This window comes from Bos indicus, chromosome 16 (assembly GCF_029378745.1).
Source record: "Bos indicus isolate NIAB-ARS_2022 breed Sahiwal x Tharparkar chromosome 16, NIAB-ARS_B.indTharparkar_mat_pri_1.0, whole genome shotgun sequence".
NCBI lineage: Eukaryota > Metazoa > Chordata > Mammalia > Artiodactyla > Bovidae > Bos > Bos indicus.
The window spans coordinates 7573742-7645830 of NC_091775.1; the positions used below are offsets into that span (position 1 = coordinate 7573742).

The 72089-nt window shown below is 39.0% G+C and overlaps 1 long non-coding RNA gene across 1 annotated transcript; it reads left to right on the plus strand.

Moving 5' to 3' along the window:
• The first annotated feature begins 20575 nt into the window (after positions 1-20575).
• Positions 20576-27417, plus strand: LOC139176321 (uncharacterized). Its single transcript, XR_011560724.1, has 3 exons — positions 20576-20643; positions 21663-21706; positions 27304-27417. It is a non-coding gene; the product is annotated as an uncharacterized lncRNA (long non-coding RNA).
• The last annotated feature ends 44672 nt before the right edge of the window (positions 27418-72089 follow it).

Consider the following 72089-nt stretch of genomic DNA (forward strand, 5'->3'; position numbering starts at 1 on the left):
TAACTAAAACTTCTTGGGGGTCTGGACGGTTAACATCTGCCTGAGAAGGTGTGCCGGTTTTACACCCAGATAACCGAGTGGTGGGCAGGCGATAAGTTGCAGCGTTGGCACTCGCCAAACACCTCATCACCTGAGCTGCTCGGACCTGGGAAGAGCACAAAACGCAGGCCCAACTGAGTCTGCGACTCTGAGGACTACCCGAGTGCCTGAACCTGAGCGGCTTGGACCGGGGAGGTACATGCAGCCCAGGGCCGGCCTCGGATTGATCCCGGCGGAACAACCTAGAGCCCGAGTAGTGTGGGCAGGGAGGCTACACGCGCTGTGAGCGGGGTCAGACCCAGTGTGGCTGAGGCACTGCGAGCGCACGCCAGTGTTATTTGTTTGCAGCATCCCTCCCTCCCTCCCCACAGCGCAACTGAACAAGTGAGCCAAAAAAAAAAAAGTGTCGTCCACCATCCCCTTTCTGTCAGGGTGGAAACCAGACACTGAAGAGACCAGCAAACAGAAGAAGCTATAACAGAGGGAAACACCCTGGAAGCTACAGGCAACAGATGAAAACCCTGTGGTTACTACGGACTACATAGGAAGGGGCCTATAGATCTTGAGAAATATAAGTCGGACCAAGGAACTAGCCAAAAATGAACTGAACCCACAATACTCACAACAAAACCAGAAAAAGTCCTAGATATATTTTTACTTTTTTTAAGTGCTCTATTGTGAAATTTTCACTTTTATAACCTATTACTTTGCAAAAAAAAAAAAAAGACCCTATTTTTTTCTTCTTCAGCAAACTTCATATATATATATATATTTTATAATTTTTTTACCTTTTTTATTTTTCCTTCTTTTCTTTAACATTGTATTTTTGAAATTTCAAACTCTACTCTAGCTTTTCAATTTTAGCTTTTTGGTATATGTTATCAACTTTGTACCTATAGTTTTTTTTATAATTTCTGTGACTTTTTCTTTTTTTGTTTCTTTCTCTTCTTCTTTTATATAACATTGTATATCTGAAATTCCAAACTCTACTCTAGATTTTTAATTTATGCTTTTTGGTATTTGATATCAATTCTGTACCTGTATTTTCTTTACGATTTTTGCAACATTGTTTGTTTTTGTTTGTTTTCTGTCTTTATGCTTCTTCTTCCTTTTTTTTAACATTGTATTTTTGAAATTCCAAACTCTAGATTTTTAATTTTTGCTTTTTTGGTATTAGTTATCAATTTCCTACCTATATTTTCTTTATAATTTTTGTGACCTTGATTATTTTTCTTTGTTCGTTTTTTCTCTCTTTCTTTTCATTCTTCTTTTCTTTAACATCACATTTTTGAAATTCCAAACTCTACTCTAGATTTTTAATTTTTGCTTTTATGTATTTGTTACCAATTTTGTACCTTTAAGAACCCAATCTTCAGCACCCATTTTTCACTAGGGAGCAAGATTACTGGCTTGACTGCTTTCTCTCCCTTTGGACTCTCCTTTTTCTCCACCAGGTCGCCTGTGTCTCCTCCCTAACCCCTCTCTACTCTACCCAACTCTGTGAATTTCTGTGTGATCCAGACGGTGGAGAACACTTAGGGAACTGATTACTGGCTGGATCTGTCTCCCTCCTTTTCATTCCCCCCTTTTATCCTTCTGGCTACCTCTGTCTCCTTCCTCCTTCTTCTCTTCTCTGTATGACTCGTGAACATCTCTGAGTGGTCCAGTTGTGGAGTGCACATAAGGAAGTGACTACTGGCTACCCCACTCTCTCCACTATTGATTCCACCTCATCTCATTTGGGTCACCTCTAACTCCCTCCTCCCTCTTTTCTTCTCCATGTAACGCTGTGAACCTCTCTGAGTGACCCTCACAGTAGAGAAACTTTTCATCTTTCGTGTAGATGTTTTATCAATGGTGCTGTATAGAAGGAGAAGTTTTGAAACTTCTGTAAAAATAAGACCGATAACTGGAAGCAGGAGGCTTAAGTCCAAACCCTGACTCCAGGGAACTCCTGACTCCAAGGAACATTAATTGACAGGAGCTCAACAAACGCCTCCATACCGACACTGAAACCAAGCACCACACAAGGGCCAACAAGTTCCAGGGCAAGACATACCAAGCAAATTCTCCAGCAACAAAGGAACACAGCCCTGAGCTTCAAAATACAAGCAGCCCAAAGTCACCCCAAAACCATAGACATCTCATAACTCATTACTGGACATTTCATTGCACTCCAGAGAGAAGAAATACAGCTCCACCCACCAGAACACCAACACAAGCTTCCCTAACCAGGAAACCTTGACAAGCCACCTGTACAGACCCACACACAGCGAGGAAAAGCCACAGTAAAGAGAACTTCACAAACTGCCAGAATACAGAAAGGACACCCCAAACTCAGCAATTTAAACAAGATGAAGCAACAGAGGTATACCCAGCAGATAAGGGAACAGGATAAATGCCCACCAAGCCAAACAAAAGAGGAAGAGATAGGGAATCTATCTGATAAAGAATTCCGAATAATGATAGTGAAATTGATCCAAAATCTTGAAATTAAAATGGAATCACAGATAAATAGCATGGAGACAAGGATTGAGAAGATGCAAGAAAGGTTTAACAAGGACCTAGAAGAAATAAAAAAGAGTCAATATATAATGAATAATGCAATAAATGAAATTAAAAACACTCTGGAGGCAACAAATAGTAGAATAACAGAGGCAGAAGATAGGATTAGTGAATTAGAAGATAGAATGGTAGAAATAAATGAATCAGAGAGGATAAAAGAAAAACGAATTAAAAGAAATGAGGACAATCTCAGAGACCTCCAGGACAATATTAAACACTACAACATTTGAATCATAGGGGTTCCAGAAGAAGAAGACAAAAAGAAAGACCATGAGAAAATACTTGAGGAGATAATAGTTGAAAACTTCCCTAAAATGGGGAAGGAAATAATCACCCAAGTCCAAGAAACCCAGAGAGTCCCAAACAGGATAAACCCAAGTCGAAATACCCCAAGACACATATTAATCAAATTAACAAAGATCAAACACAAAGAACAAATAGTAAAAGCAGCAAGGGAAAAACAACAAATAACACACAAGGGAATTCCCATAAGGATAACAGGTGATCTTTCAATAGAAACTCTTCAAGCCAGGAGGGAATGGCAAGACATACTTAAAACGATGAAAGAAAATAACCTACAGCCCAGATTATTATACCCAGCAAGGATCTCATTCAAGTATGAAGGAGAAATCAAAAGCTTCTCAGACAAGCAAAAGCTGAGAGAATTCTGCACCACCAAACCAGCTCTCCAACAAATACTAAAGGATATTCTCTAGACAGGAAATACAAAAAAGGTGTATAAATTCGAACCCCAAACAATAAAGTAAATGGCAACGGGATCATACTTATCAGTAATTACCTTAAACGTAAATGGGTTGAATGCCCCAACCAAAAGACAAAACTGGCTGAATGGATACAAAAACAAGACCCCTACATATGTTGTCTACAGGAGACCCACCTCAAAACAGAGGACACATACAGACTGAAAGTGAAGGGCTGGAAAAAGATTTTCCATGCAAATAGGGACCAAAAGAAAGCAGGAGTAGCAATACTCATATCAGATAAAATAGACTTTAAAACAAAGACTGTGAAAAGAGACAAAGAAGGTCACTACATAATGATCAAAGGATCAATCCAAGAAGAAGATATAACAATTATAAATATATATGCACCCAACACAGGAGCACCGCAGTATGTAAGACAAATGCTAACAAGTATGAAAGGAGAAATTAACAATAACACAATACTAGTGGGAGTCTTTAATACCCTACTCACACCTATGGATAGATCAACAAAACAGAAAATTAACAAGGAAACACAAACTTTAAACGATACAATAGACCAGTTAGACCTAATTGATATCTATAGGACATTTCATCCCAAAACAATGAATGTCACCTTTTTCTCAAGCGCACATGGAACCTTATCCAGGATACATCATATCCTGGGCCATAAAGCTAGCCTTGGTAAATTCAAAAAAATAGAAATCATTCCAAGCATCTTTTCTGACCACAATGCAGTAAGACTAGATCTCAATTACAGGGAAAAAAACTATTAAAAATTCCAACATATGGAGGATGAACAACACGCTGCTGAATAACCAACAAATCACAGAAGAAATCAAAATTTGCATAGAAATGAATGAAAATGAAAACACAACAACCCAAAACGTGTGGGACACTGTAAAAGCAGTCCTAAGGGGAAAGTTCATAGCAATACAGGCACACCTCAAGAAACAAGAAAAAAGTCAAATAAATACCCTAACTCTACACCTAAAGCAACTAGAAAAGGAAGAAATGAAGAACCCCAGGGTTAGTAGAAGGAAAGAAATCTTAAAAATTAGAGCAGAAATAAATGCAAAAGAAACAAAAGAGACCATAGTAAAAATCAACAAAACCAAAAGCTGGTTCTTTGACAGGATAAATAAAATTGACAAAACATTAGCCAGACTCATCAAGAAACAAAGGGAGAAAAATCAAATCAATAAAATTAGAAACGAAAATGGAGAGATCACAACAGACAACATAGAAATACAAAGGATCATAAGAGACTACTATCAACAATTATATGCCAATAAAATGGACAACGAGGAAGAAATGGACATTCTTAGAAAAGCACAACTTTCCAAAACTGGACCAGGAAGAAATAGAAAATCTTAACAGACCCATCACAAGCACGGAAATTGAAACTGTAATCAAAAATCTTCCAGCAAGCAAAAGCCGAGTTCCAGACGGCTTCACAGCTGAATTCTACCAAAAATTTAGAGAAGAGCTAACACCTATCCTGCTCAAACTCTTCCAGAAAATTGCAGAGGAAGGTAAACTTCCAAACTCATTCTATGAGGCCACCATCACCCCAATACCAAAACCTGACAAAGATCCCACAAAAAAAGAAAACTACAGGCCAATATCACTGATGAACATAGATGCAAAAATCCTTAACAAAATTCTAGCAATCAGAATCCAACAACACATTAAAAAGATCATACACCATGACCAAGTGGGCTTTATCCCAGGGATGCAAGGATTCTTCAATATCCGCAAATCAATCAATGTAATACACCACATTAACAAATTGAAAAATAAAAAACATATGATTATCTCAATAGATGCAGAGAAAGCCTTTGAGAAAATACAACACCCATTTATGATAAAAACTCTCCAGAAAGCAGGAATAGAAGGAACATACCTCAACATAATAAAAGCTATATATGACAAACCCACAGAAAACATTATCCTCAATGGTGAAAAATTGGAAGCATTTCCTCTAAAGTCAGGAACAAGACAAGGGTACCCACTTTCACCATTACTATTCAACATAGTTTTGGAAGTTTTGGCCACAGCAATCAGAGCAGAAAAAGAAATAAAAGGAATCCAAATCGGAAAAGAAAAAGTAAAACTCTCACTATTTGCAGATGACATGATCCTCTACATAGAAAACCCTAAAGACTCCACCAGAAAATTACTAGAGCTAATCAATGACTATAGTAAAGTTGCAGGATATAAAATCAACACACAGAAATCCCTTGCATTCCTATACACTAATAATGAGAAAACAGAAAGAGAAATTAAGGAAACAATTCCATTCACCATTGCAACGGAAAAAATAATATACTTAGGAATATATCTACCTAAAGAAACTAAAGACCTATATATAGAAAACTATAAAACACTGGTGAAAGAAATCAAAGAGGACACTAATAGATGGAGAAATATACCATGTTCATGGATTGGAACAATCAATATGGTGAAAATGAGTATACTACCCAAAGCAATTTATAGATTCAATGCAATCCCTATCAAGCTACCAACAGTATTCTTCACAGAGCTAGAACAAATAATTTCACAATTTGTATGGAAATACAAAAAACCTCAAATAGCCAAAGCTATCTTGAGAAAGAAGAATGGAACTGGAGGAATCAACTTACCTGACTTCAGGCTCTACTACAAAGCCACAGTTATCAAGACAGTATGGTACTGGCACAAAGACAGATATATAGATCAATGGAACAAAATAGAAAGCCCAGAGATAAATCCACGCACATATGGACACCTTATATTTAACAAAGGAGGCAAGAATATACAATGGATTAAAGACAATCTCTTTAACAAGTGGTACTGGGAAATCTGGTCAACCACTTGTAACAGAATGAAATGAGAACACTTTCTAACACCATACACAAAAATAAACTCAAAATGGATTAAAGATCTCAACGTAAGACCAGAAACTATAAAATTCCTAGAGGAGAACATAGGCAAAACACTCTCTGACATACATCACAGCAGGATCCTCTATGACCCACCTCCCAGAATACTGGAAATAAAAGCAAAAATAAACAAATGGGACCTAATTAACCTTAAAAGCTTCTTCACATCAAAGGAAACTATTAGCAAGATGAAAAGACAGCATTCAGAATGGGAGAAAATAATAGCAAATGAAGCAACTGACAAACAACTAATCTTAAAAATATACAAGCAACTCCTACAGGTCAACTCCAGAAAAACAAATGACCCAATCAAAAAATGGGCCAAAGAACTAAATAGACATTTCTCCAAAGAAGACATATAGATGGCTAACAAACACATGAAAACATGCTCAACATCACTCATTATCAGAGAAATGCAAATCAAAACAACTATGAGGTACCATTTCACACCAGTCAGAATGGCTGTGATCCAAAAGTCTACAAATAATAAATGCTGGAGAAGGTGTGGAGAAAAGGGTACCCTCTTACACTGTTGGTGGGAATGCAAACTAGTACATCCACTATGGAGAACAGTGTGGAAATTCCTTAAAAATCTGGAAATAGAACTGCCTTATGATCCAGCAATCCCACTGCTGGGCATACACACTGAGGAAACCAGAAGGGAAAGAGACACGTGTACCCCAATGTTCATCGCAGCACTGTTTATAATAGCCAGGACATGGAGGCAACCTAGATGTCCATCAGCAGATGAATGGATAAGAAAGCTTTGGTACATATACACAATGGAGTATTACTCAGCCATTAAAAAGAATACATTTGAATCAGTTCTAATGAGGTGGATGAAACTGGAGCCTATTATACAGAGTGAAGTAAGCCAGAAGGAAAAACACCAATACAGTATACTAACGCATATATATGGAATTTAGAAAGATGGTAACAATAACCCTGTGTATGAGACAGCAAAAGAGACACTGATGTATAGAACAGTCTTATGGACTCTGTGGGAGAGGGAGAGGGTGGGAAGATTTGGGAGAATGGCATTGAAACATGTAAAATATCATGTATGAAACGAGATGCCAGTCCAGGTTCGATGCACGATACTGGATGCTTGGGGCTAGAGCACTGGGACCACCCAGAGGGATGGTATGGGTGGGAGGAGGGAGGAGGGTTCAGGATGAGGAACACATGTATACCTGTGGTGGATTCATTTTGATATTTGGCAAAACTAATACAATTATGTAAAGTTTAAAAATAAAATAAAATTGAAAAAGAAAAAAAATAAAAGGAAAAGGGAAACCAGAAAAAGTAATGAATATACACAATGGAGTATTACTCAGCCATTAAAAAGAATACATTGAATCAGTTCTAATGAGGTGGATGTAACTGGAGCCTATTATACAGAGTGAAGTAAGCCAGAAAGAAAAACACCAATCCAGTATACTAACGCTTATATATGGAATTTAGAAAGATGGTAACAATAACCCTTTATACGTGACAGCAAAAGAGACACTGATGTATAGAATAGTCTTTTGGACTCTGTGGGAGAGGGACAGGGTGGGATGATTTGGGAGAATGGCATTGAAACATGTATAATATCATATATGAAACAAGTCGCCAGTCCCGGTTTCGATGCACGATACTGGATGCTTGGGGCGGTGCACTGGGACGACCCAGAGGGATGGTATGGGGAGGGAGGTGGGAGGAGGGTTCAGGATGGGGAAGACATGTATACCTGTGGCAGATTCATTTTGATATATGGCAAAACCAATACAATCTTGTAAAGTTAAAATAATAATAATAAAAAAATAACATTACTGAAGACAAACAGTGTTAGTCAGTGTAATGATAAGGCTGACAATTTACAGGACAAATTGTGTGGAAAAGTTAAGCCATTTATGCCTTACACACAAACACACATATGTATGTGTGTGTCTCTCTCCATATTATATATATGTATATATATAGATCATATAAAGATTGAGGGCAGGAAGAGAAGGGGATGACAGAGAATGAGATGATTGGATGGCATCACCGACTCAATGGACATGGGTTTGGGTGGACTCTGGGAGTTGGTGATGGACAGGGAGGCCTGGCGTGCTGTGGTTCATGGGGACGCAAAGAGTCGGACACAACTGAGAGACTGAATTGAACTAAATATAAGTTTCCATGTTACTCTCTTCATATATCTCCCCATCCCCCTCCCTCTCCCCAACCATAAGTCTGTTTCTAAATCTGTTTCTCTATTGCTGCCCTGTAAATAAATCCTTTGGTATCATCTGTCTAGATCCCGTATATATGTGTTAGTATACAGTATTTAGCTTTCTCTTTCTGATTTCCTTCACTCTGTATAATACGCTCTAGTATCATCCATCTCATTAGAAATGACTCAGATGCATTCCTTTTTATGGCTGAATAATATTATATTGTTTATATGTACCACAACTTCTTTATCCATTCATCTGTTGATAGTCATCTAAGTTGCTTCCATGTTCTAGCTATTGTAAATAGTGATGCAATAAACACTGGGGTACATGTGTCTGTTTCATTTTTGGATTACTCAGGGTGTATGACTAGGACTGGGATTGCTGGGTCATATGGTAGTTTTATTCCTACTTTTTTCAAGGACTCTCCATACCATCTTCCATAGTGGCTATATCAATTTGCATTCCTACCACCAGTGCAAGAATATTCCATTTTCTCCACACCCTCTCCAGCATTTATTGTTTGTAGACTTTTTGATGATGGCCATTCTGACTGGTGTGAGGTGATATTTCATTGTAATTTTGCTTTACATTTCTCTAATAATGAGCAATGTTGAGCATCTTTTCATGTGTTTGTCAGCCATCTGTATGTCTTCTTTGGAGTAATGTCTCTAGGTCTTTTCCCCAATTTTTCATTGGTTGATTGTTTTTCTAGTATTGAGTTGTATGAGTTGCTCGTATATTTTGGCAATTAATCCTTTGTCAGTTCTTTCATTTGCTGCTATTTTCTCCCATTCTAAGGGTTGTCTTTTCATGTTGCTTATAGTGTCCTTTCCTGTGCAAAAGTTTTTAAGTTTAATCAGGTCCCACTTGTTTTGCATTTGTTTCCATTACTCTAGGAGGTGGTTCATAGAGGATCTTCTTTTGATTTATGTCATCAAGTGTTCTACCTATGTTTTCCTCTAAGAGTTTTATAGTTTCTGGTCTTGCATTTAGGTATTTAATCCATTTTGAGTTTTGCTTTGTGAATGGTGTTAGGAAAGGTTCTAATTTCATTCTTTTACATGTAGTACTCCAGTTTTCCCAACACCACTTATTGAAGATGCTGTCTTTGCTCCATTGTATATTCTTACCTCCTTTGTCAAAAATAAGGTACCCATAGGTGCATTGGTTTATTTCTGGGCTTTCTGTCTTGTTTCATTGGGTTATATTTCTATTTTGTGCCAGTACCATACTGTCTTGATGACTGTAGCTCTGTAGTATAATCTGAAGTCAGAAAGGTTGATTCCTCCAGCTCCATTCTTCTTTCTCAAGACTGCTTTGGCTATTTGGGGTCTTTTGAGTTTCCATATGAATTGTGAAATATTTTGTTCTAGTCCTGTGAAAAATGCCATTGATAATTTGATAGGGATCACATTGATTCTGTAGGATAGTCATTTTCACAATACTGATTCTTCCTACCCAGGAATATAGAATATCTCTTGATCCATTTATGTCATCTTTGATTTGTTTCATCAGTGTCTTATAATTTTCTGTATACAGCTATTTTGTCTCCTTAGGTAAGTTTATCCCTAGATAATTATGTTTTGCAATGGTGAATGGGATTGATTTCTTAATTTATTTGTCTGACATTTCATTGTTAGTATATAGAAATGCAAGTGACTTGTGTATTTATTTTGTGTCCTGTGACTTTGCTATCACTGATTATCTCTAGTAATTTTCTGACAGTATTTGTAGGGTTTTCTATATATAGTATCATGTCATCTGCCAAACAGTGAGAGCTTTATTTCTTCTTTTTTTTGTAATCTGGATTGTGTTTCTTTCTTTTTCTTCTCTGATTGCTGTAGCTAGGACTTTCAAAACTATGTCGAATAGTAGTGGTGAAAGTGGACACCCTTGTCTTCTTCCTGATCTTAGGGGTAATGGTTTCAGGTTTTCACCATTGAGAATAATGTTTGCTGTTATCATGTTGGCCTTTGCTATGTTGAGGTTGGACTGTGAAGAAGGTTGAGCGCCGAAGAATCGATGCTTTTGAACTGTGGTGTTGGAGAAGACTCTTGAGAGTCCCTTGGACTGCAAGGAGATCCAACCAGTCCATTCTGAAGGAGATCGGCCCTGGGATTTATTTGGAAGGACTGATGCTAAAGCTGAAACTCCAGTATTTTGGCCACCTCATGTGAAGAGTTGTCTCATTGGAAAAGACTCTGATGCTGGGAGGGTTTGGGGGCAGGAGGAGAAGGGGACGACAGAGGATGAGATGGCTGGATGGCATCACTGACTCAATGGACGTGAGGCTGAGTGAACTCCAGGAGTTGGTGATGGACAGGGAGGCCTGGTGTGCTGAGATTCATGGGGTCGCAAAGAGTCGGACATGACTGAGCGACTGAACTGAACTGAACTGAACTGATATTGAGGTAGGTTCCTTCTATGTCTATTTTTTGAAGAATTTTAATCATATGTGAGTGCTGAGTTTTCTCAGAGGACTTTTGTGCATCTATTGAGATTGTCATATTGTTTTTTACCTTCAATTTGTTAACATAATGTATCACATTGACTGATTTGCAATATACTGAGAATCCTTGCATCCATAGAATAAACTCAACTTGATCAAGGTGTATGAGCTCTTTAATATGCTGTTGAATTCTTTTTACTAGAATTTTTTTGAGGATTTTTGCATCTATGCTCGCCACTGATATTGGCATATAGTTTTTTGTTTTGTTTTGGTGTAAGAGTGATAGTGGCGTTGTAGGATGAGTTTGCGAATGTTCCTTCCTCTGCAATTTTTTGAACGAGTTTTAGAATAATAGGCATTAGTTCATCTCTGAACGTTTGATAGAAATCACCTGTGAAGCCATCTGGTCCTGGGCTTTTAGTTTTTGGGTAGATTTTTGATCACAGCTTTGATTGCAGTGCTCATAATTGGATTGTTCATAATTTCTATTTCTTCCTGGTTCAGTATTGGAAGACTGAACTTTTCTAAAAATATGTCCCTTATTTCCAGGTTATCCATTTTGTTGCCGTATAAGTTGTTAATAATAGTCTCATAATCCTTTGTATTTCTGCATTGCCTGTTGTAAGCTCTCCTTTTTCATTTTTAATTTTGTTGATTTGACTATTCTCTCTTTTATGCTTGATGAGTCTGGCTAAAGGTTTGTCAATTTTGTTTATCTTCTCAAAGAAACAGATTTTACTTCTGTTAATCTTTATTATTGTTTCATTTCTTTTTCACTTATTTCTACTCTGATCTTTATGATTTCTTTCCTTCTACTAATTGTTTTTGTTCTTCTTTTTCAGTTTCTTTTAAGTATAAATTTAGGTTGTATATTTGATGTTTCTCTTGTTTCTTGAGGTAGGATCGTATTTCCATAAACTCTTCTTTGAACTGCTGCATCCCGTAGGTTTTGAGTTGTGCTTTCATTGTCATTTGTTTCTAGGAATGTTTGTATTTCCCTTTTGATTTCTTCAGTAACTGGTTCATTATTTACAAACATATTGTTTAATCTCCATGTGTTTGTTACAGTATTTTTCTCATAATTGATATCTAGTCTCATAGTGTTGTGGTCGGAAAAGGTGCTTGATACAATTTCAATTTTCTTAAATTTACTGAGGCTTGATGTGTGACCCTGGGTTTTCTATACTGGAGAATGTTCCACAGGCACTTGAGAAGAAGGTGAGTTCTTCTGCATTTGGATGTAATGTCCTGAAGATATCAATGAGATCCATCTCATCTAATGTATGACTTAAGACTTGTGTCTCCTTATTAATTTTCTGTTTTGATAATCTGTCTATTGGTGTAAGTGGGGTGTTAAAGTCTCCTACTATTATTGTTTCTGTCAATTTCTCTTTTTATGTCTGTTAGTGTTTGTCTTATGTATTGAGGTGCTCCTACGTTGGGTGCATAGATATTTACAATTGTATGTCTTCCTCTTTGATCTATCCCTTGATCATTATGTGGTGTCCTTCCTTATCTCTTGTAACATTCTTTAAGGTCTACTTTGTCTGATATGAGGATTGCTAATTGAGCTTTCTTTTGCTTTCCATTTGCATGAAATGTATTTTTCCATCCTCTCACTTTCAGTCTATATGTGTCTCTAGGTCTGAAGTGGGTTTCTTTTAGACAGAATATATGTCTTGTTTTTGCATCCATTGATCCATTCTGTGTATTTTCGTTGAAACATTTAATTCATTTATATTTGAAGTAATTATTGATATATATATTTTTACTGCCAATTTCTTAATTGTTTGTGGTTTGCATTTGTAAATCTTTTTCTTCACTTTTATTTCCCAACTATATAAGTTCCTTTAACATTTGTTGAAAGCTGGTTTGGTGGTACTGAATTCTCTTAACTTTGACTTGTCTGAAAAGCATTTTAATTTCCATCAATTTTGAATGATATTCTTGCTGGGTAGAGTAATTCTGGTTGTAGATTTTTTTCCCTTTCAGCATTTTAAATATATCCTGCCACTTTCTTTGGCCTGCAGAGCTTCTGCTCAAAGACCAGCTGTTAAACATATGGGGTTTCCCTTGTATGTTACTTGTTGCTTTTCCCTTACTACTTTTAATATTCTTTCTTTGTGTTTAATCTTTGTTTGATTAGTATGTGTCTTGGTGTGTTTCTCCTTGGGTTTATCCAGATGGGACTGTCTGCACTTTGTGGACTTGATTGACTATTTCCTTTTCCATGTTGGGAAAATTTTCAACTATAATCTCTTCAGAAATTGTCTCATATCCTTTCTTTTTCTCTTCTCTTCTTGGACCCCTATAATATAATGTTGGTGCATTTAATATTGTCCCAGAGTTCTCTGAGACTAACCTCAGTTCTTTTCATTCTTTCTACTTTATTCTGCTCTTCAGCAGTTTTTTCTACCATTTTATCTTCCAGTTCATTGTTCCATGCTTCTGCTTCAGATATTCTGCCATTGATTACTTCTACAGTATTTTTAATTTCAGTAATCCTTTTGTCTCTGTATGTTTATTCTTTAATTCTTCTGGCTCTTTGTTAATTAATACTTGCATTTTCTCCATTCTGTTGGCAAGGTTTTTGATCATCTTTACTATCATTTTCTGAATTCTTTTTCAGGTAGTTTGCCTATTTCCTCTTCAATTATTTGGAATTCTTTGTTTCCTGATTGGTCATCATTTGTGCAATATTCCTCTGCCTTTTAATTTTTTTTTTTAACTTATTGTGTTTGAGGTCTCCTTTTCCCAGGCTTCAAGGTTGAATTCTTTCTTCCTTTTGGTTTCTGCCCTCTGAAGTTTGGTCCAGTGGTTTGTCTAAGCTTCCTACAGGTGAGATTTGCATTGAGTTTTTTCTTTTTTTCCCTCTGATGGTTAGGGCTGAGTGAGGTGGTTATTCTGTCTGCTGATGATTAGGTTTGTATTTTTGTCTTGTTTGTTGTTTGAATGAGGCTTCCTGCAGAGGGTGCTACTGGTCATTGTGTGATACTGGGTCTTATATTCAAGTGGTTTCCTTTGTGTGAGTTCTCACAATTTGACACTCCCTAGGTTTAGTTCTCTGGTAGTGTAGGGTCTTGGAGTCAGTGCTTACACTCCAAAGACTCAGGGCTTGATATCATACCTTTGATCTTAAGCATGATGCTGCATCACATTGGGGTTGAAGGCAGTGAGGAGAAAAGCAATAAGAAAAGATATACTTGTCTTTTCTCCTTGACACTAGTTCATTTGCTAAGGTCCAGGTTGAGGAAGAGGCAGTTCCCACTGTTAGTCACAGAACCTCTCACCTTCCCACCAATCTGCACCTGTCTCTTCTGGGGCAGAGCTGGAAGAAGAGGGAAACAGTGCTTCCTGCAAGCAGCAGGCTCTCAGGAGAAGACTTCAGTTCAGTTCAATTCAGTCTCTCAGTCGTATCCAACCCTTTGTGACCCCATGAATCGCAGCAGGCCAGGCCTCCCTGTCCATCACCAAGTCCTGGAGCTCACTCACACTCACGTCCATCAAGTCGGTGATGCCATTCAGCCATCTCATCCTCTGTCGTCCCCTTTTCCTCCTGCCCCCAATCCCTCCCAGCATTAGAGTCTTTTCCAATGAGACAACTCTTCGCATGAGGTAGCCAAAGTACTGGAGTTTCCGCTTTAGCATCATCCCTTCCAAAGAACACCCAGGGCTGATCTCCTTTAGTATGGACTGGTTGGATCTCCTTGCAGTCCAAGGGACTCTCAAGAGTCTTCTCCAACACCACAGTTCAAAAGAATCAATTCTTCTATGCTCAGCTTTCTTCACAGTCCAACTCTCACATCCATCCATGACCACTGGAAAAACCATAGCCTTGACTAGACGGACCTTTGTTGGCAAAGTAATGTCTCTGCTTTTGAATACGCTATCCAGGAGAAGACTGGGGCCCAGCTAAGCTGCAGAATTTTCAGCTCTTCTCAGAAATCAGCACAGAACATCAGTGAATTCCCCAGTCACCAAGTCTGCTCACATCAGGTCTCAAAAATTTTGATGAGATAGAAAAATTCTTAATCATGATGCCCATGACAAGCACAACTTAGTTCTGGGGTTTAATAATATTTTGGAAGGGAGGTGGGATTTTCTTCTTTTCTTTTTTTCTCCATACCTTGAGGCTTGCAGGATCTTAGTTTCCTGACCAAGGACTGAACCCTGGGCCTGGGTAGTGAAAATTCAGAGTCCTAACCATTGGAACACCATGGAAGTCCTGTAATGTCTTAACAGTGCTCATATGAAACAGGCCAAATTTAGGACATATTACTACTGACAGTTCTCCCAAAATGGTCAAAGCTATTAGACCTTTAACCTAAATGGAGGTAGCAGCATTTTTCAAGGTCATGAAACTTAAATCAGTTCCTTGCATAAGTGACTTAGAGTTACTCTCCACTAGAGACTTAAAACAGAAGACATACTGTTTGTAATAATTAAGTCGCTGAAATTTGTACCCTCCTAGGGTCAGGCCACAGGCTATTCAGTTGTGGTAGGTGAATCAGAGTACCAATAACAATCTGCTTATGTATTGAAATTAAGATACTTAGCTGTGGCATCTTCTAGAGAGAACTGAAATTTTAAGAATTCAGTTTATTGAATAGGTAACAATAAATATAGGATCAAAATCTTGAACATGCAACTTCGTTTATTATACTGAACTCAGTTTCATCAAGTCAAAGTCATGACCAAACACAATTACAAAATAGTGGTGGTTAAAACATATCTTTCTCCCTTTCATTAAAAGAAAACAAAACAAAACAAAAATTAAAAATACCTTAGGTTGCCCTTCCCAATATTGAAGGTTTGTGAAAAGACCTATGGCTGTGAAGTTACTGAATTATAATTTAAATACTGTACTAATAGCTGAATATGGTATCGATGTAGCAATTGAAGATTGCTATCATTATGTAAATGAGTTCTCCTAAACAGTCATTTAAAATTAAAATAATTACCATTACTCTATCAATTTGGAATTGATTACATTCTAAATACCTTCCCTCTGATAAAAAACGAACTTATTTTATACAATTAAACAACAAAAGATTTTAGTACAGGGAAGATACTCATTGTTATTTATATGTTCCATAATAATGTAAGCTTAATTACTGTAACAACTCTGTAAGGTATATCTTATCCATAAGATTACTGATAAAAGTGAAAATCATTCATCCCTGTCCAACTCTTTGTGACCCCATGGACTAAAACCTCTGTGCACTGGATTCATGAAAGAAGAATTCTGGAGTGGGTTGCCATTCCCTCCTCCAGGGGATCATTCAGACCAAGGGATCAAACCCAGGTCTCCTGCATTGCAGGTGGATTCTTTAGCACTTGAGCTCCTTACTGCGGAAGGCCATAAGGTAACTGAAACATATTTTAAGTAGTTAACCTATGTCACCAAGCAGTAAAATGTAGAGTTGGAATTTGAATCTAAGAAACCTGGTTCTAGGATTAAAGTTTCCAGGTACTACACTATAGCTACACTACTAAATAAATAAATACAAAAGTATGGTCTAAAGTAAAGTAAGAAAGAATGAAAAATTAATTTTTTTTTTGCTTTTCTTAATATAAATTTATTGGAGGCTAATTACTTGACAATACTGTATTGGTTTGGCCATACATCAACATATCTGTTAAAAGGGGATCAGTTCGGTTCAGTTCAGTCACTCAGTCATGTCCGACTCTTTGTGACCCCATGAATCGCAGCATACCAGGCCTCCCTGTCCATCACCAACTCCCAGAGTCTAACCCAGCTCACGTCCATCGAGTCGGTGAGGCCACCCAGCCATCTCATCCTCCATCATCCTCTTCTCCTCGTGCCCCCAGTCCCTCCCATCATCAGGGTCTTTTCCAATGAGTCAATTCTTCTCATGAGGTGGCCAAAGTATTGGAGTTTCAGCCTCAGCATAAGTCCTTCCAACGAACACCCAGGACTGATCTCCTTTAGGATGGAATGGTTGGATCTCCTTGAAGTCTAAGGGACTCTCAAGAGTTTTCTCCAACACCACAGTTCAAAAGCACCAATTCTTCAGTGCTCAGCTTTCTTCACAGTCTAACTCTCACATCCATACGTCACCATGGAAAAACCATAACCTTGACTAGATGGACCATTATTGGCAAAATAATGTCTCTGCTTTTTAATATGCTATCTATGTTGGTCACAACTTTCCTTCCAAGGAGTAAGTGTCTTTTAATTTTATGGCTGCAATCACCATCTGCAGTGATTTTGGAGCCCCAAAAAATAATGTCTGACACTGTTTCCCCAACTATTTTCCAGGAAGTGATGGGACCAGATGCCATGATCTTCGTTTTCTGAATGTTGAGCTTTAAGCCAACTTTTTCACTCTCCTATTTCACTTTCATCAAGAGGCTTTTTAGTTCCTCTTCACTTTCTGCCATAAGGGTGGTATCATCTGCATATCTGAGGTTATCGATATTTCTCCCGGCAATCTTGATTCCAGCTTGTGCTTCTTCAAGCCCAGCATTTCTCATGATGTACCCTGCATAGAAGTTAAATAAGCAGGGTGACAATATACAGCCTTGACGTACTCCTTTTCCTATTGGGAACCAGTCTGTTGTTCCATGTCCAGTTCTAACTGTTGCTTCCTGACCTGCATATAGGTTTCTCAAGAGGCAGGTCAGGTGGTCTGGTATTCCCATCTCTTTCAGAATTTTCCACAGTTTATTGTGATCCACACAGTCAAAGGCTTTGGAATAGTCAATAAAGCAGAAATACTACCCAATAATCACAATGGTTAAACTCCAAAAACACAGACAACACCAAATATTGGTGAAGATACAGAGCAAGAGAAACTCAATCCATTAACTGTTGTTGGAATGTAAAATGGTAAAAGCACTTTGTGGGTTTCTTATGAAACTAAATATAGGTTGCCTACCATATAATACAGCAATCACACTCCATGTAAATTATCCAAATGCACTGAAAACATGAAACCCTTCACACAGATGTTTAGAGCAACTTTATTCATAATTGCCGAAAATGAAACTAATCAAGTTTTCCCTCAATAAGTGAATAAACTGTGATACATCCATACAAAAGATTATTATTTGGAAATAAAAAGAAATGAGTTACTGAGCCTTGATAGAAATTGAGAAATTTTAAACAGATATTACTAAGTGAAAGAAGTCAGTCTCAAAAGCCTGAATAAAAATGGGTGCTTTCACCTATATGACATTCTGGAAAAGACAAAGCTCTACAGGTGTTAAAAAGATCAGGGCTTGCCAGAAGTTTGGTGGAAGAGCTTGGTGGAAGGGGAGGGGAAGCAGCGATGAATAAATGGAGCCCAGGAGTCTTTAGCTTCTTAAAACTATTCATAAAATATTATAATGGTGGACACGTGGTATGATGCATTTGTCAAAACCCATAGAACTCTACAAAAGAAAGAGTAACTCCTTACATAAATTATGGTGCTTACTTAATAATCATGTGACAACATTGGTCCATCAGTTGTAAAAAATATAATAAATAATAAAGAAATGTAATTAATAAAACTATTTTTTGTGGTGTTTAAAATGGTGTTTAAAATACTTTTTTGTGGTGTGGTAAAATGTATTACTTTTGTGCACAGAAATTCAATAAAGAAGCAACATTTATTACAAGGGATTGGTTCACACATCTGTGCTGGCTAATTAAAGAACAGAAAGCTGGCAAGGCATACAGTCAGGAACTAAAAATCATGGCTGGAACTATATGAACTGAAGCCAGGAATCTCTGGACATAGAAAGGGTCTATCCTCTTGTAGGGGTTTCCTCAGATGGTAAAGAGTCTGCCTGCAAAGCAGGAGACCCAGATTTGGTCCCTGGGTTGGGAAAATCCCCTGGAGAAGGAATTGGCAACCCACTCCTGTACTCTTGCCTGGAAAATCCCATGGACGAAGAAGCCTGGTCGGCTACAGTCTATGGGGTTGCAAAGAGTCCAACACGACTAAGCGACTTCATTGACTCATTGATCCTCTTTTAACAGGGCTTCCCAGGTGGCTCAATAGTAAAGAACCAGCATGCCAATGAAGGAGACGTGGCTTCGATCCCTGGGTCAGGAAGATCCCCTGGAAAAGGAAATAACAATCTGCTCCAGGATTCTTGCCTGGGAAACCCTATGGACAGAGGAGCCTGGTGGCTACCATCTATGGGGCTGCAAAAGAGTCAGACATGACTTAGCAACTGAGCATGCACACACCCTCTTTTAAAGACCTTATGATTAATTAAGTTTGGGCCAGCCAGGATGATATATCTTTCAATAAAATTGACTGCTTAGGATTGATTCATTAAATCAATTTAATTACAGCTGCCAAATTCCTACAGAGCAGTGCAAAATGAGTGTGTAACTGAGTCATTAGGAAGTGTATGTGCACTATAAAATAGTTATTTCAAAGCCTCCTTGAAGTTTCACAGGAGTGTAGCTCTTGTAGCCTACCCAATGTAGAAACACACTAGAAAGCAAATTCTGCAGTATTTAGTTCAGAAGCAAAGCTGTGTGGGAAACGATGACAGTGGATATAGCAGTCATGGTAGTCTGGGGGGAAGCACTGTGGACAAGGAAAGCAAATTCATTTTCCGAGTGACTGTATTTTCCAGTAAAACCAAGATATTACCCAATTGTATAAAGAAAGTGATACACTATAGTCAGTCTGCCACCGTGTAGCTGGCTAATTACCTCAGAGAACTCAGGGTCAGTCTCCATTGTTGGGATATGGACACTCAGCAGTGTCTATAGCCAGGCCAGCTTCAGGAGTGGAATTCAGCATTGCTAAGCTCATGCTGACCCCATCCTTGTCACCAGGGCTGCTTTGTTCATGAGTCACTGGGCAAAGACAGTGAGTCTCTCTCTCTTTTTTTAACAAATTCATATGGAACAAAAATATCTTCCTATCCTGTTTCCAAAAACATCAAACAGAAGGTCAGGCTATGGAGCCCAGAAAGGTGTACTGAGGGCCCTGAAATGAGAGGAGTGGCTCATGCCTTAAAAACCCTAAACTTCCTGAAAGCTCTCATCAAAACTCTTTCCTAGGAAAGTGAAAGAGGGATATGATGAGTTATAAACATCTTGGTGTCAGAGCCCTTGTTCTGGGGGTCAGGTCAAGGTCAGGTAACTGTTCCCATAAATATCTCATGAGTGTTAGTCTCTGTTCTGACAAGAAAGGGCAGGTCCTGAGGCAGGACTTACCCTCCAGGGTCTAGTCCTGGCTGAGTCAGAGCTCAGCTGGCAGCGCCCTCAGTGTTGGGTCCTGAGACCCTGCTCAGCCGTCAGTGCTGAGGGAGCCGGGCACCCAACCCAACTGGCCCTCAGGATCCTAAGGCCGGCCATGTGGTGGGAGGTATGGGAACAGGTCCTCCAGATGGCATCCCAGGCAGACGGGGTTGTCAGAAGGTGGCAGAGAAGGGGAGAGAGTCATTGCCTCCTCAAGGCCTGGGCCCGGCCAGTAGGGGCCACAGTAAAGGCTCTGGAGGTCAGCAGGACACAGCCCCCAACATGTCCCCTGCTCCACCAGAACACCCGCTGGCCTGTGGCTGGATGAACTGGAGCACCTTTGGGGGAAGGCTGGGATTGACTCTTACCTCACTGACCACTTGACAATCCCTGCTCCAGTGAACTTGGCTGAATGTCCTCACTAACGGTCACTCACTGGTAGTTGCTTCCTTGGAGGAGGAGCCCATTGCAAATGGCTGAACAGGACCTGTTGCCTGGTGACAGGGTGCAGCTTAATAGCTCACAGGTACGGCTGTGCTGAGGTCTGCACTTGGCTGTGCTCTGTTACAAGTCTCCTTGGCAAGTCTCCATTCACCCCTGTCCTTTAGAGGTATTCCCAGACAGAAACCAGATGGCCACAGCTGTCAGCTTTGGGTGGTCTCTTTATATTATGCAGTACTGTCTTTATGGGGTTCAAGAATGTCATATATGAGTAGGAGCCATGGACATGTGAGCTACTTCCTCACACAAGCTACTTTTCCCTCAGCCCTGCTCAAGCCCTGTCTCCTTCATCCCCATTTCCTTTTGATAATGGAGCACTGTCACACAGGCCTGACTTTGTGCCTCGGTAGGTCACAATATCTTGCCTCATGATGAAAGAAATCACCACAAAATAACCTCATCATTCATTACCTCCTAATGGAGATGTATCTAGTACTGTTCATTTGGGTCAAAACCTTGATAATTAAATATTTTAAAACTCATTTCATCTCACCAATTTTGGGTTTATATGTGCTTTAAAAGGTCTATACATGTGCTTTATCTATACATGTGCTTTAAGAAGCCCTCCTTTGTCTGATTCAGTGAATCATACATGGATTTCATTTCCTCATTGAACTAACATCATTGCGAAACCACAAGGTTAGATATTAGCAGTTTCTCATGAATATATTATATATGACTAATATAAATACTCTGAGTCATTATGTGATTGATACATTCTCAGATTGATCTAATTAGCCTTTGAACAGACTTATGGCCCAGTTTAAGAGTTAATAAATTATCTGGCTGTTCTCCACACATCTTTTTTATTTGGTTCAATTAATATCCAAGCTTTTGGTAAAGGAACTGGGCAAAAGGCTAAAACTTATCCAATCAACATTCAACAATTACATGTTTTAATGGTATATATCACTCCTGAGTACTTGATTCCTTTGTTTTAATATATATGTGTGTGTGTGTGTGTGTGTGTGTGTGTGTGTGTATAAATACACACATAGTGTTGCTTATGACAGTGATCATTATTTTCTTTTTATTTGCATACAGGCTAGGTATTAGAAGGCTTCTGTGAGACTGTCTCAATGATATAAGTGAGTAATTTTAGGAAATCCAAAAATGCTGTATAAAAATGCATGCAATTAAACTATAATTTTAGTTCTCTGGCATCTGGTAATTTTCTAGACAATTACAAACTTCCTTTGCTCTTGACAAATACTGTTGACTTCCTCCAAATCTTCATTTTTACCTAATTCTATGTATGCTCTGCTGCCTTTTCAGTTGCTCAGTTGTCCAATTCTTTGTGACCCCATGGACTGTAGTCCACCAGGCTCCTCTGTCTATGGGATTTCCCAATGGAGTGGGTTGCCATTTCCCCCTCCAGGGAAATATTCCCAACCCAAGGATTGAACCTGAGTCTCCTACAGCTCCTGTGTTCCTGTGTTGGCAGCAGTTTCTTTGTGAGTGAGCCATCTGGGAAGCCCAATTCAATGTATAGGACCCATGATAATTAAAGGTTGCTTTTAAAGTTATTTGCATGTCTTTGAATGAAATAAAAAATAATATAATAATATTAATATATGTGTAACTTCAGGTGTTGTTTCTATTCCACAGAGTAAATCTACCGAAGTTGTATTTGCATTTAATTATTTTTTTAAATGTAGCTATACCCTGTGGACTGTAGCCCATGAGGCTCCTCTGTTCATGAGATTCTCCAGGCAAGAATACTGGAGTGGGTTGCCATTTCCTTCTCCAGGGGATCTTCCCAACCCAGGGTTCGAACCCAGGTCTCCCTCATTGCAGGCAGATGCTTTAACCTCTGAGCCATGAGGGAAGCCCATATTATAGTCTCCTTGATATTGTGTTAGTCGCTCAGTCATGTCTGACTCTTTGCAACCCCAGAGTCCAAATCCACTGATGCATACACAGACAGTAGTTAAAACTATTAAAGTGTGGGCTAATTATAATGTGAGAGCTAGTGCATGATCAGAGCTGATTCACCAGGTGGTGAGTAATACAGATTTTTATTAATTCCTATGTTACTTTAAACCTAACTAAACCTGTACCTAGTCTAAAATACATTCCCATAACAACTTATGTAAATAATGTAAATTATGCATTTAGCCGCAGAAAACATGGATCATAATCATACACTATTTTTTTATCTGAAAAATATTTTAATTTGATATTGTAATAGTATCTCCTCAATATAGAAATAATTGTTAGTAGTCCACTGGCATGTTTGGTATAATTCTCATTAGTAATTTAGTATCATTTCCTTCTCATGGACATTATAATCCCAAGCCTTATTAAGTTTTGTGCATCACACACTATCTTACTTTTAGACACTTAGTGCCCACTAGCAGTCTCTTCCCACTATTCCTTCACTTACCGACTAGAAACCACTGGTCTATTTTTCATGTCTGCACTCTGGTCTATGCTCAGTCGTGTCTGACTCTTTGCAACCCTTTGTACTGTAGCCCACCAGGCTCCTCTATCCATGGAATTTCCCAGAAAGAATACTGGAGTGGTTGGACATTTCCTATTCCAAGGGAATTTTCCAACACAGGAATCAAACTTGCATCTCCTGTGTCTCTTGCACTGCAAGCGAATTCTTTACCACAGAGCTATTACATTGGGGAAGTCCTGTCTCTGCACTCAAGTTTGGATAATCCCTATTGATATTTTCCAAGTGTGTTCATTGTTGCTGCAGTATCTAATCTGCTTTTAGTATCATCAAATAGCCTCTCTTTGGCAGTGACTTCTTTACAGCTACATTTTCATCTTTCTATTTTTCCTTTAATTTCTTGAATCCTATATCATAGAAATACACAAAGTACTGTTTTGGTACTCTCATCTTTTCTACTATTATTCTTCTGCCAGCGAGTCACATTTTCCTGTTTCTTGGCATGTGTAGAAATTTTTTAATTGGATGCTGTGGTGGTTTAGTGAGTAAGACATGTCCAATTACTATGACCAATTACCATGTCCTCCTCCAGGGGATCACCCTGACCCGGGATCAAACCTGCCTCTCCTGTATTGCAGGCAGGTTCTTTACTTCTGAACCACCAGGGAAATGCTTAATTGGGTGTTGAACATTATACCTACTACATTGCTGAAAGTCTAGAATTTATTTTTTTTTCTTGAAAATAAGCCTGACTTTTGTTCTAGAATTCAATTCAATTATTCTCAGGTTGATTTTTCTCTAGACTTATTTTTAAGGATTGCTATAGTGAGTGTAAAACACATGATTTTCTGGAGAAAATTTAGGCTTCTTATTATTAATAATATTACTATCTTGCTTCTAGCCTGGACAAATTAGGCTTACTACTGTCATTGTTTTTCTACCAAAATATTAACGTCCAGGGAACCTTACTGAATACCATAGGTTATTGACAGTTGAGTTTCCTGTACTGTTGTTATCTTTAATATCTCTGCACTTCATGTAATCTGAGAACTATTTAGCTTATATCATCACCTTATTGTTCTTTTTCCTTCTCTCATAAACTTTCATTTTACACATATGTAGTCTAATATTCTGTGAAGACTCAGAGCAATTGCTATGCAGAGTTTTGGTGCTCTTTTTCTTTATAGATTCCTCTTATGTTGAACTCTGCCTTGCAACTTACAACTACCTCAGTGCACCTAAACTTTAATCTCTGTATGTTCCATACCTGTGGTCAGTCACTTGAGTCATGTCTGACTCTTTGTGACCCTATGGGCCGTAGCCTGCCAGGCTCTTCTGTCCATGGGATTTTCCAGTTAAGAATACTGGAGTGGATTGTGATGACCTCTTCCAGGAGATCATATTGACCCAGGGACTGAACCCGTGCCTCCTGCATCTCCTGCATCACAGGTGGATTTTTCACCTGTATGCTTAGGTCAGGGATATCACTGCCCTCTGCCTGCGATTTCTGTCTATGTACTATGGTCTGTAATGTGTCTCTGAAGTGAAGCGAAGTGAAGTGAAAGTTGCTCAGTGGTGTCTTTGTGACCCATGGACTGTATAGTCCACGGAATTCTCCAGGCCAGAATACTAGTGCAGGTAGCCTTTCCTTTCTCCAGGGGATCTTCTCAACCTAGGGATCGAACCCAGGTCTCCCGCATTGCAGGCAGATTCTATACAAGGTGGGCCACAAGGGTAGCCCAAGAATACTGCAGTGGATAGCCTATCCCTTCTCCAGTGGATCTTTCCAATACAGGAATCAAACTGGGGTCTCCTACATTGCAGGTGGATTCTTTATCAATTGAGCTATTAGGGAAGCTCCACTGTGTCTCTAGGCAATTTTATTTCTCACACTACTTGTTTTTTCACTTTGGGAAATTTGGAAATCTGAAGCAGTGGCAAAAGACTGGAAAAGGTCAGTTTTCATTCCAATCCCAAAGAAAGGCATTGCCATGTTCAACTACCACACAATTGCACTCATTTCACGTGCTCACAAAGTATTTTTCAAATTCCTCCGAGTGAGCCTTCAATATTACATAAACTGATAACTTCCAGAAGTTTAATCTGGATTTTAAAAAGGCAGAGGAACTGGAGCTCAAATTGCCAACATCTGTTGGATCATAGAAAAAGCAAGAGAATTCCAGAAAAACATCTACTTTTGCTTCATTGACTATGAAAAAGCCTTGGATTGTGTGAATCACTACAAACTGTGGAAATTTCTCAAAGAGATGGGAATACCAGACCATCTTACCTACCTCCTGAGAAACCTCTATGCAGGTTAAGAAGCAACAATTAGAGCTGAACATAGAACCACAGACTCGTTCCAAATTGGGAAAGGAATGTGTCAAGACTATATTTTCACCCTTCTTGTTTAATTTCTATGTAGAGTAGATCATGTAAAATGCTGGGGTGGATGAAGTACAAGATGAAATCAAGATTGCCAGGAAAAGTATCAATAACCTCAGATATGCAAATGACAACACTCTTATGGCAGAAATAAAAGAGGAACTAAAGAATCTATTGATGAAGGTGAAAGATGAGAGTGAAAAAGCCAGCTAAAATTCAACATTCAAAAATGAAGATCATGGCATTCAGTCCCATTATTGCATGGCAAATATGTGGGGAAACAATGGGGAAATGATGAGAGACTTCATATTTTTGGACTCCAAAATCACTGCAAATGGTGACTACAATCATGAAATTAAAAGACGCTTGCTCCTTGGAAGAAAAGCTATGATAAACCTAGACAGCATTTTAAAAAGCAGAGACATTACTTTGCCAACAAAGTTTCATCTAGTCAAAGCTATAGTTTTTCCAGTAGTCATGTACAGATGTGAGAGATGGACCATAAAGAAAGCTGAGAAGCAAAGAATTCATGCTTTTGAACTGTGGATTTGGAGAAGACTCTTGAGAGTCCCTGGGACTATAAGGACATTATATAATCCTGAATATTTATTGGAAGGACTGATGTTGAAGTTTAAACTCCAATAATTTGGCCCACCTGATGCAGAGAGACCTGGCTCATTAGAAAAGACTCTGATGCTTGGAGGGACTGAAGGCATGAGGAGAAGGGGACAACAGAGAAAGAGATTTTGTGATGGCATTACAGACTCAATTGACATGAGTTTGAGCATGCTCCAGGAGATGGTGAAGGACAGGGAATTCTCCCATGCTGTAGTCCATAGGTTCACAAAGAATCAGACATGACTGAGCAACTGAACAACAAAAATTCCATATTTATTGCTCTTTACTGAACTTGCTTTATATTGTGAAAATCACTTAATTTTGATACTGTCAACAAGTAAGCACACCATCAGTTGTTTGAAAAAATTTATTTTATGTTATATGTGATTTTAATGAAGAAAGTAGTAAAGATGCTATGTGAGATATAAAATAAATTTTAAAATATGTACTCTGAAACTGAAGCCTATTATACAGAGTGAAGTAAGCCAGAAGGAAAAACATCAATACAGTATACTAACGCATATATTTGGAATTTAGAAAGATGGTAACAATAACGCGGTGTACGAGACAGCAAAAGAGACACTGATGTATAGAACAGTCTTATGGACTCTGTGGGAGAGGGAGAGGGTGGGAAGATTTGGGAGAATGGCATTGAAACATGTAAAATATCATGTAAGAAACGAGTTGCCAGTCCAGGTTCGATGCAAGATACTGGATGCTTGGGGCTAGTGCACTGGGACGACCCAGAGGGATGGTATGGGGAGGGAGGAGGGAGGAGGGTTCAGGATGGGGAACACATATATACCTGTGGCGGATTCATTTTGATATTTGGCAAAACTAATACAATTATGTAAAGTTTAAAAATAAAATTTAAAAAAATAAATTAAATTTAAAAAAATTAAAATATGAACTCTGAAATAAGGCTTTTTGAGTACGAATCCTTAGTTTACCATTTACTTGGTCTGTATCCTAGGAACGGTTAACTGTGCTTTTCCTACCTTGTCGTTCTAATCTGAGACATAATATCATCTATTTTGTAGAGTTGTTGTGAAGAATAAATTATATGTGTGTGTTTAAAATAGCTGGTACATCTAACAGCTGTAAATGTAATTATTATTATTCCCATAGACAAAATAAAATATAAAAGAGAAATAACAGAGAATTAGATTTCAATACAGAAAATATGTGTGCAAGTAACTTTGTAAGTATAATTAGTTGTATTTTTAAGGTGATAAATAAAATAACTGATAAGGCATAATAAATATCACTTCTATTGATCAGAATATGAACCAAAACATTCTGATATAAGACAGAAATGTGACCAAGAAGAACAGAAAATCACTTGTGCTTCTCTGCTGGAGTCCAGCTCCAGCAGCCAGGGATTCAACCAGAAGAGATGAACGGTGTTGGTGAGTAATGAGACAGCCTCCAAGTTTTCTTGGACTGCCTGTTTATTTCAAGCTTATGATTCTCTTTTATACTTTTACAAAAGTATTAGGTCAGAGGTTTGATATTTTCAGTTCCCCCTCTCCCAGATTTATTATCTCCATAAATCATTGTTGCTCTTCAAGCAGAGTTCCTGCTTCAGTGATTCTCTGGGAATCAGCCTTATCATCTATTATCTACCTCATCTAATGTGTCCCATAATTAACTTGTGATTACATTGTAACTCATGCTACATTCCTCAGTTTACTACTTATCTTCCTAAATCCTGTTTGCCCCTAACATCCTGAGCTCACTATCTCTTAAAAACGCTTCTAGCTATAGTGTCCCTAAAAATTCCTAACTTCTATAAGCTATAGTAAAATATGCTAACTTCACAACATTCCTTAAATCTTTAACTTCTAACTGTTGTAATGATTTCTAAGCCCTAAATTCAGTAAACTCCTTTGCCATAAACATTCTCCTCACAAATAGGCTTCAGATAGCAATCCCTCCTATGGCCTCAAGCTACAGCCTATCTGCTTATCCTGGAACACTCTTTTGTAAAAGTCCTTAAACCAATGTCAATTATGAATTATTCTCTGAGCACAGCTGCAGAAGGCTTTGTGCCTTCTCATGCTCCTCTCAAGAACAAGAAGCACCTTAATATTCCTGTTCAGTCAACTCAGCCGAGGAGAGGAAAAGATATGTCAGAATTACAAGGCCTAACTCCTTCATCCCAGGACGGTGCCTGCAGAATGAGGAGAGGGGTCTGGGGCCATGCCTCCATTTTGCCAGTAATGCCTAATGCGGCTCACAACAATTCTCTGCTGGGATAGGTAGGGTATATTTTTTCTGTAAGATTGCTGTGCCTATACAGACCTTATAAAATGTCAGGACTCACACCAGTCCAGATGTATGAAAGAGACACCAAGAGTCCTGACTGAGAAATGATGCAAACTACATTAATTCCCTGAAAAAGATTAAGGCACATATCAAAGAGCAGAAGATTTTGAGACAGAGGAGCCTGGTGAATTGCCCTTTGCTTTAAAGTCAGAGCAACTATAAATATGAAGAAAACTAAAATAGACATCTGGGTTCATATATGAAATAAATCTCTGAGAACAGGGAATTTTTCTATCAATCACATGAGTATTGCTCCTTCTTGGTTGGTATGCTAATTTACTTGTTAGGATTATGGGGACCTCAGGTTAACTCAATGCTTGAGGTCAGTATTTTACTTCTATCAGTGAGTAAAATAAGGAAAAAAAAATACTACTAAACATATCTCCCTGGATTTTGAAGATCCCCTGGAGGAGGCAATGTCAGCCCACTCTAGTACTCTTGCCTAGAAAATTCCATGGACAGAGCAGCCTGGTTGGCACAGTCCATGGAGACACAAAGTGTTGGACACAATTGAGTGACTCAGCACTCACTTGCTCAAACATGTCTTAAGGCTGTAATTTTTCATGAGGTACATAATTTCAAAATGCTAAACAGAAGAAAAGAGAAAGGAGAGGAAAAAAAAAAAACGAGCCCTCTTGCTGAAAATGAATTCTCAATAAAAGTTAAAAACAAAACATTAAGAAATGCAATGCTGAAAAAGCCAATATGGTTGACAGCTAAAAATTTATTTTTGATAAAATTAATCTTTAAAGAGCAGCATTTCAAAGTCTTGAAATGAGTCTGAAAAAGAGGTTCAAACTTAAATCTGAAAGCATAACTTACATTAAAAGAGCAAAAAAGTATGAAACAAAATAAGGTGAAATTAAATTATACTAGAACAGACATCTAGATTCAATATTAATGATACTTTTGTAGTTCTTGAAATTACTGGTAAATGTTCATTTTCTGACTATGCTTAAATATTTATATAAATATATTACATCAGAGTTAACAAAATACTGTATAAAGAAACAAACTCTGAATATGTTTTATCAATTATTTTATAGTTATTATTTACCACAAATAAAACATATTAGAAACATGCCAGGTTAGAGATATTGAAAAAGACACATGGACCCACTGCTCATTACAGCATTATTTACAATAGCTAAAACCTGGAAGCACCCTAGATGTCCATTGACAGATGAATGGATAAAGAAGCTGTGGTACATATATACAATGGAAGATTACTCAGTCATAAAAGGAACACTTGAGTTCTTCCTAATGAGGTGGCTGAACATAGAGATATTACACAGAGTGAAGTAAGTCAGAAAGAGCAAGATAAATATCGTATACTAATGCATATATATGGAATTTAGAAAGATGGTACTGATGACATTATTTGCAGAGCAGCCATAGAGACACAGACATAGACAACAGACTTATGGACGCAGAGGGTGGAGCCAGGAGGACAGAGTGAGACGAATGGAGAGAGTAACATGGAAACTTACATTATCATGTGTAAAACAGACAGCCAATGGGAATTTGCTGTATGACTCAGGGAACTCAAAAAGGAGCTCTGTAGCAACCTAGAGGGTGGGGTGGGGTGGGAAGGGAGATGGGAGAGAGGTTCAACAGTGAGGATACATATGTATACCTATGGGTGATTCATGTTGATGTTTGGCAGAAACCAACAAATACTGCAAAGCAATTATCCTTCATTAAAAAATAATTTAAAAAGAAAAAACATGCCAGGTAAGGTATTTCCCTGGAGATCCAGTGGTTAGGTCTCTGAGCTTCCACTGAAGGGGCACAGCTCGATATCTGGTTGGGTAACTAACATCCCACGTACCACTTGGAATGGCCAAAAGCTTGTGTTAAGGAATAAAAAGATTTATTAAATAAATAAATTAAACAAAAATGCCAGGTTAGTTCTCTATACATTCTGAATATAAAAACTGGAAAAAAGATGAGGACATGAAAAACTGTAATAATAATATAAAACATAAACATAAAACATTACCACATTTAAAATGCTCAGAAGTAACATTAAAGTCAGTAAAAATGTGCTCAAGTAAAAGTAATGGGGATAAGTGGTACAGTAACAATGCTAAGTTGTTTCAGTTGTGTCCAATTCTTTGTGACCCCATATTCTATAGCCCACCAGGCTTCTCTGTCCATGGGATTCTCCAGGCAAGAATACTGGAGTGGGTTGCCATTTCCTTCTCCCACAGTAACAATATCATGATAAAATTTCTTTTTCCTACATGATCACTAAGAGACAGTTCCAGTCAACAAGAGAGAAGTACAAAGGGGTAATCATTTGACCTACTATACAACTAAAATATAAAATAACACTGGCTTCCCTGGTAGCTCAGATGGTAAAGAATCTGCCTGCAATGAGGAAGACCTGGTTTCGAGGTTGGGAAGATCCCCTCGAGGAGGTCATGGCAATCCACTCTAGTATTCTTGCTTGGAGAATCCCCATAGACAGAGGACCCTGGCAGGCTATGATCCATGGGGTTTCAAAGAGTTAGACATGACTGAGCAACTAAGCATACACAGAAACGAGAAAAGAATTCATTTTTAAAAATTGATCTTAAATACTATGACAAATATGCAATGCACATAAATCACCAATGTTAGTCTCAAAGTTACACATTAAATATGTAAACACAAAAAAAGACCAATAGCATAATTGATAAGTACTTTGGGTTGGCAGCTGATCTGCAGAATAATCAAAATAGTAGGAAAACATCAATCTCATTGATGATCAGGAATATTCAATTTTTATATTTGAACATTCAAATATTCATATAATCAAAAAGATTATATGATACCATTATACACCTATAATATTGATTCAAAATAGGCTAAAATACTAGTTTTTAAGGCTGAGTGCTGAAGAATTGATGCTTTTGAATTGTGGCATTGGAGTAGACTGTTGAGAGTCCCTTGGACTGCAGGACATCAAACCATTCAACCATAAAGGAAATCAGTCCTGGATATTCATTGAAAGAACTGATGCTGAAGCTGAAGCTCTAATACTTTGGCCACCTGAAAAAGACCTGATGCTGGGAGATATTGAAGGCAGGAGGAGAAGGGTACAACAGAGGATGGAATGGCTGGATGGCATCACCCACTCAATGGACATGAATTTCAGCAAGCGCTAGGAGTTGGTGATGGACAGGGAAACCTGGCATGCTGCAGTCCATGGGGTTGCAAACAGTCGGACATGACTGAGCAACTACACTGAACTGATAGATGTCCAAGTGTCACTATAAATAATTCAGTTACAGAAAATACCAACTTTAGGTATTAGGGTGCATTATTGACTTATATCTTAAGTTATATACACCAAGTATGCAGTTTTCCCCCAAAATTAGAAATACCATATGATCCAGCAATTTCACTTATGGTTATTTTTTCAAAGTGTGTATCAAGAATGTGAATGCATAAGAGGTGGTATCCATGGATTATCGCTTAGCCATAAAGAAAAATAAAATCTTGTCATTTGTGACAACATAGAAGGACCTAGAGGGGATTATGCTAAGTACAATAAGTCAGAGTGACAAATACATCATACATCACAACTATGATGTCATTTGTATGTGGAAACCGAAAACCAAAACCAATGAACTAAAATAACAAAACAGTAATGTAGTCATAGATACAGAGAACAAATAAGTGGTTGCCAGACAGGAGAGGGAAGTAGTGATGAGAAAACTAGATGAGAGAGATTAAGATTTACAAACTTTCCTTACAAAATAAATGAGTTTGGGGGACAAAATGAAGGCCATAAGAATAAAGTCAATGAGATTCATCCTTTGGGCAGCTGAAAGAAAAAAGCAGGAGAAATATAAGGGAATAAAAATAGAATTTTAAGAGCCTTTTCAGAGAAAAATTCTCTGTGTTATAATAAAAACACATTTTAGTTACACAAGGACGGAATGATTTACCATGAACTTCTTACACTACATATAGAGTTTCAAAAAACCCTGACATGCAAGTCATGAAATATCTAGAGAAATATTGATCTCCTATCTGCTTTTTTGACTATGCCAAAGCCTTTGACTGTGTGGATCACAATAAACTGTGGAAAATTCTGAAAGAGATGGGAATACCAGACCACCTGACCTGCCTCTTCAGAAACCTATATGCAGGTCAGGAAGCCACAGTTAGAACTGGACATGGAACAATGTACTGGTTCCAAATAGGAGAAGAAGTACGTCAAGGCTGTATATTGTCACCCTGCTTATTTAACTTCTATGCAGAGTACATCATGAGAAACACTGGGCTGGAAGAAGCACAAGCTGGAATCAAAATTGCCAGGAGAAATATCGACAACCTCAGATATGCAGATGACACCACCCTTATGGCAGAAAGTGAAGAGAAACTAAAAAGCCTCTTGATGAAGGTGAAAGAGGAGAGTGAAAAAGTTAGCTTAAAGCTCAACATTCAGAAAACGAAGATCATGGCATCTGGTCCCATCACTTCATGGGAATTAGATGGGGAAACACTGGAAACAGTGTCAGACTTTCTTTTTTTGGGCTCCAAAATCACTCCAATGGTCACTGCAGCAATGAAATTAAAAGACACTTACTCCTTGGAAGAAAAGTTATGGCCAACCTAGATAGCATATTCAAAAGCAGAGACATTACTTTGCCAACAAAGGTCCGTCTAGTCAAGGCTATGGTTTTTCCTGTGGTCATGTATGGATGTGAGAGTTGGACTGTGAAGAAAGCTGAGCACTGAAGAATTGATGCTTTTGAACTGTGGTGTTGGAGAAGACTCTTGAGAGTCCCTTGGACTGCAAGGAGATCCAGCCAGTCCATTCTGAAGGAGATCGGCCCTGGGATTTCTTTGGAAGGAATGATGCTAAAGCTGAAACTCCAGTACTTTGGCCACCTCATGCGAAGAGTTGACTCATTGGAAAAGACTCTGATTCTGGGAAGGATTGGGAGCACGAGGAGAAGGGGATGCCAGAGGATGAGATGGCTGGATGGCATCACTGACTCAATGGATGTGAGGCTGAGTGAACTCTGGGATTTGCTGATGGACAGGGAGGCCTGGCATGCTGTGATTCATGGGGTTGCAGAGTCAGACACAACTGAGTGACTGAACTGAACTGAACTGAACTGAACCCTGGGGGAGGGAAGAACAAAAATTCCACATAACAGAGACTCTCCTATTGCCTTGAGTGACCTTAATTACATGGAGATACTTAATGCTCACAGCAGCTCTTACGGGAAAAATAATTTTTGAAGAGCAAAGCAAGAAAAGGTGATTGTAAACAGAACACAACGCAAGTCCAGGACACAATTTCTCTATCATATCATTTAATGTGTAAAGATTAAGTCAGAATTCTATACAGATTTCCTTCTTCCTAATTTCATGTTCACTTTCCTTAGTCTCCAGAGGGTTTAACTCTAAACTTCCAGAACCCTCTCCCGTCAGATCCCAACTGAAGGTTGTTTCCGGCCTGTGTCCCCTTCCTCATCACTGCACCAAATGCTCTCCACAACGCATTCCATAGGAACACAACCATGAGCAACAAAGTGATTAGAATGAGCGACCCACCCACTTCTCCTGCTCCAGTTGAGGCCCTTCTGGCTCTCACAGCATCACCTCGACCTTTTTCCAAAGGTTCTGAAGAGACACCCCACTGTGGATAGCAGATGGCAGTCGTCTGTGCTCTGTGCAGTTGGAGCCCTCCAGTAAGACACTGATCTCAGTTGTAAACCTAGAGATAGAGATGCTGAAAGAGTCAGTTCTCAACCTCTCACTTCTACAGACGCATTAGACCTCTCGCCTTCGTGCTAATCAACCTGAAATCACAAATGTTTTGACACATGTATAACATGTTTTTATGCAAATTATAGCAGTCACATCTCACTCGTGCCTACCAACTATAACACACAAAAACCACTATATATGTTTATATATGTGTGTGCATAACTCATGCAGTTGATTTTAGCAATTTGTGAGCCCACAGACTAGCCTGCCAGGGCCCTCTGTCATGGAATTCTCCAGGCAAGAATACTGGAGTGGTTAGTCATTTCCTTCTTCAGGGGATCTTCCTGACTCAGGGTTTTAACCCAGGTCTTCTGGATTGCAGGTGAATTCTTTATTGTCTGAGCCACCAGGGAAGACTGAATGAATTTTAAGATCAGCACCCCTTGTACTGCCATTTCTGACAGATTATGGCAGAACAGGAATTTTGGTACCAGGGAGGGTGTAGGGATTCCCAGGTGGCTCAGTGGTAAAGAATCTGCCTGCCAATGCAGGAGACATGGGTTCAATCCATGGGTTGGGAAGATACTTTGGAGGAGGAAATGACAATCCATTTCAATATTCTTGCCTGGAAAATGCCATGGACAGAGTAGCCTGGTGGGATGTAGTCCACGAGGTCACAAAAAGTGGTACACAACTAAGTGACTGAGTATGCACGGATATATATATATATATAGGATGTTAACAATCCTCGTGTTTATTCCCTTTGCATTTTCTGGCCATTTCAAGATGGCTGATAGATTAACAAAGAAAAGACCCTTGTCCCATGAGAGTATTTAGACTGAGGGGTAAGAGGGATGTGGCCCTCTACTTGTTTCTGTGGTAACCAATGAGCCAATCTGCTGTTCATTCCCACTGTAACTGGTAGACTCCTTATTCCCCCAGAGTAAAGAATGCTGCAGCTGCTGTCTTCTGCCTGTCCTCTGCTATCCACAGTGGGTGTCTCTGCAGGACTCTTTTACTTCATATGTAAGACATCCCATCTATTAAACTTTTGATATCTCTGTCAGCTCTGGGATCTTTCTTTGGCCTCAAATCAAGGCAAGTACAGGGCTTGTAGGCCTGTAAAGTGCAGCTCAATAGCTTCTGCAGAGTATTTGGCTGGCCTGATTTGATGATTCATTTGTATGTGTTTCCTGGGCTCATGCACACATCCCAGGTACTCATGAGCCTTTGGGACACTGAAACAGCAATGTCAACAGCAGGTGCTCCATTTGAGGGGACAGGTATGGACACAGGGCCCAGGGTGCCTGTGCTGAACATCATCAGAGAAGAGGTAAGGAGGGAGGGACACTGTGTCTCCTTACGAGCCCATCTCTCCAACACTGACTCTGATGAGATCAGGGAGGGAGGGACATGGGGCCTTCAGAGAGACACGACCAGCACACTGAACACTACACACAACACTGAGAAAGTGAAATAAGGCACGAGGAATTTAAAAGACAGATCATGCTCATAGACTAGAGACTTAGTACTATTGACATTTCTACTCTGCCCAAATCTAAGGAAAAATTCACTGCACCACCAATCAAAATACTAACATCATTTTCATAGAAATGGGAAAAAAAAAAAAAAAACAACAAATCAAAAAATATATATGGAACCACTAAGGATTCCAAATAGACAAAATAATCTTGAGAACAAAGATCAGGAGGAGGAGCCAAGATGGCGGAGGATTGGACGGGGAGAACACTTTCTCCCCCACAAATTCATCAAAAGAGCATTTAAACGTCGAGTAAATTCCACAAAACAACTTCTGAATGCCGGCAGAGGACATCAGGCACCCAGAAGAGCAATCCAACTCTTCGAAAGGAGGTAGGAAAAAATATAAAAGACAAAAAAAGAGACAAAAGAGGGAGGGACGGAGTTCCGTCCCGGGAAGGGAGTCTTAAAAAGAGAGAAGTTTCCAAACACCAGGAAACCTTCTCACTGCCGAATCTGTGCCGAGCTTTGGAAGCACAGAGGGCAACATAACGGGAAGAAAAAATAAATAAACAATTAAAACTCAAAGATTGCGAGTCCTACGGTAACTCCCCCAGCGGAGAAGCAGCACAGACGCCTGCATGCGCCATTAGCAAGCGGGGGCTGGGCAGGGAGGCGCAGCTGCATCGCTTAGAGTAAGAATCTGGCCTGAATACCCTGAGCACTATCTGAGCGAAATAATTTGGGCTAGCAAACCACACTGTGGGATATCTACCACACGAAAAGCCAGCCCCAACCTAAGACACCGCCAGGCCCGCGCACGGAACAAAGAATTGAACAGAGATAGCCGGCTGCAGACCTTCCCCCTCCGGTGACAGGCAGCCAGAGCTGGAAGGGGGCAATCGCAGCCCCAGAGAGACATTATCTATAAAACTGTAAGCAGGCTTCTTTGCTAACTAAAACTTTTTGGGGGTCTGGACGGTTAACATCTGCCTGAGAAGGTGCGCCGGTTTTACACCCAGATAACCGAGTGGCGGGGAGGCGATAAGTCGCAGCATTGGCGCTCGCCAAACACCTCATCACTTGAGCTGCTCAGACCTGGGAAGAGCACAAAACTCAGGCCCAACTGAGTCTGCGCCTCTGACGACTACCCGAGTGCCTGAACCTGAGCAGCTTGGACCTGGGAGGTACATGCAACCCAGGGCCAGCCTCAGATTGTTCCCGGTGGAACAACCTAGAGCCCGAGCAGTGTGGGCAGGGAGGCTACACGCGCCGTGAGTGGGGGCAGAGCCAATGTGGCTGAGGCACTGCGAGCGCACGCCAGTGTTATTTGTTTGCAGCATCCCTCCCTCCCTCCCCACAGCGCGACTGAACAAAGAGAAGAAATACAGCTCCACCCATCAGAACACCGACACAAGCTTCCCTAACCAGGAAACCTTGACAAGCGACCTGTAAAAACCCACACACAGCGAGGAAAAGCCACAATAAAGAGAACTCCACAAACTGCCAGAATACAGAAAGGACACCCCAAACTCAGCAATTTAAACAAGATGAAGCAACAGAGGAATACCCAGCAGATAAAGGAACAGGATAAATGCCCACCAAACCAAACAAAAGAGGAAGAGATAGGGAATCTACCTGATAAAGAATTCCGAATAATGATAGTGAAATTGATCCAAAATCTTGAAATTAAAATGGAATCACAGATAAATAGCTTGGAGACAAGGATTGAGAAGATGCAAGAAAGGTTTAACAAGGACCTAGAAGAAATAAAAAAGAGTCAATATATAATGAATAATGCAATAAATGAAATTAAAAACTCTCTGGAAGCAACAAATAGTAGAATAACAGAGGCAGAAGATAGGATTAGTGAATTAGAAGATAGAATGATAGAAATAAATGAATCAGAGAGAATAAAAGAAAAACGAATTAAAAGAAATGAGGACAATCTCAGAGACCTCCAGGACATTATTAAATGCTACAACATTCGAATCATAGGGGTACCAGAAGAAGAAGACAAAAAGAAAGACTATGAGAAAATACTTGAGGAGATAATAGTTGAAAACTTCCCTAAACTGGGGAAGGAAATAATCACCCAAGTCCAAGAAACCCAGAGAATCCCAAACAGGATAAACCCAAGGCGAAACACCCCAAGACACATATTAATCAAATTAACAAAGATCAAACACAAAGAACAAATATTAAAAGCAGCAAGGGAAAAACAACAAATAACACACAAGGGAATTCCCATAAGGATAACAGCTGATCTTTCAATAGAAACTCTTCAAGCTAGGAGGGAATGGCAAGACATACTTAAAATGATGAAAGAAAATAACCTACAGCCCAGATTATTGTACCCAGCAAGGATTTCATTCAAGTATGAAGGAGAAATCAAAAGCTTCTCAGACAAGCAAAAGCTGAGAGAATTCTGCACCACCAAACCAGCTCTCCAACAAATACTAAAGGATATTCTCTAGACAGGAAACACAAAAATGGTGTATAAATTTGAACCCCAAACAATAAAGTAAATGGGAACGGGATCATACTTATCAGTAATTACCTTAAACGTAAATGGGTTGAATGCCCCAACCAAAAGACAAAGACTGGCTGAATGGATACAAAAACAAGACCCCTACATATGTTGTCTACAGAAGACCGACCTCAAAACAGGGGACACATACAGACTGAAAGTGAAGGGCTGGAAAAAGATTTTCCATGCAAATAGGGACCAAAAGAAAGCAGGAGTAGCAATACTCATATCAGATAAAATAGACTTTAAAACAAAGACTGTGAAAAGAGACAAAGAAGGTCACTACATAATAATCAAAGGATCAATCCAAGAAGAAGATATAACAATTATAAATATATATGCACCCAACATGGGAGCACCGCAGTATGTAAGACAAATGCTAACAAGTATGAAAGGAGAAATTAACAATAACACAATAATAGTGGGAGACTTTAATACCCCACTCACACCTATGGATAGATCAACAAAACAGAAAATTAACAAGGAAACACAAACTTTAAACGATACAATAGACCAGTTAGACCTAATTGATATCTATAGGACATTTCATCCCAAAACAATGAATGTCACCTTTTTCTCAAGCGCACATGGAACCTTCTCCAGGATAGATCACATCCTGGGCCATAAAGCTAGCCTTGGTAAATTCAAAAAAATAGAAATCATTCCAAGCATCTTTTCTGACCACAATGCAGTAAGATTAGATCTCAATTACAGGAGAAAAACTATTAAAAATTCCAACATATGAAGGATGAACAACACGCTGCTGAATAACCAACAAATCACAGAAGAAATCAACAAAGAAATCAAAATTTGCATAGAAACGAATGAAAATGAAAACACAACAACCCAAAACCTGTGGGACATAGTAAAAGCAGTCCTAAGGGGAAAGTTCATAGCAATACAGGCACACCTCAAGAAACAAGAAAAAAGTCAAATAAATAACCTAACTCTACACCTAAAGCAACTAGAAAAGGAAGAAATGAAGAACCCCAGGGTTAGTAGAAGGAAAGAAATCTTAAAATTTAGAGCAGAAATAAATGCAAAAGAAACAAAAGAGACCATAGCAAAAATCAACAAAGCCAAAAGCTGGTTCTTTGAAAGGATAAATAAAATTGATAAACCATTAGCCAGACTCATCAAGAAACAAAGGGAGAAAAATCAAATCAATAAAATTAGAAACGAAAATGGAGCGATCACAACAGACAACACAGAAATACAAAGGATTATAAGAAACTATTATCAACAATTATATGCCAATAAAATGGACAACGAGGAAGAAGTGGACAAATTCTTAGAAAAGTACAACTTTCCAAAACTCGACCAGGAAGAAATAGAAAACCTTAAAAGACCCATCACAAGCACGGAAATTGAAACTGTAATCAAAAATCTTCCAGCAAACAAAAGCCCAGGTCCAGACGGCTTCACAGCTGAATTCTACCAAAAATTTAGAGAAGAGCTAACACCTATCCTGCTCAAACTCTTCCAGAAAATTGCAGAGGAAGGTAAACTTCCAAACTCATTCTATGAGGCCACCATCACCCTAATACCAAAACCTGACAAAGATCCCACAAAAAAAGAAAACTGCAGGCCAATATCACTGATGAACATAGATGCAAAAATCCTTAACAAAATTCTAGCAATCAGAATCCAACAACACATTAAAAAGATCATACACCATGACCAAGTGGGCTTTATCCCAGGGAAGCAAGGATTCTTCAATATCCGCAAATCAATCAATGTAATACACCACATTAACAAATTGAAGAACAAAAACCATATGATTATCTCAATAGATGCAGAGAAAGCCTTTGACAAAATTCAACACCCATTTATGATAAAAACTCTCCAGAAAACAGGAATAGAAGGAACATAACTCAACATAATAAAAGCTATATATGACAAACCCACAGCAAACATTATCCTCAATGGTGAAAAATTGAAAGCATTTCCTCTAAAGTCAGGAAAAAGACAAGGGTGCCCACTTTCACCATTACTATTCAACATAGTTTTGGAAGTTTTGGCCACAGCAATCAGAGCAGAAAAAGAAAAAAAAGGAATCCAAATTGGAAAAGAAGAAGTAAAACTCTCACTATTTGCAGATGACATGATTCTCTACATAGAAAACCCTAAAGACTCCACCAGAAAATTACTAGAACTAATCAATGATTATAGTAAAGTTGCAGGATATAAAATCAACACACAGAAATCCCTTGCATTCCTATGCACTAATAATGAGAAAACAGAAAGAGAAATTAAGGAAACAATTCCATTCACCATTGCAACGAAAAGAATAAAATACTTAGGAATATATCTACCTAAAGAAACTAAAGACCTATATATAGAAAACTATAAAACACTGGTGAAAGAAATCAAAGAGGACACTAATAGATGGAGAAATATACCATGTTCATGGATTGGAACAATCAATATAGTGAAAATGAGTACACTACCCAAAGCAATTTATAGATTCAATGCAATCCCTATCAAGCTACCAACAGTATTCTTCACAGAGCTAGAACAAATAATTTCACAATTTGTATGGAAATACAAAAAACCTCGAATAGCCAAAGCGATCTTGAGAAAGAAAAATGGAACTGCAGGAATCAACCTACCTGACTTCAGGCTCTACTACAAAGCCACAGTTATCAAGACAGTATGGTACTGGCACAAAGACAGAAATATAGATCAATGGAACAAAATAGAAAGCCCAGAGATAAATCCACGCACATATGGACACCTTATCTTTGACAAAGGAGGCAAGAATATGCAATGGTTTAAAGACAATCTCTTTAACAAGTGGTGCTGGGAAATCTGGTCAACCACTTGTAAAAGAATGAAACTAGAACACTTCCTAACACCATATACAAAAATAAACTCAAAATGGATTAAAGATCTCAACGTAAGACCAGAAACTATAAAACTCCTAGAGGAGAACATAGGCAAAACACTCTCCGACATACATCACAGCAGGATCCTCTATGACCCACCTCCCAGAATACTGGAAATAAAAGCAAAAATAAACAAATGGGACCTAATTAAACTTAAAAGCTTCTGCACATCAAAGGAAACTATTAGTAAGGTGAAAAGACAGCCTTCAGAATGGGAGAAAATAATAGCAAATGAAGCAACAGACAAACAACTAGTCTCAAAAATATACAAGCAACTCCTCCAGCTCAACTCCAGAAAAATAAATGACCCAATCAAAAAATGGGCCAAAGATCTAAATAGACATTTCTCCAAAGAAGACATACAGATGGCTAAGAAACACATGAAAAGATGCTTAACATCACTCATTATCAGAGAAATGCAAATCAAAACCACTATGAGATATCATTTCTCACCAGTCAGAATGGCTGCGACCCAAAAGTCTACAAATAATAAATGCTGGAGAGGGTGTGGAGAAAAGGGAACCCTCTTTCACTGTTGGTGGGAATGCAAACTAGTACAGCCACTATGGAGAACAGTGTGGAGATTCCTTAAAAAACTGGAAATAGAACTGCCTTATGATCCAGCAATCCCACTGCTGGGCATACACACTGAGGAAACCAGAAGGGAAAGAGACACGTGTACCCCAATGTTCATCGCAGCACTGTTTATAATAGCCAGGACATGGAAGCAACCTAGATGTCCATCAGCAGATGAATGGATAAGAAAGCTTTGGTACATATACACAATGGAGTATTACTCAGCCATTAAAAAGAATACATTGAAATCAGTTCTAATGAGGTGGATGAAACTGGAGCCTATTATACAGAGTGAAGTAAGCCAGAAGGAAAAACACCAATACAGTATACTAACGCATATATATGGAATTTAGAAAGATGGTAATGATAACCCTGTATACGAGACAGCAAAAGAGACACTGATGTATAGAACAGGCTTATGGACTCTGTGGGAGAGGGAGAGGGTGGGAAGATTTGGGAGAATGGCATTGAAACATGTGAAATGTCATGTATGAAACGCGATGCCAGAAAAAAAAAAAAAGAAGATAACATTTAGTTACCACACACACACACACACAAAAAAAAGAACAAAGATCAAAGTATCTCACTTCCTGATATCAAAGCATATTACAAAGATATAGGAACCAAAGCTGAATGATACTGATATAGAAATAGATACATACCCCTGAAGACCAGAATAAAGAGCCCCAAGAAAACTCATGGATACATGGTCAAATGAAATTCATCAAGGTTCTAAGACAATGAAATAGGAAAAGGGTAGTCTCTTCAATAATCAGTAGGATGAAAAGATAACCTACAGAAAAATTACAAGCCATACACCAGATAAGGAGCTCATATTGAAAATACATAAGAAAATACCACAGCTCATATGCAAAATGAATAAAATATTAAAAAGAGTAAATAAGTGAGTTGAGGAATGTGCAAAGATTCAAACAGATGTTTCGGGAACAAGACATACAAGTGGCCAATTTACAAAGGAGAAGGCTTCCAACCTCACTAATCATCAGGGCAAAGTAAATCAACACCTCATGACTGTTAGGTTGTATATTATAAAGGCAAAAAATTAACAGGTTAAGGCCATGATGTGGGGACCTGGAACCTTTGCACACTGCTGATGGGAATGTAAGTTGTGTGGCTATGCTGTGGAAAACAATAAAAGGTTCCTTATAAGAGTATTAACAGAATGTCATATGATTCAGCAAACACAGTTCTGGACATATACACAAAGGAAATTAATCAGTATCACAGAGAGATATCTGCAGTCCTAAATTCAACTGCATCACTTTCCACAACAGCCTAGATATACAACCAACTTGAGGTAACAAATAAGTATTCTGTGCCTGAGGTACCTTTAGATAACTGGGAGAAACTTAATTCTCAAAATAACTGCTTAAGTCTCTTAGCCCCTCAGGGAGGATGAAAACAATATTATAATTAAAGTAGCATGTCCAAATTATCTTAGTCTGAACTGGTGCCACAAAGGTTCTACAGATAGGGAGGCCTCATATACACATAGAACCAGCCAGGGTTTACCCCAACCTTGGAAGGACTACAAGGAATGAAACCTGGGAAAGCTTGAGTAAAGGTCACAGGATGGGCAGGACTGGGGTGTGCGGAGCAGAGGCAGGGCTGTCTGGATGGAGCAATAGGTTCTATGGGGAACAGTGACACTGAGTCCTGCTGCTCTGAGTCTCTGACCTAGGTCTGGTCAGTCCCAGAAGACCAGGTCAGCAGGGCTGTGAGAATGTGTGTAAAGAAAACCAGTGGCTCCTTCACATTTTCTAGAATCTGTGGCCATGCTGGTCTCTGGCAGCAGCTAAGGAAGTACCTTCAGCACAGCATCCTTGGGGAGGTTTGGAAGCTAAGAAGAGCTCCAGGAGACTCAGTCCAGGCAGGGACACCAGAGCCTGTGTGCTTTGACTTATCCCACCCGCAAAACACCCTTTACATTAGGAATAAACAATGAAGACAAATGTGAGGGGAAGCCACAAGTCCTGAAAATGCAGAGGGAGAGGGTTCATGTCTCACCCAGAACCTGACACTCATTGCAAGAACTTGGTCTGCAGTGTCAAGTAACTATTAGACTTTTGGTCCCATTAGGATATGGCCATCATAGGAGAATGAAGTCCCCTGTATATAAGCCAAAGTCCCCTGTATATAAGAATTTGAAGGTACTAACATAAACCACACATTCATATTTGTCAATGAAGGGACAAAGAAAGAGGAGTCTTGTGAGAAAGGACATTTCTAAATGTAAAAGCAAGAAGAGATGTCTATAACAAGAAATGACTATAAGCACAGCACAATAAAACACATGGACACATAGTTCTATTATTTCATTAAAATATGAGGAACATATCACAACTTTACACAATATATTCCCTTCTTCTTCTTCAGTTTATATTCACCTTCTTTTATCTCCCAAGTGGTCCAGAAACCATCTCCCTCTAATTTAAATCCTCAGTTCATATTCACCTATTTTATCTCCAAAGAAGCAGGTATAACCCAAGTGGTTCAGGAACCCTCTCCCTCTAAATCCTACTCTCCCTGAGAACTGTGCCCTACCTAGTTCTCTTCTACATCACTGCTGCTAGTGCTCTCTAGCATACATTCTGTAGATGTATGAGCAATAATACAGTCATTATACAAGTTGAACAATAATACAGTCATTATACAAGTTGACCCACCCATCTCTCCTCCTCCTCTTGGCTCACAAAATATCTCCCTGGTCTTCCCTCCAGGTTCACAGACCTTCCCTGTACTTGGTGAAGTTAGAGCCCTTCCACAAGATGTTGATCACAGTTGCAAAATTTCACATGACAGAGAGATGCTGAGAGAATTACCTTTTAACCTTACATTTCCACACGCTCAATATAGCTCTCATTTTCAAGCTTATGAAACTGAAATTCCAACACTTATGGACACACATGGAATATCACTAATGTGACCAAGTAACTGTGTGTTTTTTGCGGGTTTTTTAAGATAACACGTTAACTATTGTTTGAAGAATGTTCATTATAAATAGGCTGATCTGAGCAGTGGCTACTACACTGGAACATTCAACTCTAAAAGTTCCAAAGATAAGGAAAAGACACTGAACTGCTTTCTGGTTTTTCTTTATTGCAGAAGATTTGATGGTCTGATATGCTCATTCATATGTAGGTATACCTGGGTCTCTTGGACACAGGCCAGGCATTTGGAGAGTGCTTGTGGACATTTCAATAGTAAGGTGAACACTCAGATTCAAAGAAAATTCCCAGTAGGGGGCTCACTTGTAGGCAGAGGTGAAGGGCATGGCCCTGCACACCTGTACTACAAGTAACCATAGGGTATGAACAGAGGGGAGGGAGGACATTCCCTCTCTTCTTGAGCCCATCTTCCCCATCCCTGACTCAGATAACTCAAACAAGGTAGTGCAAAAGGCTCCTTAGGAAGTGAAAGATTTGTGCACTGAAAACCATAGGACACTGTTGAAAGAAAGAAGAGACAAGTAAATGGAATGACATACCATATTCATAGACTGGAATATTTAGTGCTGTTGACCTTCTTATACAACTAAAAGTGATATACATATATACTGAAACCACTCACAAAACCTCAATTTTATAGAAATGGAAAAAAAGAAAACCAAAATACTAACACGTATGGAACCTAAAAAACCCCAAAGTGAAAAAATCTTAAGAACAATGAGGCTTTAAAGCTTCCTGAATTCAAAACACAGGATTGCCACAAAAATCAAACAAGTGTTGTACCAACAACAAAACAGGAAGAGAGACCAATGAACCATAAGAAGGGAATTGTAAATAAACTGACACATGTGTAGCCAAATTATCTTTTCCAGGGTTCTAAAATTACCAGGTGAAGAAAGGACAGTCTCAACAATCAGCAACAAGGCAACTTATAGAATGAAAGTATCTGCAAAATATGTATCTGAATAAGGGGCCTATATCCAGAATATCAAAGAAACTACTACAACTCAACTCCAAAACAACAGCAGGCAAATAACTGAAGTTTCAGTCATTCAAATCAGTTACTCAGACTTGTCTGACTGTTTGCAACCCCATGGAATGCAGCACACCAAGCCTCCTTGTCTATCACTAACTCCTGGAGTTTACTAAAACTCATGTCCATTGAGTCAGTGATGCCATCCAACCATTTCATCCTCTGTCGTCCCCTTCTCCTCCTGCTTTCAATCTTTCCCAGTATCAGGGTCTTTTAAAATGAGTCAGTTCTTTGCATCAGGTGGCCAAAGTACTGGAGTTTCAGCTTCAACAGCAGTCCTTCCAGTGAATATTCAGGACTGGTTTGATCTCCTAGCAGTCCATGGGACTCTCAAGAGTCTTCTCCAACACCACAGTTCAAAAGCATCAATTCTTTGGCACTCAGCTTTCTTTATAGTCCAACTCTCACATCTGTAAAAAGCTTCAATAATATTTCTTCCTAGAAGTGATCAATATGCATAAGAATAGTGCTCAACATCACTAAGTATCAGTGAAGCAGAAACCAAGTCAAAGGGAGATATCACCTTTGAGGATGTGTATTATAAATAGAATATAACAGATGTTAGCAAGGATGTGGAGAAGTGCAACTTTTGTACCCTGTTGGTGGGAATGGAAAATGACATACCCATTATGGAACAGTTTGGAAGTCCCTCCAAAAATTATAAGGATCCAAAAATTATCATAAGATCCAGAAATCACTTATTTGAGTTTATGTCCAAAGGATACAAAGCTAGAATATTCCAGGATGTATCTACAATTTCTTATCCTTTGCCACCTTGTACACAACAACCAAGATGGAGATACTGTCCAGTGCCCACAGGCAGATAAATCAAGAAAATGTGATGTATACATACACTGGAATGTGATTCAGTCTTTAAAAATGAAGGAAATCCTGTCATTTTCAGCAATAAATGAAGTGGAAAGATATAGTTAAGAGTGAAATAAGCCAGTCACAGTAAGACAAACAGTGCAGGATTCCATTTACCTGTGGTATCCAGAGGAAAACTGAGGAGAAGCTGAGAGCAGAAGGGTGATTCCAAGAGCCGGAAGGAAGCTGACATTGGGAGGGTCTGTTGAATGGTTATAAAATTTTAGTTACCAGGTGGAAAAGTTCTAGAGACAGGCAAAGCAACATGTTGCACTGAGTTAATAGGACTGATTGGACACCAAACCTTAAGAGGCAAAGCTGGGCTGAACTTCGTCCATCTATGCCTGGACGTTCCTCCTTTATCAGATTCTTCTAGAACTGGGTGTGTCACGTGGGTACCACCAGGGGCTCCCAGCAGAAGGAAGAGCCTCCCCAGAACCATTATGTGCCTTGGGTGAGGGGGGAGGATTCATTCTGAGGCTCAAGTAGGAGAGAGTTTGAGTGAGGGAAGTGGCAGAGGGATGAATGATGACCAATCAAAATGCTATAAGACCTACTAATAGGTGAGATTTACTATTAAATGAATGTGTTATTGGCCCAGTAAGGGGGCTTCTGAAACACAGTTTTGCTCATTAAGAAGCCTGTAGAGCTTCCCTGGTGGCTCAGTGGTTAAAAATCTACCTGCCAATGCAGGAAATACAGGCTCAATCCCTGGTCTGGAATGATTCCACATGCCCTGGAGCAACTAAGCTAATGACCCACAACTACTGAGCCTGTGCCCTAGAGCCCAAGAGCCACAGCTACTGAGCCCACGTGCCAAAACCACTGCAGCCCAAGAGCCCTAGAACTCATGTTCTGCAACAAAAGAAGCCTCCAAAGTGATGTCTATGCACCACAGCTATACCATTGCCCTCGCTCTCCATGAGTAGAGAAAAGCCTGTAAGCAATGAAGACCCAGCAGAGGCAATTAAAATATTAATAAAAATTAAAAGAATCCTGTAAATAATTTCCTGGGTAATGATCTAATTTGTCTTCCAGGTTAAAGGATTTCTCTTGCTATAAAATCAAATCATACAGCTAATGTATACCTTGTTTAATTCTTATACACATACTCATTCATGGTACAATGGTGATGGGAATTTTTAGGGGGAAGATGACACCAGTAACAGTGACGTTTAGGGTGACATAAATTGACAAAAACACAACACAAAAAAAATCACACACACACACACAAAGAATCACACTATTCATTACACATAGAGACAAACCTATTCCCATGGACACAAACCTACATTATTAACCATAACATAACTTCTTCCTGGAACTATAGTACTGGCCACATTATTCTACTTGCAAGCTACTTTTACCACCAAGGCCCCTATACTCGTTCCCAGCAGGAATTTGGAATCAGTGTGTGTCTGCCCTAAAACCAGTGAGAAAGCCCCAAATTTCCCATCTACAGAGCTTTTTCTGCCCAAGTGAATGACTCTAGAATACCTACCGCTTTCACATTCTGGAAGGGCCACCTGCAAGTACAGAAGAGAAGACACTGTGAGGAGAAGATCACAAAGACGCACAGTGTTTGGTTCATTTGGTGACAGTAGAAAACCTGATGAGGAGCAGTGGTGGAGTCCAGGAAACCCAGCAAGATCAGAGCACTGGTGGTCAGGATGTCAGGATGACAGGCAAGACCTGTGCCTGGAGGATGGAACTTCCAAGTCCATTTGCGTTGGAAATTGCAGAATTCTTTTCCTAGGGGAAATGTTGCTGCAGGAGAGAGAACTCTGTACTCTACAGGGTGTAATGGATGCTAGCAATTTCAATATCCTGTGGACTGAGGCATCATGAGTCCGTAAAAGACTCACTCCACATTATCTCAACCAAGGGAATCATCTCTAACTGGAACAAACACCCTCAAAGACTCATAACTTAATTTTACTGAAAGAGAAATGAAACAATATTTCTGTCTCAGTCCAGAAAAAAAAAAAAAAAAAAACAGCTTGCCTTGGAGATATACGGAGTCTCTTCTGTCCTGTCAAACGTGGATTGACTGACAGGTCCTCAGTTAGATCTAGAGGGACATAGAATAGCTGTTACAACACTGGTGAGGCTGCTTTGCAAACATTCAAGGGGTTTTCTCTTCGTGTAGACATGGGGCGGTGTGCATGGTGGGAGGTTAATGAGTATGAGCTGAATTCGTGTTCATCCATTCTCTTCAGAGGAGAAGGCAATTGCAACCCACTCCATTGCTCTTGCCTGGAAAATCCCATGCACGGAGGAGCCTGGTAGGCTGCAGTCCATGGGGTCACTAAGAGTTGGACACGACTGAGTGACTTCACTTTCACTTTTCATTTTCATGCATCGGAGAAGGAAATGGCAACCCGCTCCAGTGTTCTTGCCTGGAGAATCCCAGGGACCGTGGAGCCTGATGGGCTGCCGTCTTTGGGGTCGCACAGAGTCGGACACGACTGAAGCGACTTAGCAGCAGCATTCTCTTCAGAGGAGAAAGGAAAGCAAAGGAGAGGAGGAAGGAAATGGAAACAGAGCTTTGCCCTCTAGCTAAGAGAAACGTAATAAAAAGGAAATATTCAGTCTAATAAAAGGAAAACTCTAAAATGAATGCTACTGTTCAATGAAAGAGACCTATGACTCCTCCTGCTTATTTTGAGCTCCTGCTAAATTGTCACTGTCTCTTGATTTTTCCCAGATCATTCTTCCTCCAGGATTCACAGGTGCTTCTACTACATCATGTTTTCTATGAGACTTTGTACTTGATTAAAAGTAAACTCTGTTAGAGGACTGAATTCAAACCTGAGCGAAATATGCTATTCTATTAATTCACTAATCACTTGTCTTAAAGAATATCAGATATACAAGTTTTGATAATACAGAATTCCTATACAGCTACTATCAACAATACCAATTTTTCTATAAATATTTGTTTTCTATACAGTATGTGGATGTCCACTGAGTCAGTGGCTGTCCATACTCACAGGGGCCATATGTTTAGTGGGACATCACCTTAGAAAACGCACAGAGTAAGCATTAAACACCTCTAAACCACACAGATAGGGGATTTTCAACAAGAGTCATGGTCACCAAGCTAACAATCAAGTTTCACTTTGAGTTCTTAGTTGCCATTATCCCTTGGGTGTGTGCTGCAGGGTTTCATCAATTGAAAGACTTATGGTAATGTTACCCAATACAATAACACATCTTCCTGATTCTTATCTGTTTGTGCCCTAGTTAATCTGACACCTGCACTGATGGATGGGACCTGTATTGTCTACATGAAGCTACACAACTCTCTGTGAGCTGATAGAAGGATGAGGGTCCAGAGATAACTTTCACACTAATGACTGTGCCGAAGTCGGCCATTAATCCCCCCAGTAGCTGCCCTGGGTTCTGCGACCACAGAGACCACCTTATAATGAAGGGCAAGGTCTGGAACTCTGGAGCTACTAATACTTCCAGGTATGGACATGGAGCAGGGACCCCTTGCTCCATGACTGAGGATCACTCATCTCACTGACATGGGCAGGTCAGGGGTCAAAAGCATTCATACTTAGACCCAGCCCTGGGTTTTCAGTTTATCTTTGCCACTTAAGATATCAAAAGCTGAGATCATCGATCTCTGCACCATCTCCAGCCAACTAAAGGGAACACGAACCGAACCTGGGGAAGAGCTATGTTGATGGCATAAGAGGGAATGCACAGAGACTGTGCAGTGTTAATGAGACTTTTTTGCAAAGAACACTGACAGCTTTATTGTCTAAAAGGAAATATCTCCTGAGGAAATACACAGATAGGCAGATTCACAATCATACTATGTGGGTTCACACAGCCCCACCTCCAAACACCCTCCTTCACACAATCCCACACCATCTAAATGATATAGCTGCTTCTGGAGACACTAGAACTGGGCCAGCACATTTTCCTGGGATATCAATCTGTTGGTCTCACCACCTGTAGGAACCCAAATTCAGGGCTCCTCCCCAACTTGAGGCAGCAAAGAGACCCACCTTCATCAATTAGATTGTATCTGAACAGAGGGATGTATATACCAGAATATGAAGAAATCTCATTGGCTGTTTCATAAAGCTGTGATGACAGAGAAGAAAACAGTGTGAGGGTGTCAGCGTCTTTTATTCTCTGCACTAAGTCTTCTTTTCTCTGACTTTTCTTCTCAGAAAACTAAAACTCCTTAAGTCAATGGCCCCAAAAGAAAATAGAAAGGCTCCACTGTTGAAAAGTGTTTCCTATTTCACATAAGATCTCTCAGTTTCCGTTTGACCAACAATTACAAAATTCTTTTCAAGGAGGAAACATTTCTGCTGAGGAAAGTACCTACTGTTATACAGTAGTAACATGCTTTCATTTTAAAATGTCCTTTTAAATCAGGTCTGTGTAGGTAACAGATATACCCTCAATATTCCAGCAACAAAGTAAACTGTATCAGTGATAAAGTACATTGTCAGATGACTATAATTGTATTCAGCTGAATAATAAAGAAGTGAAGCAAAGGTCTTATCCCAGATAAAGAGAGGTGACCATACCTTCAGGGTACTCAGTTCTTGTTCCTCATTCCATCCCTAAGGGGGGGTCCTCCACCAGGTCCTCCTGGGAACTAGTGAGACACAGAGTAGCTGTCAGGACACTGGTGAGGCTGCTCACCAATCCCTCAGTGTTCTGTTTTTCTTTTTTTTGATGGGGACACAAGGTGAAGCGTATGCATGTGGGAGGTTAGTAACTATGGACTGAGCTGCCATTGAATCATTCTCTTTGCTGGATGAAGGGGAGCAAAGGAGAGGAGCAGGAAAGAAATGAGGTACAGCTTCTGCATATTAACCAGTGATAACCTAACAGATGGGAAAAAGAAACACTAAAATGCATGTCAGCTTTCAATGATAGAGACCTATGACCCTCCTGTCTGTTGAGCTGTCTTTCCCTTTTCGTGCAATGTCCATTGTCGGGGAGACCTCATGGTTCTCCTGTTTCTGTTCTTTCCATTTTTTTTATGGAAGAGTGTGTACAAAACTGTCACTAGGCAATTGTACATTTTTCTAATTTAGGAAGATATTTAAGGTGGCCATCTGACAGCAGGACAAAAAATATAAATTAAAGAATAAAACAAAACTATAAAATACATTTATATCTCTCTAATGTGATGGAAATGAAAAAAAAATAAGGACAAAAAGTCAGTAACAGTTAACCAGCCCATTTGAAGAAAAAGCCTACAGAGGATCAGTAGGAACCTACCTCCAGAACAATAGTTCAGGATGCCCATTTTCACTCTCAAGGTTGAAGGTGAGCTCTTCTCACTTGACACCATATGTGAACCTCTCAGCTCACAAAGCGACACCTGGTGCAGAATGTGCATTATCACATTACAGTGGAGACGATTCATCACAACCTTCAGAGTGAACTGGACTCTGCACAGGATGAGTCCAATTGCTACTGTCCAGAAACTGTGTTTCTATGGAGAAACTGGGCTTTTCAAAGTAAATATTTTATTTCAAAAACTGAATCCTAGGTTCACAGATTCCTCTCTGATTAAGAAAATAATGTATATGAGAGAAAAAGGCCTGCCCCCCAAATATAGTTGTTTGTGAACATCTCAGGGTGAAGAGGAACAAGGTTAACTTGTTGACAAGAAAATGAATTCTATTCCTGTACATATATCATTTCCAATCATTTCTAAGATTTCTAAGTAACCAGATATTTCTAGATCAAATAATTTAAAATATGTTCCAGTTGAAATAAAAAGCAGCATTGAAATTCAACTGCAAAATGTCATATTCTTATTGTAAAATGCATATACTTATCAAATTATGTAAATCTTTCTCTCCTTCTCTACATATATTACTTCCTTTTCTCCATATGCACCTACATGTACAGACTTACTTATCTCTCAATCTCTGCCAATTCATTTAACAATTTATCTGTTATTGTGTGTAAAGCCTGGCTATTCACTGAACAAGTAACAAAAAACAATTCACTGTGTTTTCAGCTGTAGGTTAGGTGAAAGTGTATTGTTTTTCTATAAGAATTTTAGACAACCCAATACTCTAGGATTAAATGTGTGTTCTGGGTCATAATTCAATGCCTAATCACTCCCCATTCTCATGGTCATGAACAGTGGCTATAGGATGATAAGTGCCCAGCCCCCTAAAACACAGAAGTGAAAACTTTAAGAGAAAGATGAAAAAGTGGAAGTGAAGTCATTCAGTCAAGTCCAACTCTTTGCGACCACATGGACTGTAGCCTACCAGGCTCCTCCGTCCATGGGATATTCCAGGCAAGAATAGTGGAGTAGCTAAGAGACACAGATGTATAGAACAGTCTTTTGGACTCTGTGGGAGAGGGAGTTGGGGGGATGATTTGGGAGAATGGCATTAAAACATGTATAATATCATATAAGAAATGAATCGCCAGTCCAGGTTCAGTGCAGGATACAGGAGGCTTGGGGCTGGTGCATTGGGATGACCCGGAGGGATGATATGGGGAGGGAGGTGGGACGGGGGTTCAGGATAGGATCACGTGTACACCCATGGCGGATGCATGTTGATGTATGGCAAAACCAATACAATGTTGTAAAGTGAAAAAAAAAAAAAAAGAATGCTGGAGTGGGTTTCCATTTCCTTCTCCAAAAGTTGCCCCATTTAAAACAAATTAGGTGCCCTTACAAGGTATGGAATCCCATATTTTGTGTGTGTACCTCTGTGTTCAATAGCATCTGAGTCTTTGAAACCCCATGGACTGTAGCCTGTCAGGTTCCTCTGTCCATGGGATTTTCAAGGCAAGAATACTGGAGTGAGTTGCCATTTCATTTCCAAGGGATCTTCCCAACCCAGGGATGGAACTCATGTTTCCTGTGTCTCCTGCACTGGGAGGCAGATTCTTTACCATTGAGCCATCTGGCAAGGCCAGGTGGAGTACAAAGCCTTATTGTTACTGAAAAAAAAAAAAAAAGGTGAAAGTGTTAGTCACTCAATCATGTTGGGCTCTTTGCATCTCAGTGGACTGTAGCCAGCCAGTCTCTCTGTCCATGGGATTCTCCAGGCAAGAATACTGGAATGGGTAGCCATTCCCCTCTCCAGGGGTCTTCCCAACCCAGGGATTGAACCTGTGTCTCTTGCACTGAAGGTAGATTCTTTATTGTGTGAGCCACCAGGGAAGCCCTTCATTGCTGACTCACCTCACCTCCAAATATCTGAACTAACAGACTAAGTGGGTCCTTGATGAAATAAAACAATAATTAAGATGGTGTCAAATTATTTCCAAGGATTACCCAACTGAGATATGAAGCAATGGTGGAAAATAACAGGTAATATTGTTATTCTAAATGAACAATTTTAGTGCTTCCCAGCTTGATGGAAAATGTGTGTGTGTGTCTGTGTGTGTCTTTGTGTGTGTGTGTGTGTGTGTGTGGTTATAAATAAGGAAACAGGAATAAAATTTAAAACAAAGAATTAGGGAATCTATTTCTTTTTTAATAAGATTTTTAAACTATGTATTGAATTTGTTACAATGTTGCTTAGTTGTTTTTTACATTTTCGGATTTTTGGCTCCCAGGCATGTGGGATCTTAGCTCCTGACTAGAGATTGAACCCACAACCCAATCCCCTTACTTTGGAAGGGGAAATCCTAACCACTAGACTGCCAGGCAAATCCCTAGGGACTGTATTTTCAAATATACTGGAGGAATATAATTCAAAAAGGAGTAAAGGACAGCAGTTCAGACACCCAGTTTTGGAAGGAAATCAGAATGAAGCAGAAGAATTCCCTTCCAGCTACCATCTGAGAACTCATGGTGAATGAAGACCAAATGAGTAAATGTAGGTAAAGTTTTTAGAAACATGCACGTCAGTGTCAGCACTATCTGATAGTTCCATTAATAAGTCTGGAAAAAATAACATTACTTCCAGAGACAACATCTAGAAGGCTACAGAATAGGAAATGAAGGAAACAGATTTTAATGTACGTTCTATTGTAACCTGTGAATTTTCCACAAGTGTGTTTTTCTTGTTGCTTTTAATATAAAATATTTTTATAAACTAAGCCCCATGTCACGGCATGTGACACCCACTTTGGTCCCAAGGTGAGGAATCAAGTTAGGGTGCAGTGGGGATGGCTATTTCTGCTCTAGGATGTTGGGATCTCAGGAGAGGAGACTCACCAGTTGGGGTTGATACTGACACTAGGAGCTGGACTCCTCTGGAGGTGACGTCACTGTCAGGTCTGCAGCTGAAGCTGGGTATGCTGGCCGAGCTTCAGTAAGCCTCCCCACGAGGCCTGGGCTTCCTCCTAGAAGGCAGAACTGCAGAGCTCACTGTGGGTGGTGGAGGGCTCAAACAGGAGATAGACCTGAGTGGCTCATGGCCTTTTCAGGCTTAACTGTGGACATTGCACAGTGTTATTTCCAGGACATCTGTCAGTAGTAAGTAAGCCCTCATCACTCTGTATCAACTCTTGTTAAAGGAAAGGGCCTAGACCCACATCTAAGTGGGTGAAACATAAAAGAAATTGTATAGGTGTTAAGATTTATACCTGTACATATCAGTTTAAAAATACTCAATAGAAACACATGAAAAGATGCTCAGCATCATTCATCATCAGGGAAATGCAGATTAAAAAAACAAACAATGAGGTATACAAAAAACAAATGTTGGTGAGGATACTGAGAAAAGTGAATCCTCCCACACTGTTGGTGGGTATGTAAATTGCAACAGACACTACAGAAAACAGTATAAGCGTTCCTCAACAAAATAAAAATAGAGCTACCATATGATCTAGCAGTTCTACTCCTGAGTATATATTTGAAGAAAACCAAAACCACTATTTCAAAAAAGTACATGAAGCCCACTGTTTAAAGCAGTATTATTTACAGTTGCCAAGATATGAAAGTAACCTAAGTATCCAGCAGCCAATGAGTGCATAAAGAAGATGTTATGTGTGTGTGTGTATATGTGTGTATATATATATGTGTGTGTGTGTGTGTGTGTGTGTGTATATATCTATATTCACAGACATACAATAGAAAGAATACTACTCATCCATAAAAATTAAAATATGCCATTTGTAGCAACATGGATAGATTTGGAAGGTATTATGCTCAGTGAGGAGAAGGCAATGGCACCCCACTCCAGTACTCTTGCCTGGAAAATCCCATTGATGGAGGACCCTGGTAGACTGCAGTCCATGGGGTCACTAAGAGTTGGACACGACTGAGCGATTTCACTTTAACTTCTCACTTTCATGCATTGGAGAAGGAAATGGCAACCCACTCCAGTGTTCTTGCCTGGAGAATCCCAGGGACGGGGGAGCCTGGTGGGCTGCCGTCTATGGGGTCGCACAGAGTCGGACACAACTGAAGCGACTTAGCAGTAGCAGTAGCAGTATGCTCAGTGAAATAAATCAGAGAAAGACAGATACTGAATGATATCCCTTATGTGTGGAATATCAGTAACACAACAAACTAGTGAATGTGACAAAAAAGAAGCAGACTCACAGATCAGATCAGATCAGATCAGTCTCTCAGTCCTGTCTGACTCTTTGCGACCCCATGAATCGCAGCACGCCAGGCCTCCCTGTCCATCACCAACTTCCGGAGTTCACTGAGACTCACGTCCATCAAGTCAGTGATGCCATCCAGCCATCTCATCCTCTATAGATAGACAGACCAAACTAGTGGTTACCAGTGGTTACCATTTCTTTCTCCAGGGCACCTTCCGCACCCAGGACTTGAAGCCTCATCTCCTGTATTGGCAGGCGGATTCTTTACTTGAGAAGGAAAGCCCAGGGAAGCGCACAGATACGTATGAAGATACAGATATATATATGTAAAAATGAATCACTTTGCTGTATACCTGAAATTAATACAACATTGCAAATCAACTATATTTCAATAAAAGTTAAATATTAATTCCCTGTGTTGATTTTATATCCTGCAACTGTACTATATTCATTGATTAGTTCTAGTAATTTTCTGGTGGAGTCTTTAGGGTTTTCTATGTAGGGGATCATGTCATCTGCAAACAGTGAGAGTTTTACTACTTCTTTTCCAATTTGGATTCCTTTTATTTCTTTTTCTGCTCTGATTGCTGTGGCCAAAACTTCCAAACTTATGTTGAATAGTAATGGTGAAAGTGGGCACCCTTGTCTTGTTCCTGACTTTAGAGGAAATGCTTTCAATTTTTCACCATTGAGGATAATGTTTGCTGTGGGTTTGTCATATATAGCTTTTATTATGTTGAGGTATGTTCTTTCTATTCCTGCTTTCTGGAGAGTTTTTATCATACATGGATATTGAATTCTGTCAAAGGCTTTCTCTGCATCTATTGAGATAACTATATGGCTTTAATTTTTCAGTTTGTTAATGTGGTGTATTTCATTAATTGATTTGCGGATATTGAAGAATCCTTGCATCCCTGGGATAAAGCCCACTTGGTCATGGTGTATGATCTTTTTAATGTGTTGTTGGATTCTGATTGCTAGAATTTTGTTTAGGATTTTTGCATCTATGTTCATCAGTGATATTGGCCTGCAGTTTTCTTTTTTTTTTTTTGTGGCATCTTTGTCAGGTTTTGGTATTAGGGTGATGGTGGCCTCATAGAATGAGTTTGGAAGTTTACCTTCCTCTGCAATTTTCTGGAAGAGTTTGAGTAGGATAGGTGTTAGCTCTTCTCTAAATTTTTGGTAGAATTCAGCTGTGAAGCCATCTGGACCTGGGCTTTTCTTTGCTGGAAGATTTCTGATTACAGTTTCAATCTCCATGCTTGTGATGGGTCTGTTAAGATTTTCTATTTCTTCCTGGTCCAGTTTTGGAAAGTTGTACTTTTCTACGAATTTGTCCATTTCTTCCATGTTGTCCATTTTATTGCCATATAATTGTTGATAGTAGTCTCTTATGATCCTTTGTATTTCTGTGTTGTCTGTTGTGATCTCTCCATTTTCATTTCTGATTTTATTGATTTGATTTTTCTCCCTTTGTTTCTTGATGAGTCTGGCTAATGGTGAGTCAATTTTATTTATCCTTTCAAAGAACCAGCTTTTGGCTTTGTTGATTTTTGCTATGATCTCTTTTGTTTCTTTTGCATTTATTTCTGCCCTAATATTTAAGATTTCTTTCCTTCTACTAACCCTGGGGTTCTTCATTTCTTCCTTTTCTAGTTGCTTTAGGTGTAGAGTTAGATTATTTGACTTTTTTCTTGTTTCTTGATGTATGCCTGTATTTTTATGAACTTTCCCCTTAGGACTGCTTTTACAGTGTCCCACACGTTTTGGGTTGTTGTGTTTTCATTTTCATTAGTTTCTATGCAAATTTTGATTTCTTTGTTGATTTCTTCTGTGATTTGTTGGTTATTCAGCAGCATGTTGTTCAGCCTCCATATTGAAATTTTTAATAGTTTTTCTCCTGTACTTGAGATCTAATCTTACTGCATTGTGGTCAGAAAAGATGCTTGGAATGATTTCTATTTTTCTGAATTTACCAAGGCTAGCTTTATGGCCCAGGATGTGATCTATCCTGGAGAAGGTTCCGTGTGCACTTGAGAAAAAGGTGAAATTCATTGTTTTGGGATGAAATGTCCTACAGATATCAATTAGGTCTAACTGGTCTATTGTATCATTTAAAGTTTGTGTTTCCTTGTTAATTTTCTGTTTAGTTGATCTATCCATAGGTGTGAGCGGGGTATTAAAGTCTCCCACTGTTATTGTGTTATTGTTAATTTCTTCTTTCATACTTGTTAGTATTTTCTTACATATTGCAGTGCTCCTGTGTTGGTTGCATATATATATATAATTATTATTTCTTCTTCTTGGATTGATCCTTTGATCATTATGTAGTGACCTTCTTTGTCTCTTTTCACAGCCTTTGTTTTAAAGTCTATTTAATCTGATATGAGTATTGCTACTCCTGATTTCTTTTGGTCCCTATTGGCATGGAAAATCTCTTTCCAGCCCTTCACTTTCACAGAAATCCCTTGCATTCCTATACACTAATAATGAGAAAATAGAAAGAGAAATTAAGGAAGCAATTCCATTCACCATTGCAACGAAAAGAATAAAATACTTAGGAATATATCTACCTAAAGAAACTAAAGACCTATATATAGAAAACTATAAAAACACTGGTGAAAGAAATCAAAGAGGACACTAATAAATGGAGAAATATACCATGTTCATGGATTGGAAGAACCAATATACTGAAAATGAGTACACTACCCAAAGCAATTTATAGATTCAATGCAATCCCTATCAAGCTACCAATGGTATTCTTCACAGAGCTAGAACAAATAATTTCACAATTTATATGGAAATACAAAAAACCTCGATAGCCAAAGCTATCATGAGAAAGAAGAATGGAACTGGGGGAATCAACCTGCCTGACTTCAGGGTCTACTACAAAGCCACAGTCATCAAGACAGGATGGTACTGGCACAAAGACAGAAATATAGATTAATGGAACAAAATAGAAAGCACAGAGATAAATCCACGCACATATAGACACCTTATCTTTGACAAAGGAGGCAAGAATATACAATGGATTAAAGACAATCTCTTTAACAAGTGGTGCTGGGAAATCTGGTCAACCACTTGTAAACGAATGAAACTAGAACACTTTCTAACACCATACACAAAAATAAACTCAAAATGGATTAAAGATCTCAACGTAAGACCAGAACCTATAAAACTACTAGAGGGAGAACATAGGCAAAACACTCTCTGACATACATCACAGCAGGATCCTCTAAGACCCACCTCCCAGAATACTGGAAATAAAAGCAAAAATAAACAAATGGGACCTAATTAAACTTAAAAGCTTCTGCACAACAAAGGAAACTATAAGCAAGTTGAAAAGACAGGCTTCAGAATGGGAGAAAATAAAGCGAATGAAGCAACAGACAAACAACTAATCTCAAAAATATACAAGCAACTCCTAAAGCTCAATTCCAGAAAAATAAATGACCCAATCAAAAAATGGGCCAAAGAACTAAACAGACAATTCTCCAAAGAAGACATACAGATGGCTAACAAACCCATGAAAAGATGCTCAACATCACTCATTATCAGAGAAATGCAAATCAAAACCACTATGAGGTACCATTTCACACCAGTCAGAATGGCTGCGATCCAAAAGTCTACAAATAATAAATGCTGGAGAGGGTGTGGAGAAAAGGGAACCCTCTTACACTGTTGGTGGGAATGCAAACTAGTACAGCCACTATGGAGAACAGTGTGGAGATTCCTTAAAAAACTGGAAATAGAACTGCCTTATGATCCAGCAATCCCACTGCTGGGCATACACACTGAGGAAACCAGAATTGAAAGACACACGTGTACCCCAATGTTCATCACAGCACTGTTTATGATAGCCAAGACATGGAAGCAACCTAGATGTCCATTAGCAGATGAATGGATAAGAAAGCTGTGGTACATATACACAATGGAGTATTACTCAGCCATTAAAAAGAATACATTTGAATCAGTTCTAATGAAGTGGATGAAAATGGAGCCTATTATACAGAGTGAAGTAAGCCAGAAGGAAAAACACCAATACAGTATACTAACACATATAAATGGAATTTAGAAAGATGGAAACAATAACCCGGTGTACGAGACAGCAAAACAGACACTGATGTATAGAATAGTCTTTTGGACTCTGTGGGAGAGGGAGAGGGTGGGGTGATTTGGGAGAATGGCATTGAAATATGTATAATATCATATATGAAACGAGTCACCAGTCCAGGTTTGATGCACAATACTGGATGCTTGGGGCTGGTGCACTGGGATGACCCAGAGGGATGGTATGGGGAGGAAAGTGGGAGGAGGGTTCAGGATGGGGAACACATGTATACCTGTGGCAGATTCATTTTGATACATGGCAAAACCAATACAATATTGCAAAGTTAAATAAAATAAAATTTAAAATAAATAAAGAGTTAAAAAAAAGTTAAAAATTAATTCCAAAAATATACACATTTTTAAGTGGCCTACAGGTAATTTGACTCAAAGCAAAGTAAGCAATAATTTCAGTATCAGCATTTATATATCTCCTTTACATAAGACTGTTCAAGTGACCCCTGCTCCCTTCCCACTGTATGCTCCTACCTCTATCTCTAGTCTCAGGCCTCAGTCTGATGTCAAACACTACACATGCACAGCTTGCATTGTGCAGTCTGGAGGAAGGAAAATCCCAGTTTTATTGTTTAATAGCCATGTGAGTGTTCTGAACTTAATGTTATCATCCGACATTTTTCTGTTGCAGTCTTAATTCTGTATCTACACAGAGAGAAAGCCATGAGAGAACCCAAGGAGAAGGCAGTCTTCTCAAAGCCAAGGATGGACTGCTCAAGAAAATCCAACTCGACCTTAAATCCCAGCCTCCAGAACATGAGAGAAGAGTGTTCGGTCTTTTAAACAACCGGGTCTGTGGTATTTTGTGACAGCAGTCCTAGTAAACCAAGACAAGACAATAAAACATCTTTGAATCTAAATTACTTTAGCTATTTATATAATTTATAATTACAATGTATTAACTAACAAATGAAATAATCTAGAGACAATGGTGTACATACCTATAAATCTTATTTTCTCTTTGTATGTTTTTCCTGTGACTTCCAATTCCAATGAACTACTCATCGAACTCATTCTCAGGGCTTCCCTGGTGACTCAGAGGTAAAGAAACCACCTGCCTATTCAGGAGATGTGGGTTTGATCCCTGGGTTGGTGATCCCCTGGAGAAGGAAAAGACAACCCACCCCAGTGTTCTTGCCTGGGATATCCCACGAAGAGAGAGGCCTGGTGGGCTACAGTCCATGGGGTCGCAAAGAGTCGGACACAACTTAGCAACTAAACAACAACAAACTGAATCCCGTCACTGGTTCATGTTATACATATAAGGGCAAAGAAAATGAGAAGAGAAAAAGTTAATAGTCCAAGGCATCTAGAGAAAGTTTGCTTGCATAAAATTTACAAAATATTATTCAAATAATTTCTTGTTTTATTTTTACTTCTCTCTCATTCTGGTAATACTATTCTTCATGAATATGTATGTTAGAATATTATTGTTTTTGTTGAAATGAAAAATTTTGAAATGAATAACACCCTTCAAAATTCTTACAGTATTACAATGTCAGTAAATAGAAAATGAAAATGACTTCATCTTGTTGTATAAGCAATTAATGTATTTTGGTTTCCAATTTAAATGCCAATTTGTTGGGGCTCCCAAATCTTCTGCCTGGAACTTGTGAGTCATATTCAAGTGTGCCATCAACTCAAGAGAAGGGATCTTTCTCTGCTGCAATCTACCTCACTTCAGAGTCCCATAGACTCCTTACAGTGTTTTCTTGACGAAAAGCTAAGAAGCGTAATTAATCCCTCACTTTCTTTCACTTCTCATTCGACATCTGCTAGTTCAACCTTCAGAATGTGACCATCCTCCCCACCTCCACCTCCACCAATTCTGAATCAAATCTCCCTTTACATTAGTTCTTTTCGGTCCTTGAACCACAAACCCTGCAAAGGATCAGACCACACACCTCAACTCTCCTCCAGCAAGGGGGCTTTGCCTCACAGAGCAGTCCCACACATGCTCTTTTTCTCCATCAATTTCCTCAAAGCAGGTTGATCAAATCACCTGATCCCCATTATCTCTAACTAAAGGCAGGGAGAAGAAAGGAACTGATATTTTCTACATCTGGTGATTCTAGGCTAACTCCCTTTTTAATTGTTTGTGTGCCCATAGGGTCCACCTTTTTGCAGTCCCATGGAGTGTAACCCACAAGGCTCTTCTGTCCATGGATTTCTCCAGGCAAGAATACTGGAGTGGGCAGTTACTTCCTTCTCCAGGGGATCTTCCCATCCCTGGGACTGATCTTGAGTCTCTTGCCTCTTCTACATTGAAAGGCAGATTATTTACCTCTGTACCATTTGGAAAGCCCATCTTTACATACATGAAATTATTACACTCATTTCATAGACAATGAAACCAATGATTATCTGAACTATTTGTATAGCTCTGTGAATAAGTGTCAATTTAGCTAACTAGCAGCAACACTGGGATTCAAACCCAGATAAATCCGGGGCCAATTTCCACACCCTATCTGCACCATGCTGCCTTGAAGGCATTCTTTAGCACTTCTCATTGGCCTCCCTGGGACCCTAGAAAGACAGTTTTGGTAGGCAGTAAGAGGATGTGTTTAGGAAGCAGAAAAAAAAAAAAAAAAAAAGAATCTGAGGGCCATATCTTCACATGTAAAAGAGAAATAAAGTTTCTAACACAGAGAGTTCTTTAATTAAATCAGAAGTGGAAGTGGCTCCAGTCATGTCAGACTCTTTGTCACCCCATGGACTATACAGACCATGGAATTCTCTAGGCCAGAATACTGGAGTGGGTAGCCTTTCCCTCCTCCAGGGGATGTTCCCAACCCAGGGATTGAACCCACGTTTCCCACATTGCAGGCGGATTCTTTACCAAGTGAGCCACAAGGGAAGTCCAAGAATACAGGGGTGGGTAGCCTATCCCTTCTCCAGCAGATCTTCCCAACCCAGGAATGCAACTGAGGTCTCCTGCATTGCTGGTGGATTCTTTACCACCTGAGCTCTCAGGCAACTCCAAGAATCAGATAAAGAATTTATCACTGTTAGTAGGCAAGAATAAGAACACACACAGATATACACCTTGCTACTTTTCCTACCTCCTTTCTGATTAAACAGATCTAAACACACACACACACACACACACGTACACGCACACGCACACGCACATGCACACACACAGTAATTTAGGTCAGGCCGTGCGTGCTCTTGTTGACTCCTCCAAATTCACCACCTAACTCCTCACCTTATGTCCACTTCCTTGACTTCTTCACTGTTCCTGGCAGGCACAGTTCACAGAGGGGAGCCTTTGTTTTAGGCGTCTTCTTTGCCTGCCGAGTTCATCCCCAAGACTTGGCTGATTCATTCACTTTCTTCTGAGGCCTGCTCGAGGTAACTTTATTAGATAAGCCACCGTTCATTATGCTATTAAAACGTTTCACTCTAGATCCCAAGTGACTAGTGCCTAACACCTGTTAGCTGCTAAATAAATATTCGCTGTTTTTGTTGTTCACTCGCTCAGTCATATCCAACTCTTTGTGACCCCCATGGACTTCAGCACCCCAGGCTTCCCTGTCCCTCACTATCTCCCAGAGTTTGCCCAAGTTGCCCATGTCCATTGCATCGGTGATGCTGTCCAGCCATCTCATCCTCTGATGTCCTCTTCTCCTGCTGCCCTCAATCTTCCCCAGCATCACAGTCTTTTCCAATGAGTTGTCTGTTCGCATGAGATGACCAAAACATTGGAGCTTGAGCTTTAGCTTCAGTATCAGTCCTTTCAGTGAAAATTCAGGGTTGATCTCCCTTAAGATTCACTGGTTTGATCTCCTTGCTGTCCAAGGGACTTTCAGGAGTCTTCTCCAGCACCACAGTTTGAAGCTATCAATTCATTGGCATTCTTCCTTCTTTACAGTCCAGCACTCACAACTATACATGACCACTGGGAAGACCATAAGTATTTATTGAATAAATTTAATGAAAGAGTTGAATATTTATATTTGTCATTGAGCAAATAAAGATTTTAAAAACTAAGGTCAATATGTCTCTGGCCATTTCGTTGGCCAATTGTATCTTCTTTTGTCAGTCATATTAAGAGTTTTTAATATGTCTCAGCTGATTGATCATTTGCAATAGAGGTCAAAATTGCAATTATTTAACCACAGATTGCTTTGGAGGGCAATAAAACAGAAAATTGATACTGTTTGATCTTTTTCACAGTTGTTCCTTTATGGAAGCTTACCTTTTGTAATGAAAATGTAATACTAAACCACTTTGACATTTTCCTTAATGTGCACAAAAACAGATGTACACAATAGATCATAATAGAATGGAAAATAAACTTTAAAATGTCATTGCAGAATATCATGAAGTGCTCTGAATGTTTACCATTGTAAGAAAATGTCCAAGAATAGTGTATATGTACAGTATTTCTAAATTGTACACAATTTATTAAAAAAAATAAACTACTATTCGCTATCATTTAAAAAAATAAAATATCCAAAAAGGTGTTGGTAATTTTTCTTAAAATCTCTGTTTTCACTATTGTTTGAAAATGAGGGTTTGAAAATTTAACAGAAATATAGATCAATGGAACAAAATTGAAAGTCCAGAGATAAATCCACACACATATGGAAACCTTGCCTTTGACAAAACAGGCAAAAAGATACAATGGAGAAAAGACAATCTCTTTAACAAGTGGTGCTAATGGCACCCCACTCCAGTACTCTTGGCTGGAAAATCCCATGGATGGAGAAGCCTGGTCGGCTGCAGTCCATGGGATCGCTGAGGGTCAGACACGACTGAGCGACTTCACTTTCACTTTTCACTTTAATGCATTGGTGAAGGAAATGGCAACCCACTCCAGTGTTCTTGCCTGGAGAATCCCAGGGACGGGGGAGTCTGGTGGGCTGCCGGCCATGAGGTCGCACAGAGTCAGACACGACTGAAGCGACTTAGCAGCAGCAGTAGCTGGGAAAACTGGTCAACCACTTGTAAAAGAATGAAACTAGAACACTTTATAACACCATACACAAAAATAAACTCAAAATGGATTAAAGATCTAAACGTAAGACCAGAAACTATAAAACTCCTAGAGGAAAACAAAGGCAAAACACTCCCCAACATAAATTATAGCAGGATCCTCTAATACCCACCTCCCAGAGTAATGGAAATAAAAGCAAAAATAAACAAATGGGACCTAATTAAACTTAAAAGCTTTTGTACAATGAAGGACCCTATAAGCAAAGTGGAAAGATAGCCTTCAGAATGGGAGAAAATAATAGCAAACAAAGCAACTGACAAAGAATTAATCTCAAAAATACACAAGCAACTCCTGCAGCTCAATTCTAGAAAAATAAATGACCCAATCAAAAAATGGGCCAAAGAACTAAACAGTTCTCCAAAGAAGACACACAGATGACTAACAAACACATGAAAGGATGCTCAACATCACTCATTATCAGAGAAATGCAAATCAAAACCACAATGAAGTACCATCGCACGCCGGTCAGAGTGGCTGCTATCCAGAAATCTACAGACAATAAATGCTAGAGAGGGTGTGGAGAAAAGGGAACCCTCTTACACTGTTGGTGGGAATGCAAACTAGGACAGCCAATATGGAGAACAGCGTGGAGATTCCTTAAAAAACTGGAAATAGAACTGCCGTATGACCCAGAAATTCCACTGCTGGGCATATACATCAAGGAAATCAGAATCGAAAGAAACATGTGTACCCCAGTGTTCATCGCAGGACTGTTTATAGTAGCCAGGACATGGAAGCAACCTAGATGTCCATCAGCAGATGAATGGATAAGAAAGCAGTGGTACATGTACAGAATGGAGTATTACTCAGCCATTAAAAATAATACATTTGAATCAGTTCTAATGAGGTGGATGAAACTGGAGCCTATTATACAGAGTGAAGTCAGCCAGAAAGAAAAACACCAATACAGTATACTAATGCATATATATGGAATTTAGAAAGATGGTAATGATAACCCTATATGCAAGATAGCAAAAGAGATACAGATGTATAGAACAGTCTTTTGGACTCTGTGGGAGAAGGCCAGGGTGGGATGATCTGAGAGAATAGCATTGCAACATGTATATTATCATATGTGAAACAGACCACCAGTCCAGGTCTATGCATGAGACAGGGTGCTCAGGGCTGGTGCACTGGGATGACCCAGAGGGATGGGATGGGGAGGGAGGTGGGAGAGTGGGTTCAGGATGGGGAACACATGTAAACCTATGGCTGATTCATGTCAATGTATGACAAAACCACTACAATATTGTAATTAGCCTCCCATTAAAATAAATAAATTTTAAAAATAAATAAACTGGAAAGTATATAAAAATAAAATTCAATGTGATAAATATAATTTAAGAGATGGCTTTGACTTACAAACTACAAAACTGTGTTTCACCCTATTTTATATATTAGCTTAATATTAAAAAAAGAATCACTGGCCCTTTGGCTCTGACCAAATAGACAAAAAATTCTGATTTTTTTTAAATCTGTCTACTTTTTGTGTGGTTCTATGATAGGCAAGTTTAAGGGAAATATTTACCTTTAAGATATTACTGTTGTTGAAATTAACTTTTCTTAGAAATGTGCTTTTCACTGCCAAGATAAGAGCCCAGAGTAGTACAGGGAATTATTATTTGATTTATTTTTAATTTGTTTCCAGTGGTATTCCTCAGCATAGTTGGAAATTCCCCAGATTTATAAAACATCAGTATGAAAAATATAATAATTATTCTATAAAATCTAATAGCATAGGAATTGAAAAATATCCTCTGTTCATTAAAATGTTTTAGTAATGAAGAGTTTATAAGAGATTATCTCTTGAATGCAGGAGAAAAACTATGCCCCACATTCCACAACCAAAAATAACATTATTTAAAACACACAGCATTACTCAGTGTCATGATAAGGCTGAAAATTCACAGGACAAATTCTATGAAAAAGTTAAGCCATTTGTGATATATATATATATATAGTAAAATTGTATATGTAGTAAATATATATAGAGTAAAAACTTCATTATCTCTAAAATTTGGTAGTGTCAATGAAAATTTTGATGTGATAGAAAAACTCCTAAATATGATATCTGTGACAAGCACAACTTTGTTCTGAGGTTTAACAATATTTCAGAAAGGAGGTGGGGTTGTTTTATTATCTTTTTTTGTCACATCTTGTGGCTTGCAGGATCTTAGTTTCCTGACCAAGGATCGGATCCTGGGCCTAGGCAGTGAAAGTTCAGAGTGCTAACCATTGGACCACTGAGGAAGTCCTGTAATGTCTTAACAATGCTCATATGAAACTGGCCAAATTTAGGACATATAACTACTGACAGTTCTCCCAAAATGGTCAAAGCTGTAGACCCTCAACTTAACTGAGGTGGCAACATTTTTCAAGGCCATGAAACATAAGTCAGTTCCTTGCATAAGTGTCTTAGAATTACTCTCCATTAAAAAATTAAAACAGAAGACATACTGTTTGTAATAATTAAGTCTCTGAACTTTGTGCCCTCTTAGGGTCAGGCCACAGGCTATTCAGTTGTCGTAGGTGAATCAGGGTACCAGTAACAATCTGTTTATATATTGAAATTAAGATGCTTAGCTATGGCACTTTCTAAAGACAATGGAAATTTTAAGAATTCAGTTTATTGAATTGTTAACAATAAATATAGGATCAAAATCTTGAACTTGCAATTTCATTTATTATACTGAAGTCAGTTTCATCAAGTCAAAGCCATGACCAAACAAAATTACAAAACAGTGGTGGTTAAAATCCACCATTTCTAAAGGCTGTCTTTTCACCTTGCTTATAGTTTCTTTTGTTGTGCAGAAGCTTTTAATTTTAATTAGATCCCATTTATTTTTGCTTTTATTTCCAATATTCTGGGAGATGGGTCATAGAGGATCCTGCTGTGATTTATATCAGAGAGTGTTTTGCCTATGTTCTCCTCTAAGAGTTTTATAGTTGCTGGTCTTATGTTTAGATCTTTAATCCATTTTGAGTTTATTTTTGTGTATGGTGTTAGAAAGTGTTCCAGTTTCATTCTTTTACAAGTGGTTGACCAGTTTTCCCAGCACCATTTGTTAAAGAGATTGTCTTTTCTCCATTGTATATTCTTGCCTCCTTTGTCAAAGATAAGGTTCCATAGGTGCGTGGGTTTATCTCTGGGCTTCTATTTTGTTCCATTGATCTATATTTCTGTCTTTGTGCCAGTACAATACTGTCTTGACGACTGTGGCTTTGTAGTAGAGCCTGAAGTCAGGCAGGTTGAAAGGGAGAAAATAATAGCAAATAAAGCAACTGACAGACAACTAATCTCAAAAATATACAAGCAACTCCTACAGCTCAATTCCAAAAAAATAAACGACCGAATCAAAAAATGGGCCAAAGAACTAAACAGACGTTTCTCCAAACAAGACAGATGGCTAACAAACACATGAAAAGATGCTTAACATCACTCATTATCAGAGAAATGCAAATCAAAACCCCAGTGAGGTACCATTTTATGCCAGTCAGAATGGCTGCAATCCAAAAGTCTACAAGCAATAAATGCTGGAGAGGATGTAGAGAAAAGGGAACCCTCTTACACTGATGGTGGGAATGCAAACTAGTACAGCCACTACGGAGAACAGTGTGGAGATTCCTTAAAAGACTGGAAATAGAACTGCCATATGACCCAGCAATCCCACTGCTGGGCATACACACCGAGGAAACCAGAATTGAAAGAGATATGTGTACCCCAATGTCCATCACAGCACTGTTTATAATAGCCAGGACGTGGAAGCAACCTAGATGTCCATCAGCAGATGAATGGAAAAGAAAGCTGTGGTATGTATACACAATGGAGTATTACTCAGCCATTAAAAAGAATACATTTGAATCAGTTCTAATGAGGTGGATGAACAGGAGCCAATTATACAGAGCGAAGTAAGCCAGAAAGAAAAAGACCAATACAGTATACTAACGCATATGTATGGAATTTAGAAAGATGGTAATGATAACCCTGTATGTGAGACAGCAAAAAAGACACAGATGTATAGAATAGTCTTTTGGATTCTATAGGAGAGGGAAGGGGGCATGATTTGGGAGAATGGCATTGATACATGTATAATATCATTTAATAAATTATTGCCAGTACAGGTTTGAAGCAGGATACAGGATGCTTGGGGCTGGTGCACTAGGATGACCCAGAGGGATGGTATGGGGAGGGAGGGAGGAGGGGGGTTCAGGATTGGGAACACGTGTACACCCGTGGAGGATTCATGTTGATGTATGGCAAAACCAATACAATATTATAAACTAATTAGCCTCTAAATTAAAATAAATAAATTAAAAAATTATAAAAAAGTATCCTCTCTTTCATTAAATAATGAATAAAAAAATAAATAAGAATTCTTTAGGCTGCCCTTCTCAATAATGAAGGTTTGTGAAAAGACCTACAACTGTGAAGTTACTGAAATACAATTTAAATAGTGTAGTCATAGCTGAATATGGTAATGCTGCAGCAATGGAAGAATGTTATCATTATGTGAAAGTTTTCCTTAAGATTAATTTAAAATTAAAATAATTATCATTATTCTACCTATATTTGGAATTATTTACATTCTAAATGGCTTCCTCTTGACAAAAAATGAAGTTATTTTATACAATTAAATAATAAGAGTTTAGTACAGGCCAGATACTCATTGCCATTTATATGTTCCATAATAACCTAAGCCTAATTACTGTAACAACTCTGTGAGGTATATCTTATCATTAAAGCTACTGAAAAAAGTGAAAGTCACTTATTCCTGTCCAACTCTTTGTGACCCCATGGACTAAAATCTCTGTACCCTGGATTCACCAAAGAATACTGGAGTGGGTTGCCATTCCCTTCTGCAGGGGATCTTCCAGATCCAGGGTACAAACCCAGGTCTCGTGCACTGCAGGTGGATTTCTTTAGCATCTGAGCTCTTTACTGTGGAAACCCATAAGGTTACTGAAGCACATGTTAAATAGCTAACCTATGTCACCAAGGGGTAAAAGGTAGAGTTAGAATTTGAATCTAAAAAACCTGGTTCTAGGATTAAAGTTTTCAGGTACTACAGTGTAGCTACACTACTAAATAAATAAATACAAAAGTAAGGTCTCAAGTAAAGTAAGAAAGAATGAAAAATTAATTTCTGTTAAAAGGAGATACCACTACGCCAATTATCGAGTGGCTAAACTCCAATAAACAGAAAATCCCATATATTGGTGAAGATACAGAGCAACAGGAACTCAATTTATTAACTGTTGTTGGAATGTAAAACGGTAGAAGCACTTTATGGGCTTCTTATGAAGCTAAATATAGGCTACATATCATGTAATACAGCAATCACACTCCTAGTTAATTATCCAAATGCACTGAAAACATGAAAGCTTCCACACAGATGTTCAGAGCAACTTTATTCATAATTGCCAAAAATTGGAAGTAATCAAGTTGTCCTTCAGTAAGTGAATAAACTGTGATGCATTCATACAATAGATTATTATTTGGTAAGTAAAGGAAAGGGGTTACTGAGCCTTGAAAGAAATGGAGAAGGTTTAAAGAGCTATTACTAAGTGAAAGAAGTCATTCTCAAAATCCTGAATCAAAAGGGATGCTTTCACCTATATGACATTCTGGAAAAGGCAAAGCTCTACAGGTGTTGAAAAGATCAGGGATTGCCAGAAGTTTGGTTGAAGAGTTTGGTGGAATGAGAGGAGAAAAAGGGATGAATAAGTGGGTCCCAGGGGTCTTTAGGGTCCTAAAACTATCTATACAATATTACAATGGTGGACACATGGCATGACGCATTTGTCAAAACCCACAAAACTGTACAACAGGAAGAGTGATGCCTAACATAAATTATGGTGCTTACTTAATAATAATCATGTGACTACATTGGTCCATCAGTTGTAAAAATTATAATCAAAAGTAAAGAAATGTAATTAATAAAAGTGCTTCTTGTGGTGTTAGAAATAATCTCTAATAACATGAATTACTTTTGTGCACAGAAATTCAATAAAAGAAGCAGTACTTATTACAAGGGATTGGTTCACTCATTTCTGGTGGCTGATTAAAGAAGAGAACTTTGGAAAGGCATACAGTCATAAGCTAAAAATCATGACTGGACCAGAAAAATAAATGACCCAATCAAAAAATGGGCCAAAGAACTAAATAGACATTTCTCCAAAGAAGACATACAGATGGCTAACAAACACATGAAAAGATGCTCAACATCACTCATTATCAGAGAAATGCAAATCAAAACCACTATGAGGTACCATTTCACACCAGTCAGAATGGCTGCGATCCAAAAGTCTACAAATAATAAATGTTGGAGAGGGTGTGGAGGAAAGGGAACCCTCTTACACTGTTGGTGGGAATGCAAACTAGTACAGCCACTATGGAGAACAGTGTGGAGATTCCTTAAAAAACTGGAAATAGAACTGCCTTATGATCCAGCAATCCCACTGCTGGGCATACACACTGAGGAAACCAGAAGAGAAAGAGACACGTGTACCCCAATGTTCATCGCAGCACTGTTTATAATAGCCAGGACATGGAAGCAACCTAGATGTCTATCAGCAGATGAATGGATAAGAAAGCAGTGGTACATATACACAATGGAGTATTACTCAGCCATTAAAAAGAATTCATTTGAATCAGTTCTAATGAGGTGGATGAAACTGGAGCCTATTATACAGAGTGAAGTAAGCCAGAAGGAAAAACACCAATACAGTATACTAATGCATATATATGGAATTTAGAAAGATGAGAACAATAACCCTGTGTACGAGACAGCAAAAGAGACGCTGATGTATGAAACAGTCTTATGGACTCTGTGGGAGAGGGAGAGGGTGGGAAGATTTGGGAGAATGGCATTGAAACATGTAAAATATCATGTATGAAACGAGATGCCAGTCCAGGTTCAATGCACGATACTGGATGCTTGGGGCTGGTGCACTGGGACCACCCAGAGGGATGGTATGGGGAGGGAGGAGGGAGGAGGGTTCAGGATGAGGAGCACATGTATACCTGTGATGGATTCATTTT